Source organism: Diadema setosum, chromosome 14 (genome assembly GCF_964275005.1).
Source record: "Diadema setosum chromosome 14, eeDiaSeto1, whole genome shotgun sequence".
Lineage (NCBI taxonomy): Eukaryota > Metazoa > Echinodermata > Echinoidea > Diadematoida > Diadematidae > Diadema > Diadema setosum.
In genome coordinates, this window is record NC_092698.1 from 27,966,266 (window position 1) to 28,026,658 (window position 60,393).

The 60,393-nt window shown below is 38.1% G+C and overlaps 2 protein-coding genes across 2 annotated transcripts; one reads left to right on the forward strand and one right to left on the reverse strand.

The window, feature by feature from the left end:
• Positions 1-8,539: 8,539 nt before the first annotated feature.
• On the reverse strand, positions 8,540-33,115 carry LOC140237679 (coiled-coil domain-containing protein 12-like). The gene is made up of 6 exons (XM_072317607.1): positions 32,979-33,115; positions 31,048-31,118; positions 29,495-29,574; positions 26,199-26,295; positions 25,478-25,554; positions 8,540-8,756 (listed from the first exon to the last, which is right to left on the reverse strand). Exons 1-6 carry the CDS (start codon positions 33,057-33,059, stop codon positions 8,650-8,652), a joined length of 513 nt encoding a protein of 170 aa, XP_072173708.1. The 5' UTR covers positions 33,060-33,115; the 3' UTR covers positions 8,540-8,649.
• A 566-nt stretch (positions 33,116-33,681) lies between these two features.
• Positions 33,682-46,538, forward strand: LOC140238265 (TELO2-interacting protein 2-like). The gene is given in 11 exon segments (XM_072318201.1): positions 33,682-33,792; positions 35,101-35,314; positions 36,445-36,987; positions 37,644-37,873; positions 38,438-38,506; positions 39,014-39,067; positions 41,068-41,258; positions 42,100-42,235; positions 42,987-43,099; positions 45,213-45,301; positions 46,122-46,538. Coding segments are annotated over 11 exon segments (1,899 nt in total). The 5' UTR covers positions 33,682-33,687; the 3' UTR covers positions 46,277-46,538.
• The last annotated feature ends 13,855 nt before the right edge of the window (positions 46,539-60,393 follow it).

Sequence of the window (60,393 nt, forward strand, 5' to 3'; positions counted from 1 at the left end):
AAAAGATTGCAAGGATGAAAAATATCAGCGATAGAGCTGGGTACAAATGCAAAAAAAAAAAACCAAACCAAACACAGAATGTAAGTCGATAACACTGTTAATAACTTCAATCAAGACTTAAAGGACCTACGGGTATGCAATGCAAATACATGTTGACTTGCATTGATTTATAATACCACGATCATCAGTTATGCGGCAAAAACATGCATGTTTCCATACTAGCCCTAATTCAATTAACGGACGACACTGTATGGAAACATGCGAGCTACGCTCAGTCCGCTCAGTCCAGGGAGGGTGCATTCCAATGTCTTGTTTAATTAGTGAATTAGCAGAGATTATTTTATCGACAAAATCTTGGTTTGGAAGTGTGGTTTTCCTTTTTGTTTTTTTGTGAGCGGATCTATGTAAGCTAAAGAAAATAGCAGAAAAATCATTATGAAATGTGTGGGACGCATCCATAATATTCTTTTCGCCACAACAGCGACGATCAGGGTATCATAAATCAACACAAGTCAACGTGCATTCGCATCCATTCCGATCCAGACAAGAGTTATTTCGGAGAAATCCTCTACAGTATAACAAGAGCAAACCCGCCAATGCACCATCCGACATGGCGTGAATTTCCTGGAGTTTGTGACCAGAAAGTACAAGTTTGCATAGTGAATAACCCAACTAGGCATCTATATCTTGAAATTGATATTTTTGAAGTGAAATACATGTATAAGACAGGCCTCCTCTTCAAAGTGAAGCAAGAGGGTCAAGAATATAATTCTTGAATCTTTTAGAAGCTTATTGATACTTGCAGAACACAGCAAAGCTTTTGCAATACGAAAACAGTGAGATATACCCGTCATTGTTTGTTTTTTTCCCTCTCTATCTTATTACACCATGAAAATGCTTGAGGGAATCATACTAAAAACAAAGAAAGAAAGAAAATAATCCGCACCACACTAAGTTAAAAAGTAACACAGAAGTTGATATGAATGATAACCTGTGTGACTTCAAATTTTAAGTCATCCATTGCACTTGGTCTGTATGGTTAAAGGTCCTGCTTACCTTTGGGAGCAGTGATTTAAAAAATTTTCACGATACTGTATCACATTTGATGCATATGTGTAGGTCTGTTGTATCACAAAACATCCTACCATATATTTTCTTTTTGCAATAAAGCTTAAAATATAAGGAGATATCAGCATTTTTTTCAATAAACCATAACCCCCTGTAGACGGTTTAGTCCGGAAACATTTCTATTATAACTATTGTTCACATCTTGTGTATTCAATTCGATTATACGAATTCAAATTTTCACATTGGTTGTTTCTATCCCCGACTCACATTTTAGGACTATTTGAAAGCACTAATGCTGGGTTTTTGTTTCATCTGCGAATGATAAAATTATGCCTTCAAGTGTTTAATTAACATGACATATTGTGTATGATGCACACAAAGGCTGGTCTCCACTGGTTAAGGAGAGGATTTGTCACAATGTAAAAAAAAAGACTTACTTTTTGTTATTTTTATATTTGCACAACTGGATTTAACAAACCCAGGCATGTCCATTGTCCCTTTTTACAAGTTTTGCTAAGACTGACAAGGGCAATTTTAAAGCCTTTTGGCTATGATCTCTTTCCTTTCTGAGGCTAATACAAAATGCAACTTTCTTTCTGTCAATTTTTATCAGTCATTTTCAGTATCATTATTATTTTTGGCAGTGGGCTTATACAATGAGAGGTATGGAAGAACAGAACCTATTACTCACTGACAGAAAGTTGGCCACATTTTAGCAGTGCAGAACACAGATTTTCATATCCATGATGCTTCTCTATGAAAAACTTTCATTATTTTCTAAGAGAACATTAAAAACCAAACTCCTCTTTACTATTATGTGTTGTTGGAGGTGCGATGCTAAAACTACAGATGTTCTGCAAACTGTATGCTCTCATGGGTTGTGCATTCAGCATGTAACCTTAGCTCTTGTACGTTCATTTCAAAGAGTGACTGGAAAGTGGCTTAGCTCATGTCCCAGTGATTACAATGTTTGTGTATGGTTGAACCCAAGAAGTTGTCCAGTCAAATCCAACCTAGCAAAAGATATAAATTATAGGACAACATGCACTATGTATCACTTTCTTTACTTTCTCATCTTTTAAACCTACATAATTATACGACTTAATGTGCCCTTGAGTGGCCAATTTAATTCTCCTGCAGCATGTGGTATCAGGCAGTGCCACAGAAGATACCAATACAGTGGAGCCTTGTTATTGAGTGAAGATCTAACAAAACCCTCTTATAACAAGGTGATTTTTCAGGTCCCAACTCTTTATATTTCGTCGTTAATTTTGTTCCCTGTTATAAGGAAACATCATAGCAAGGTACATACTTGTAATTGCCAAGGGTTTTCAAAGTCTTCAATGTGACAAGGGTCCCCTGTACTTTCATCATACCCTGGTATTATGACTAGTCATTTCTTCTTTCTGTTTAGCTTTCCACGTCCGTCACTCTGTTACTTGCTGTTATTTTTTTGTCAAAGATTATGTGAAAAAGGTGTTGTAAAACCAGAGAAAGAGACAAATAGAAAGATGAAAAGAAAACAAATACGCAGACATCAAAAGCCTTTAACAACCTGAGACAGTTAGGATTCTTTTTTCATTTTAAATACATATCAAAATGTTTCAAGAAACTCAGAAAAGTGATCCATATAATATACAACATCTCCACTTCAAATTTCTACATTTGATGGTATGCAATGTGCTACGTTCAATGACTTGTTGAAATGTTATGTATTGTGATGTGCAATTGTGGATCAGATCAATACGCTCTAAAGTCCGAGTAAAAATTGTAAAAGTATTATTTTTGTGAGTCAAGTAGCAGGCAGTGACTGGATAAATAGAATGCAATAGTGGATCTTTGTCATATTCGTCCATGGGTAAAGTGTTTTCATCATGAGAATACATTTTCATGCAGACAAATGGAAACATAATGTCAAGCAATAGAACAATGATATTCATAGTGCACACAACAAAAGTTAAATTTCCAAAGCTATGTAGTAATTTTTATCATAAAGCTATGTATTAAGGAAAACCAGATCACTTATCATAGCTGTGGTGATTTCATTAAAGAATGAGACTCTAATGATCTCTTTGAACTTCTGAAGTCTGTGGAGAACATGAAGAATGAGTGCAAAACTTCTTACATGCTTATATTGATGTTTTCATTTTTATGACATAAAATGTCTCCACAAGGTTTCCCCTTTTCTTCTACAATGTACTGATGTTTCTGGTCCACATGATCAGGATAATGATAAATGTGCATACTGGTAAGCTATCCCTCTGAACAAGATATAACCACATTTTTGGCAATTACTTCTAGCAATCAGGATTTACAGAAAGTTTTCTTTTGAATCCTATGAGTTTTACCACAGACCATGAGAGGAGACTGCAGCATCACATCAAATTATTTCAACAATTACACTTTGATTTTTTTTTCCCGAGAGTTACATGAATTTCCATGTTTGTAATCCATTGGTTCTAGCAGTATGCGTGCAGCCTTCAACATACTATCCATATTTTGAAGGGAAGTGACCTGTGTGAAAGTGTCATGGTGCCATCCTGCCTCATAACAACAAAAACATAAAGAAAACATTTAATTTTCTGTGTAAATGTCAGTGAAGAATTTGTGTGTTTGTAAAGTTATCACAATGTGTAATGTCAGGTATGCAGAGGACTGCATGGGAACACATAAGCAGTCACAAAGAAATGCAGCAAAGAAAAGGAAAAGTGCAGTATGGAAAAAGAGTATGTACATTTATTTATAAATATTTATTTACAGAGCCAACGGTTATAATTTCCATTGCAAGGAAATAAAATTTGAATGCAACTGGAGAAAATGAATGTACTCTGGTTTGTCTTGTTTTATGTGGAGTGAGTCATGGTAACTACATAACTTCACTCTTTCTCTTAACTACACAACACTCATACATACCATGTTACAAGTACAGTTGCATACTGACACAAAAGTGATTCAGCTGAATGAGTATTATGTGCAGTACACTATATTTCATGAACTAGATGAAAATAATTACATGTACTTATGTGTTTTTTTTTACTGCCTCATCCATATTTTAAGCATGGTGAATTCAGTAATAAAGAATACTTGGTCACTGACTGACATCACATAAATATGCAATCATTATGATACGATGACAAAAATCATATCTGTATCCTCCAGGCGTGTCACTGAGCAAGAAAAAAAAAGATTATATAAATACATTATGTCAATAAATAAACAAGAAAAAAAATTACATGTCATGTTGCTTTAGGAAACATAAAGGAGCATGCATGCACAATCTCTCGCATTCTTTCCCAAATGTGACCTCTTATCACTGTGTGGAAGCAAATATGCACATTACCAAACTTTTTAATAGTGCTTGTGCATTTCCATGTAATAAATCTGACAATACCAAGCACTATCCTTTCAACTTAAATACCATTTTCAAGCATTGAATATATACTATAGTGGAAACTCAGTATAATGAGATCCTTGGGACCAAGACAATTTGTTCTTAAATTAACAATATCAGTAGTCAATAAACAATACAAAACAAAGGAAATAAATTCTTTAAGACCAAAGAAATCAGTTTGTTATATCAGGTATTTTGTTATATCAGATCTATTTATATTGAGTTTCTACTGAAACCCAATATACACTCAGCAAATAAAGAAAGTAAACACTTTTTCAAGTTCATCTTTCTCATAAATCATTTGGCTAATGATGGTGTTTTATATACCATGTTAAAGGTAATTCAATTAGCTATCAACTCAGTAGGTCAATAAAAAGGGAAACTTTATGCATGAGTGAACACATTCATTTTTCTCTTCCTAGGTACAAAAGTAAAAATTGCAAAAATGGACAAGTTGTTATTCAAGAGGGTATGCTCTTCCATATAACAATGAGAACAAAAGGCAAATTAAACACAATAACAATGCAAATTAATTTGCAAAATCAACCTATGATCTCTATAATGTCTCTGTAACCCTCCAAAGATAAAGAAAGACAAAAAAATAATGGAGGAAATTGAAGAATCTTCTGTCAAATCCATAGTCAAAACACATAAGAGAAAAAGTAATGGTAACAAACAAGATAAATTGAAACGTTATTCCAAATCAAGAAAATTTGAAATAATATTTGGTTCTTAAATTTGTCAATGCATTCTTAAATTCCTTATTTAAAAGGCGAAATGAGGAAATTCTGTCGATATCATCACCTTTGCGGCTAACTCCCTATGCCATTTAAATTTTGAATTGATAGAAAATTCTTATGTTCCACCTTCACTCTGTTTTAGAATATAAAGAGAAAAGAGGAAACGGAAACTTATTTCTGCTATTTCATTCACGTCTCTCATTGCGTTAAATTGGTCTTTTGTTATCATTGCTATCTTGGAGGGCATTTGCACATGAATTTCAATAAGTCAATTTTTGCAAATTTCACTTTTCTGCCTTGGAGAACAAAAATGAATGTGTTCACTCATGCATAAAGTTTCCCTTTGTATAAACCTACCAGCTTGATAGCCAATTAAATAATCTTTAATATGGTATATGACACCATGATTTTCATCAAAATCTTCTATGAAAAATATTAACTGGAAAAAGTGTTTACTTTCTTTTCTTCTTTTTTTTTTGCTGAGTGTATTATCATGTGGATAGAGTGAATGCAGAAATATTAGTAGAACACATCAGTGAAGTTTGAGGAAAATCAGACAATCAGACAATACATTCAAAAGTTACAAAATGTTAAAGTTTCAGTACCACAATCACTAGACAAGAAGACTACAACAATCTGTGATGTCACATCAGAACAAAATACAAAGAAAATACATATATCAAGAAAATTCCACAAAGTTCATATTCCATGGAAAGTACACATATTATGTATCCCTTTTACTTGTTACTGGCATACTGTATGTTGAGAATAGCATCATTCCCCATACCTTCTGGAAGAGGTAAGGCAGGTGGTCTTTCATCATGTTTGGAAAATGACAAAATATTGAATTCTCTTCATATTTTCTTTATATCATTTAAAGTCTATGTGTGACACCACAATTTGTTGTAGTCTTCTTATCCAGCAATGGCTATAATGAAATTGTAAAGATTCATAATGTTTGAAGGAATTGTCCAATTTTCCTAAAACTTCACTTATATGTGTTCTTCTAAAATGTCAGCAGTCACCCAATCCATAAATATATTTAAGCGTCATTCCCCTCAAATTGATTTTGGTAGTACTGAAATGATTTTATGACCCACTATATGTGTGAAAATCTTACGTCTATGTATAGTGTGTGCATGATGCGGAAAATTAACAGATGACGGTTATGCTACACACACCTGGTTAAAGTTGAAACCAACAACCAAAGTGCAATATCACACAGGTCCCAAGGGATCCAATTAGATGTGTTGTCAGGGGTGGGAATTCCAGCAGTCCAAGCAAATTTACAGCCAAGATTATTACCTCCACCTCATAACACATGCTCCCCTGGCCAGAGAAATTCACAGTGAATAATGAGGGAGCTTCAGACAACAATTTGTGGGGACCTATGACATTATGAGGGGAGAGTTCACCATATTTCAAAGCTTTATATTATCAGGTATTGCATGAGCTCATAAGCAAAATATCCCCTTGAAGTTGATGTCAAATACACCGTCCGCATATCAAACAAGGGAGAGTAGGCCATTTGAGCAACACCATCCCCCCCCCCCCCCCCCGCAATATCTGCTAAGTTCATCCCAAGTAACGAGCCACACGATAGCCACAGCGCATGTGTGCAAATTTAAGCTCAATCCACTTGCTCATTTAGCTGTAATGGCCTGAAGAGGTTGATGAGTTTTTCTCCCCTTCTTTTGCATCATATTTTCTTGGAAAACTTTGGGACTTTGAATGACTGCTCAAGGATGAGAAAATGCATTTCATTTGTGGAATCGGTGAAATTGCAACTTTTGTCCAATGAATCTGTTACATCTAACACAGACCTTCATTTTCATTTAGCCCAATATTATTCAGGGCCACTAAAACAGTTTAAAAATAATGTCTAATGTAATTACATGTAAGTCTCTTCAACTGCCTCCAGTGAATCAAATGGGCAGTGGAAACTGCCTTGAAAATATTTGAAAAGGAAATGCCAATCTTCATTACATCTACATTCATACTGATATTGTTTCACTCCATGCTATCCTTAACCTTGTTAAAGGTGCAATACCAGACTGAGAGTCTTAACAATGCATGTCAAATATTACTGTATAAGCCATACATTTCATCAGTATCGTATTCCATTAATTGGTGCCTGGAAGACAATTTTGTGAGTGGTTAAACTTGCAATCGAGAATCACAGTGACAGAATGAGAAATATTAAAGTGGTATTCCTTTTGAAAGTTGGTAATGTCAAACCTTGGAGAAGGTATACAGTGCATTTGTGTTACAGGAGGCAATGTTTTCACAGGTTTATTTTTTATTAGTATGCAGTGTACACGGTACATCCTCAGCTGAGAACCAGAAAGGCGTTTACACATTTTTAATTTTGTTTATTTTTATTTCTATTATTATTTTTTTTTTTGGGGGGGGGGGGGGGAGGGGCATTGAGTTACTGGTATCACATTGTAGAGCTTGATCTCCTCTACATTGTGATGTAGAATTCAAGTTCTTTCCATTTTCGGTAAAACCACGATGGCATACTTTACCCGATATTCAGATCAATCCTTATAAATCTACTCACTGCTGATTAGGTAAACTTGTTATTTCTTGAAAATTGATTGTTTGGCTTTTATTCGTGCTAAAATCTTAGGATGCGATAGCACACTTCTTGTTCTCAGCTGACGATATGATCTACATTTATGAGTTAGCAAAAAAACACACAATACAAACAATACATCCTCACATTGACAGTAGATAGTACCTGTAACAAGTCAGTAGACGCTAACAATGAGACAGCATTGCATTCAGTCATATTATTTGTCCCTGAGACAATTTCTTTCCCACAGACCAGATTCTCTATTAAAAATGAAAACTGCTACACCTAAGTACTGTCTGCACATGCCAAATACAATTGCTGCTCATGTTAATGATTCACCTGACAATTTCTCCAGCTCATAGTACTTGAAGCAAGCACTCGATGAAGGGAAGAACTTTGCAACCCGTTGCCATGGCGACATCAGAAACATCTGCACAAAAGGATTCTGCCTGTCGAGACAAACTCTCATGTTCCTCAGGTGTGACGCATCACGAGACGCTCATGCTCCCCAGGCCATGCTCATGATCGCTGCTCGATTGCATACGTTGGATCGGGGATGCTCTTATTACCACATGGAGACAGCACTCCTGTGTCTGACATCTTCATCACGAAACAGGGCGGGGTGCTCTGCGCTCTCTTCCGCACGGATGATATCACCTCTTCCATAGATAGGCCTGACAGCACGTAGCTCCTCTGATCTCTGGGGGTTTCCACTCTTATTTTTTTGTTGATCAGTTTTCAGTTGTTCTCTTTGTGTGTGTGTGTGCGTGTGTGTGTTCTGAATTCCATCATATTTCTTTCCAGTAAACCAAATTCAAAGTTTGGGACAGGGTAAATTGTTAACAACTTGCATATCTCAATTCTCACACTTTTCAGTCCGAATCTGAGTTATCCGTGTCTTTTTCTGGTTCGCCCCCTTCTGCATTGCTGGCAAGCGCCGCGAGTACTTCACTCTCCTCAGCACTCTGCAACCTTTCCCCTATACCAACGAAACAAAAAGCATAGCAAAATCAGCGAGAGATTTTACAGCGAAAAGGTATCAAATGATATGATATTTTGTGAAAGTGCAGTTATTGGGTACTGTGAAGGAGATAGAGTAGAGTGTGGCCTCTAATACCTAATTCACATATTTGCCGAGGGCACCATGCTATAATTTGTCTATAATTTTCTGTCTGGTTTTTGGTGCATCGTAGGCAGCTGTGGGATATGCAATACATGTTCACATTGTCTATGACCATCATGCTATTTCTTGTGTGGACCTGAAGAAGAAGGATGCAGTTCATCCATACAAGAGGCTGCACAGAGAGGGGACTTAACTCAAGCAATCTCAGAGCAGACTGAATACAATAGAATCTCTGCAACCTCTGCATGGAAAATGCACAAAGCCTGTGCGACTTCCATGTAGAGGCTGCATTGGTACGGTGCAGCGAGCAGCCACTGTGGATGAATGACCAGCATGTGCCCTTCTTACAGTAACCGTGTGAGAACTGTGCAAAGCCATGATAACAGGTTACAATCTATTCTGTTTTAATACAAATTTGCATAGCCTCCTGCTTTGAAACAAAGCAGTAGAGGCTCAAAACGATGTGACTCCACACATTTTTTGAATGTAAATCATCGCCAAAAATGCTAAATCTGACTGAATACAAACTTGGCCAAGACAGATTCTTTGTCATATACAGTGTATGTATGGAGTACATTACCATGTTATCTATCATTCAAGTACCTCAATGTACATAATAAAATTCTATCAGTAGGATTAAATAAATGAAAAGTAAGTTGTTAAAATTGATTCCACAAATTATGCACTAATCTCCCCGTCTGCTCAACCTGGTCAACATCACATCATGCTACAAAGGAAGAAAAGAGCCAAGGTCAACAAAACTCCACTCCCTGACCTTGGTCATGGACATCATGGGCACAGGTGTAACTTCAGAGCAAGATTGCCTTCTCAACTAGAAGAACTCCATGACCACATCAAGAAGGGCCTGAAGGATATACCATGGGAGCAGAAGGTCTTCAGCAGACTTCCTAAGGTTCTGGCAACACTGAGCTGACTGTCAGGAACACTAGATCCTCTGCCATCTTCAATTTCTCAAGCCTCACCCCACCATCCAAGTCAAATGGAGAGCCAGGCAAAGTATATTATCACTTTAATGCCTCTGGTAAAATTACAATTAATGCAACCCAAATCCTGCTTAAAGCACAAATATATCAACATGATCTTGCAGCAGCAGGAGCTTCCCTGTCTGAGTTTGAACATGATGTCACTGATGATCATCCCCTTGCACCTTGGGGAGCAAGTCCAGAACTACTGATGACACTGAGGCTCCCAAGCAGCATCTCTGGACTGCAGAGATAGCTGCTGTTACCCCTACAACACCAGAAGGACACTTTTGCTGACTTCATGCAGGAGGTTACCTACACAATCAATATACAATTGTATACCACTCCCCACAACCCTATGTGGCTGAAGTTCCAAAGTGAAGTCAACAGCCTGTTGCAGAAGCACCAGTTTCCCTAAGAGTTTCATCTCCCACTCACACTCAGCAGCATCCTATGCAGACACAGCAGCAGCAGCAGCAGGAGCAGCAGCAGGACAAGTTCCAAAGACCCCTACCCTTCTGCACATATCCAAGGGCCCTGCAGGCATCAGCATCTTCCAGTGGACTTGCAGCCTCATCCATCACACTGACTAGCACAGATCCACTGACCCACTTCTGTCAGGGGCTCACAGGAGGTCAGCAGCAACAGTCAAACCACAGTTTACTCCACCCACCTACTCTGCCAGTACCCCACTGCCACAGCCTTCATCAACACCCTTCCAGAGCCAGGACATGGGGAACTTCAGCTGCTTAAGTGGCTTCAGCAGTGATTCCTACAACAGCTTCACCAAGCTTCTCATCACCAACCATATAGTGCAGCCATTCCGGAGTGTTCTGACTGCATTCAAGGCAAATTAGTAGAAACTTTGATACATCCTACAACCTGAATTTGGGCTGTATTCAGGCTGCAGACGAAACTGCACTCATATATGGTCTGGATCATTCTGGTTCGCTCTGGTACAGTACGCCCTCTCACAGTCCACTCTGGGGACAGTCCCCTTTTTGGAGAACTGTACTCACCCCTACATTTATTTACAAGCTGCTTGGAGAGGCCCTTCCCTCACAGGTTTTTTTTTTTTTTTTTTTTTAATATGTAGGGCTTACTTCCTCAAGTCCTGACTTTTCTTTAGCCCCCCCCCCCCCCCCATTCATCCCAATTGTATTCATAGCCCTAAATTATCTTTGAAACTGGGGTTGCTGTTCTCACTCGCAAAGTGCACTACGAAGAGCGTAATAAATATTTATAGACAACACATTCTGTAGAGCAGGATATTGAAGGTAACAAGTGCTCGCTTACCTGGTGGAGGGAGAGAGGAAATAAATATTCATTACGATGGCCAAATCTGTCACCATTAACCACACTATTTTTAGACTTCGCACTGCTACTGCAGTGCTAATCTAATCACATTGATGTAATTGTTTTTGCCTGACAATTCATGGGGTTAGCCAGCCCCCCCCCCCCTTTTTTTTTTCAAATCCGACAAATTGGGCTAAATTTTCAAGCTCTGAAAAACAGGTTGGGCTGAAGGGAGTGGGGTAGGGAATGGGGCAGAAGATGAGGTGGAGGGGGTCTGGCCAAACGTTGCCAGTGAGAAAAACCCAAGAGAGAGAGGAGCATTCCTGTCTCCAACTGCCACATGAGAGAACATTTACTAGTACTTGTGCAAATTTTGATACAGGCAGCCATGTTCAGATGGTGCAAATTTTGGTGGACCTATTTTGAAGTGCTTGAAATCTTTCTTTATCAGTTTTACCCCACAAGGGTCCTGCACCCATCCGAGCAGCTCTCTTTCATCTTCCACTCACTGCCACAGATTCTGAGCAGTGAGCAGCTTTAAGTTCTACTCATGGCAGAGTGACATGTCTTAATGATTCCATTCAGTTTTCATTCCGATCTATCTGTAAATTTGTGGAGGACGAAATTCGGCATTTCAGCGGTGTCACATCTTATTCATCACACCCTTTTCAATCTCACAAAGTGATACAAATGTTACAAAGTGCCTGAACATGAAACAAACTTGTTTTTTTCCAGCTTATCCACCAAGGTATACCATGAATTCAAAACAAACAAACAAACAAACACTTATACATGTATATGTGCACCTTTATTCTCTACAAACTTCATACTGGATAGCAGTTGTGTATCTACAGCAAATTTTTGCAATTACACTCTAACTGCTTTTGACATTTGGGCAAGCCCCCGGCTTTGCCTCCCATATTCGCTCTACTCGAGAATCAGTGCGAATGAGTTAGACTACCATCTTTCAATGCAGTTTCAAAGAAGATGACTTCTATGTGAAAATGAAGCACACACACAACATTAACAGATGCTACCACACTATGATTTATAACAACAGTTTGTATGTCCCCATAGGCGCAGGGTGGGGTATTCAAATTGACCTCATTTCCTTAGGGCTTGCATGATGCATGTGATACAATAGTATTCAAAACAAGTCAGTGCAAGCCACTTATTCACATCAAAGATCAAAAAACCTTGAACCACATTACCGCCTTTAAAGGGTGTGTACAGTTCTGGTCGAGGTGAGGATTTAGCTTTTAACGTTTTGCGAGATACTCTGAAACCACTCTATGAGATGTCAAAGAGCATGCAGTTCTAAGGGGTATCAAAAGTTTATATGATGAAAATCGGTTCTGAAATGGCTGAGATATCCAAAAACAAGGTGAAACAAAGAGATCCTAATAAAGTTGTGGCATGTCGCCTTTTATTATTAACACTTTTTTTGGATATCTCAGCCATTTGAAAACCGATTTTCATCAAATAAACGTTGAATCCTTCTTAAAATTACATGCTCTTTCATATTTCATAAGAGGCTTTTCATTATCTCACTTAGGAATGTTCAAAACATGAATCCCCACCTCAACCAGTACTGTACAGTCCCTTTAACAATATGTACATCTGCTGCATAGTACCAGGGAGGTTACTCACCTCCCTGGTAGTACTCTGTTCATCGTTATACAACAAGCACATTTATACTCTTATAGGGAAAAAAATGTACCTGGTACAATTTAACAGAGCTATAAAACTCTACGCATAAATGTAAACTCACTGACAAAACAGTGATGGAAACTTTGGAATATATTTCATATATTTTTATAGATATTTACATTATTCTAAAGGAGCATTTATATTTATATTCTAAATAAGCATTTAACCAGTGAATAACCAAAGTATACTAGAGTGCACTCAATATCTCTGTATCGTCATTCCAGAAGAATCAATCCTTCGTGAAATCCTTGATTTCCAATGGCAAGTAGACTTGATCCCACACTAAGCATGCTGTTTCCTGTTTTGGCACTCACACTGTTGAAGTGTTGCAGCCACAACATACCTGTGCATGCTGCAGGCAATTACAGTGAAAGCTTGTGATTGCCATCAACTGCTAATTGCTGAAATTCTGCTGGTACATTGCAGCTAAGTTTCAGTTCTTGACTGTTAGGGAATAAAGACCCAAGTCCTGTGGCTTCACTCTTCAACTCTGGTCTTTTCAACAGACTGATGAGAGTTTGAGACAAATTAAGTACACTAAATTAAAAAAAAAAAGAATGTGCTTACCAGTTTCACAGTCATCTGAAGTTACATTTTTTATACCAAAAATTAATTTTATAGTTTACAACTAAGAAATTGCTTGCAATCTGTAGATCAGTTTGTGTGTGTGTAATAACTGATGATACTTTTTCCTCAAAAGATATATAACTTCCTCATGTCCCTAAAGTATTACATAAAAAACTAGAGAAGCACTCTGAGAGCGCAGACCTCCACCAAGCAGCTAATATCCACCAACAAACCTGTTCTTCCAGAGATTAGTGATTTCCACCCAAAGAGATTTTTCTCTACGGAAAATCTCTTTGTTTCCACCCATACGTATTGCATGATAAAAATCATCCAAATTCCCAAATATCAAAGGCTTTTGTTACGTCATCAACCCTCAGCTGCGTGGCGCGCCTCGCAGTAGAGCACGCACTTTAGTGCGCGTATGCACACCTCAAAAATACGCAGCTTGAACTCCCAAGGTAGGGTCAAGTTCATTGACCCTACCTGCCAAAATATCGGAAATCCTTCATATATTCCGAAAAATTTTTCGGATCACTACCAAAATTTAATCATTTGTTACGTGTGTCATTCTCAACCTTTCCTTCAAGTTTCATCTAAATCCATTTGCAACTTTTTGAGTTATTTTGCACACGGACAAACAAACAAACGGTAACGAAAACATAACCTCCTCCCTTGGCAGAGGTAATCATAGGTGCTTACACATATTCCAAGGTAAGAGATGCTCATTTCTTCATACACATACATTGTACATCGTGATTGTTTTTGTTCACATGTATACAGCACATATATATCATGCAGCTAGCAAAAGCTTTCCCTTATCTATCTAATTTCAGCCACATAAAACATTCACACTTGACATCTGGCCAACAGTACATGTGAATTGCTAATGATAAGCGAATGACTCAGGAAGGCGCGGGTTGAGTTGATACTGCCTCACTCACATGATGCCTGAACAAGCAAGATGTGACCATTGTCATGTCTGCACAAATTGTTCCATTGTTTCTTGACCCCTTGGGCACAGAAAGGATGGAGCCAGCCCATGAAATTTAAGGTGCAGTAAGGCAGGCAGGGGAAACACCAGAGGAAAGCATCGCTATCCAACACATCTTATGACAATATTGTGTAGCTTCAACAGTTGAACAGCACACCATGGTATTGGGAAACAAACTTTAAGGGTCTAAGTGGAGAAAGACTGTAAACAGTACCATCCGGTAAAGGTACTCCATAAGACCATTTCCTGTGCTGAGAACATGATACAAACAGAGCAATCAATTGTTATATTAAGCGTAAATATTTATGACAGCAAGATGAGTCCTTAGTTTCCGAGTTTCTCCAAGGGAAAGACTGACAAGTCTTATTAGTACATGTATGTACATACTGCTTGAGTTTGGAAGCCAATTGACACTGCAGTCACCAGATTGAGTGATTTTTTTTTTTTTTTTTTTTATTTCAAAAGACCCAGGTGTGGAATATGACGCAGTTTGGCACTCAATCATGAGTGAGATTTTTGGTTTGTACTCTGAGACCATTTTGACACTGAGTGACAGTGGAGGGTGTAGATTCTGCATTTACCCTCTAGAGGTTCCCTCTTCTTCATGCGAAATGGTCTATCATGATATCCATCTTGTGTTTGACCATGGACCTATTAAGTCCATGGTTTGACAGAAGATTTTACTGTGTTTTGTCTCAAGACTACCTATACAAGAGAAGACATTCTTTTTCTTCAATACTATAAACAACTCACTAGAGACAGATTGAGGCAGGCAGAAATATGGATACATACAAACATTCACATGGCTATCATTCCAATCATATATTTGGACGACAAGCAAAAGACGAGTAGCATTCGCCTGCTCATGGACATGGGCATACACACACACACGCCAGGGACAAGACTACAGATCTCGATCCTCTTAGTCCTTGGCTTGAGTCTTAAGTGTGTGGCAGCAGTAACAGAAGTGCCTGAAGGCAAGACATTTCCTCCACACTGGCTAAACCTTTAAGAGGGGACTTCGAGGTAAAGCTGTCAATCCTGTGTCGCTCACTGCTAATCTTTTGATTGCTTCCTCTCGTTGCCATGTTCAAAGAAAAAGAAAAATCTAAGGTCAGCTCAACTTGCAACATAAACATGAAAATATGTGACTGTGTATACCGTAAAAGCAGAAATTCTTCACGGTGTGGAAATCTTTGTGCATTTCGCACAGCATGAAACTAATGCAAAAACGAAAGTACACAAATGTTTTGCTCGGAATATTAATCACAAATATTTCATCTTTTTGATTCAGCAGAATTAAAAACAGGTGAAATTCATTTTACTCAACTGAGTGAGAAAAAAAAAATACTCGGGCGTAACTTTTAATTTTTACAGCACTATGTCAGGAAAATATTATGTCAGACCAGTTGTTCATTCTTGTAGTGATGAAATCAGACAAAGAAGTCAAAAGGTGAGTGCTTTGCATACGTTGCTTTGCATGATTCATGGCTTTGTGCATTACGTAGTTTTATCTGATCTGCAAAGTAACTTACTCTACTAGTGCACCACACCTAACAGGACTCCCTCTGTATCACTACTTTTGTCAAACAATGATAGCACACATCACGAGAACTATGTAAGGGGACTAGCCTAGCAGCACATTACTCACTGCTGCCGACACTACTACAGTAGTTATTGTCAAAACCCTTGAAATTGAGTGGGGAAAAAAAGTGAACTTCGCATGGCCATGAGTGAGTAACCACACAAAGTTGTACCGGTACATTTAGGGTCAAAATATGTTGGGAATGCCTCAATGCTAATGAGCTACATGTACATTCATATTGTAGCTGGGCTGGGACATTAATTTTCTTAGGTGGAGTATCACTTTTTAAGCAAACTAGCAAGACCATGAAATACCTAAATTTTCTTGTTAGAAGAAGAGGTTAACTAAAAGATCGTTATAAGTACATGAAATGCATATCTCCAAATAGCTAAGAATGCTCAGCAGGTAAATGAAGCTCTTATAAAGGCTGAATGAAGCAGGGAAAAAGAATTGTGAAAGGAAGTTAGTTGAGACCCCCTTCCCCTGACCCCCAACCCTTCCCAAGGTACAAAAGAGTTGTGAGTGACAACCCTGCAAAGATGATGTCATTGTATAAACACGCAGGCCAGCTTGTGCAGTGTGACTGGTGAGTAGGCCTAGGCCATGCAGTATTCCTTCATTGACATATGTAGTGGTTTTGTATTCATTGCCACTGTGTGGTAAATTTTGCATAATTTGTTTGTGAAATATCGTTTGTGAAGTGGATCAAACATAAAGCCAACAGTTTTCAGTGTTATTCCTTGTGTGTTACATGTTTTCTAGACAAACGTGGCAACTCCTCCCCCCCCCCCAAAAAAAAAAAAAAAAAAAAAAATGGAATGTGTGAACTCATTACAGGCATTATTTGCCACTTGCAATGTAACAAAAGCCCAGCTTTAGTGCTTCAAAATAGCTATAAAATGTGAGTTAGGGGTATATGTACAAACAGCTAATGTAAAAAATGTCAATCAGAATAATAAATGTGAAGTATTGTTAAATATTAAAAAATAGTAATAACATTGTTTCAAGAGTAAAATGCCTATAGTTATGGTTTATTGAGAAAAATAGTGATATCTCCTTTATTTTAGGCTTTATTGTTAAATTTTTATATATATGGTAGGATGTTTTGTGATACAGCTGACATACACATAAGCATCAAATGTGATAACTCGAACATTTTTTTTTAATCACTTCTCCCAATGGTAAACAGTACATGTACGTACTTAAGTTTCATGAGTATCAATTGTCTGCCCTTTGTATTGACTTCATGAAAGCAATAAAACCTATTAACCAATTGCTGAATTGAGTATCAAGAAGACTCATACAATCAAATATATTTCAGTCTGAGAAAAGAAGAGAGGTATATTTTTTTCTGAGTTTCTGCCCTGGATCTCTAGGTATTGGTATTGTGCATGCAGTAAGCTGGAATTGATTTATATAGGGGTTAGTAAAATAAGCTTATGACTTGGAAAACATGATCACGGTAGTGGAACATATCTCATCACAGCAACACTTTTCCATGAGCAGAACATTGCAAATTATGTAAGAACATACAGACGTATTGTTTGCTTCTAATAAGCTGTTAAAAATTAGAGATTTGTTTTTATCTATGTACATGTATAGCAATAACTCTCTTCCTTCTATCTTCCATTAAAAAAAAAAAAAAAAAAATCAGTCATTTCATGAATATCCAACTCACCATTCTAATGAGTAAAATTTACCTCTTCTTCGTATGATTTTAGCCAAGAACACATTTGCTTATACTGGCCCAAATTATTGGAATTCCTTGAATCCCGATATAAAAAATGCCCCCTCTATATACTCGTTCAAAAGGAAACTGAATTTGCAATCTCATAATTCTACTGAACTGAATTAACAAGCTGTTGTATCTAAGAACCTGCATTATCACATATTGAATACTACATTTATTCTAGCTCCTATCATCAATATACTCAAATACGGTTAGGATATTTCCGCGATTATATCTCTATTACCTTGTTCTTTCTCGCATCACATTTTTTTTTCGACATACTTCTGACGAGATTGCTGTCTCTGCTGAATGTTTTTGCCTGTTCTGTTCTTGTTAGTTTTGTCTCATTTTGTCTCGTCTCACAGTCCACTGTCCGTTGTACTGTTACTCCTATTTCAGTCCCATTTCATGTTTACTTGTGTGTATATGTGTCTGTTCTTGTTGATCTGTCTTTCTAGTGGGCTTCCAGACTTTTTCCTTGCTTTCAACTGATGTCTTTCTTCTGAGGGGCCCAAATCCTACAAGCTTTGTCTTTTTAGTGGGTCCCTCCATTTTTCAAATTTTGCATATTGTTTACTTATATTGTACTTCTAATCACTTGATTTTATGACAATGGATAATTATCGTAAGGTGCTACAATCATTGTACATTCTTTTCATCCTGCATAGTTTTATACACCCTATTTTCTGTTACCAAAAACAGTGATGTCTATATGTTCTTGTCGAAAAATGAAATGAAAACTGAAATTGAAATTGAAACAGTTATAGTAATCGAGTGCATTTTTTACATGCTCACATGTTTAGGTGGCTGTGACATTCAATGAGCAATACTGACAGAAGAAAGAGTATGTGGATGTACACACTGTTATTTAGACTGACCTTAAAATGTGATGATACTGTGATAAAAAGGTCATCATGATAATGGAGTTCCCCCAGTACTGCTTTTGCATATACGTTACAATGTACTGGATGTACGGTACGCAAATGCTGTGTGCACGAAGCTGGTTTTGTTTTGAGAATGTATCTATTATTGTATCATTACTCAGTGATTGTGCTGACATTGTCACCGTGCCTGTCGACCCCATACCACTGAAATTATCACATGTTTACATGTACATGTGACTGAATTTGGTCAGCTTTTTTATTGTCCATGTCATGTCAATTAACAGTTATGCAGATACAATGGGAATCAAGGATTCATGTGGCAGTTTTCGACAAAATTACTACAATGGCACTCCCCCACACTCTGTGAAATCTGCAGAACTGTGTGAATTCTTCCATCCATCTATTGCAGCAATGTGGAACATGAACAAAACTGTACAATTGCATAAGGTTCTGAAGGGCACCATGATTAATTTGACTGATCAGGGGGTCCTGTCTACTTGGCAGCACACATGTACACCTGAGACTTAGGCAATTTTACTCAACCTGACAGTCACTTTGATTTCACTGCCTTCATTTCAAGCAGCTTCATCCTTGAGAATCACTTTCCCTTTAACCTGTTGAGGACAAACTGATTTTGCTGTAACTTACGTTTCCCATAGACACCTGCTGGAGTATGATCGGGACTATAGTCTTTAATGGGTTAACCCTTACCATGCTTTGTTTACTCATTGGCACATCTGCTGGTTAGCTTAATGATGATGACCTTCTAGGGGGACTTTGCTCAGCCTGAGTGCGTTGTCTTAACTGTCATTACAGCCAACTTTGGGGGTAATTATCTGCACGCTTAATGAAATAGCTTGGAAAATTTATAACTACTAGTGTGGGCACATTAAAGGGGACAAACCTGTGGAGATGGTTTGGAACGTCACTGTCTAGTAATCTTCCTCTACAATATTGTTCCATAAACAGAGCCAACAAGAGAAACATGACATCTTGTACATGCTGGTGTGATTCCCTCATGAGACATGCATACAAGTAGGTAGTTACAGGAGATTGAACAATATGAAGATAACGCAAAAAGATCTCATCTCATTTGATTCATGTCCAGTTTTCTGCTAGAGTAATTTCATCCCCCTGCCCCGACCCCCACTTTAGTCCTGACAATTTGTCAGGGTTTTCTAAATGAACTCTGGGAATCTTAAACCAAGACTTCATTATATATCATAAAAATCATATGACACACACATACTATATTGCATGAATGTTTTAAAGGACAAGTCTACCTTCATATACATCTGACTTCAGAGAATGCAGCAATATTAGTAGAACTCATCAGTGAAAGTTTGAGGAAAATCAAACAATCCGTTTAAAAAGTTATGAATTTTTGAAGTTACAATACCGCCACTGCTGGATGAGAAGACTACTAAAGCTTGTAATGTTACATGTGTAGAATGATATAAAGAAAATGTAAAGAAATAAAGAATAATACTACCGTTAACATACAGTATGTCAGCGACAAGTTGAGGGAATGCATATATTTTTCCAAAAAAAATGAAATTTTGTGAAATTCTATTTGTTTTTTTCCTTATATTGTTCTACACATCATTTTGACATAGTAGTCTTCTCATCCACCAGTGGCTGCGCAGAAACTTAAATAATTCATAACTTTCGAATGGTTTGTCTGATAATCTTCAAACTTTCACTGGTGTTTTCTACTAATACACCTGCATTCGCTCAATCCATATGAAAGTAGACTTGTCCTTTAAATTTACATCAAAAGAAAATTTGCCCCTTCTGAATCTAAGAGACAGACATCTAAATTTTGTGACGTAGGGTGCATTTGTTACGAGATTTGAATACACTTTCCAGCCAAAGCTACCAAATTATTGCCACATTGGTATTTTACTATTAGCTATGATTTTTCACCTGCTATAAAGATTAATGTTTTAATCTTTAAACAGCATGACTTAATAGAGCTGGAGTTTAGAGAGGTCCACTGAATATAAAAATATAGCGGCGAGTCCTGACACATCACTGAACTTCCTATCTCCATGCTAACACAGGTTGATGCCTTATTTGGCAGTAACCGACAGAGGGCACCAGGGGACGAGTCAATCTGCATGAGCAGAGATGGGCGGCAACTTACACAAGACTGCTGGAGCAAATATCACCTGCCTCTGACTTCAAGCAAGGTTACTGCGGTTACACCACTCCATCGTCCCCCATCCTCCCCCCCCCCCCCCTTACTGAGGGTACTTCCTCTATATGCGGCATGCAATAAGTCATTCTCTGATGTTTCTGGGGCAGCTAACTTTGTCGATTTTGTCGTTGTCGCTGTCATCATTTTTTTCATTTCACATATTCTTGGCAAGGAACATTCCCATTCACTGACATGAGTTTGAAAAAAAAAAGCAAAAACAAACCAAAAAAACAAAAGCTCAACAGCAGAAACTGCGATATATTGGCTGACTCTCCTCTGCTGGATTTCCGCCCAAGTACGGTACTCTATGGTACGTATCAAACTTGCTCTTCAATCTGAAGTACCCACAAACAGTCTCACCCCCTCCAAAACATGTTACCTCTTCCTTAGGGGCAAGTCCGCCCACAGCAGTCACCACCATGATCAAATTACCGTCTTTAAGACCTCTTAAAAGTATGCATGCAAATAAAATGTGACTTGGCTGCACCTCTTTAGGATGTTGTGAGCAAGATGGTTCAAATATGCCCTCCTTAACTCCTTGGGCCTCACTAAACTTAGGCCCCCATGGAGCCACCAATCACCTAGGAACAACTTTGAAGAATCCTCTATCCTCAACAAAAAAAAAAATCTAACCGTGTGTTTTTAAAAGGCAGATGACATTGATAACGGCTATCACAATGGTTTGCTCTGACCTTTGGCTCGGATAAACTGTAAATGATTAGAATCCACTGACGTATGGATTGCCTTTCACAGAAACTTGAGTGACGTATCCCTGATTTGTCATTCAATGAGGTAACGCAGTGAAGGTTCTACATCTGCTGTTTGCGGTAAACTCAAAGACAGGAAAATGAATGTCAGTGAAAAAGGGAATCGCAGTAATCCTCATGAACCATGATAGCACCATCTTAAGGACTTGTAACTGATACCCTAATCATGCTTCCTTTTTCTTCTTTCTCCCTCTCTTTCTCTCTCTTTTTCTCTCCCTCTCTTGACAACAAATGTCTGGCAAACACTATGATGCCTACCTGAACTCCTGAGGATCTTATACAGTAGTTTAAAAGACTTCAAGAGTATGATCTCTAGCATATCAAGTACAGTATCTATTCCAGCAGCATTCACAGGTAGTCTTACAGCATTGACAGAAACTTCTGGATTAGGACATTTATCTCTAAATGTAAGGACAAAAACCTCTGTGAAAACTCTGGCCAATACAACAATTTCAACTGCTTTGTAGCCTAACACATTTTCCACAATCAGGAATTGCTATACCTATCTAGATGCAAGTGAGCCTCTCACATAAAGATGAATCAATGTTAATCGAGTTGTCAGTCAACATGATTACTAATTCACCATATTCATTTTTAGATGAAGTGAAAATGAGGCAATAAATGACATAATGTATAATTCAGCTTTCAAATGTGAGCATAATCCATACAATATAAAAATCATCACATACACATACAATGAACTATCATACAGTGAAAATGTTCTTTAAAGTATTATTGTTTGATTTTTTTACAATGCAATGAAAGTGCACTGATACACGCAACAGTCTGACAGCACACCATGACATTATCTTTTGTGGGTTTGTGTGTGTGTGTGTGTGTGTGTGTGTGTGTGTGTGTGTGTGTGTGATTACCATGGCTACATTATTGGTCCAACAGACACAACAGTCAAGTCTAATGCATCATCCCACACCAATACCTCAGGGCAACAGCGTGTAATAGATACTTTTTCAAATCACTTGAGAACAGTGAAATATTTCGCTCAGCGAAGTATTTCCCCAGACACATGCTGTTGCCATGGCAGTGGCTGGTCAGACACACAAAGAAGACACATCTTGCACATATATAAACACCCAAGGTCATTACATGTGCCATGCTCTATGACAATTACTTGAAGACTCGGCAGTGATTTGCGATATAGAGATTTGATCAAAATGTGGTTTCCATGGCGATGCTTGGTCTGCCACAGTCACAAAACATGTTCTGCACAGCATTACTTTGAAGCCACCAAACAATACCAGAGTACCATGTCTATACATATGACTTTTAAATTGTGGGAGTAGTTCATTCCACAAAGTTTTGCATCATATGGTTGGGCTGACTGGCAAAATGTTGACTCTTGTATTCAATGCAATGCATGTTGAATACAAATACAAATTTGTTTGGTAAAATGATGATTAAGAATGGCAAATTTAGGATATCCTACAACCAACATGAAAATGTAACGAGCTGGTATAAATCATGACATCATGAAATGCTATGAGATTTATACTAGGAAAAAAAAGTGATATCATGTTACTGTATTGCTTCATGACTATTATATATGCATTCATACATCAATGAGTTGTGGTGGTCACTTTCACCACTCTTATTAAAGGGTTTCTGTGCTCACAGACAGGCACAGAAAGTTGCAATCATATAGATAGCCTGTGCATAGTTGTATTCAGTACTGAAGAGTTAATCTCAAAATCACCCTCATGGGTATCATCAACGATGATATTTTCACTCTGGAATTGATAGTACATGCATCACTGCAGAGGGGTACAATGTATCAGTAAGGGTATCTTGTAAAGTTAAAAGCAGAGTGTGCAATCTACTACCCGGTACTGGGAGTCTGAGTCTCAGACTGAAGGTGGCCTCTGAATTTTTCACTTTTTCACCAAAGTGATAGCAGTACTGGCGCTTTCAACAAGGCATCATACTATATAAATTCAACAATATGAAAACAACAGGTCACAAACAGCTAATAAAACATTGACATTGTGCATACAGCTGCTTATGGTTTAAAAGGGGCTCAATGATGTTTATAACCACTCAATGGTCTAAAGCTGCTAGTACTCAAGAAAACACTAACAAAATGCTGTGTTTTGGTGCCTGTTGGATCCAACTTACATGCATCCATTTTAAAACACTTTAAACATAGTATTGATTTCTGCATCTTGCACAGGGATTAAAAGTCATAGAAGCAGTCCTACAAATGAGCTTGCAACCACATATGAAGTATCAAAATTAGTACGGATCCCCAATGATTATTTTACTGCCCTAAAGACCCGGGGGTGTTTGTAAAAACTACAAAGCTGTTTGTAAAGTTATTAATGACTTACAAGCGACTGGTGATCAGTTCTTGTGCAGAATTATGGAAATTCTAATAAGTATAGCACATCAGAACTGATCACTAAACACACAGCCAAAAAATCTTGAGTTGAGTGGGCCATTACCAAAGAGCGTAGGCTTTAATGCACATATTTGCTGACCAGTGTTATTCGCGATTTTCAAATGTACCCCATTGGGCAGCGAATAAATTGGGCCACTCATGAATTCCCATGAATCTACCAGGTCTTTAAAGGCATAATTTACCATTTGCAGATGAAACAAAAAAACAGCATTAGTGCTTTAAAATAGTTCTAAAATGTGAGATAGGGATAGAAACAACCACTGTAAAAATTTGAATCGGTAAAATTGATGTTCAGTATTCTTTAATATACAAAATGTGAACAATATAGTTTATTATAATAAAAATGCTTCCAGATTAAACTATCTACAGTTACGGTTTACAAGGAAAAATACTTACATCTCCTTATATTTTAGGCTTTATTGAGAAAATTTTATATAGTAGGATGCTTTGTGGTACAACAGACCTCCTCATATGCATCAAATGTGATACACATGTATCTTGAACATTTTTCAAATCACTGCTCCCAAAGGCAAACAGGAACTTTAAGAAGACTGCCGGGCCAAGGAAGACTTTTGTTTATCTGTCTTTGCTTTACAAAACACATACAACTGAAATATAGCATGGCTACAAATTCTGTGAGGAGAAAAACAAGAAACAATAAATGGTGTTCACAGAATTTATTGAGTATGTAAACTCTGTCACTGACTTTTGTATATTTGTGTGTTTTAATGAAATTTGTAAATTCAACGCATATTGCTTCGATAAATCATCTGGTCTACTGTATCAATAATAGCAAAGCACTGGCCACACACATGCATGCACAGTAAGTATAAACTATTATCACACACATGCAAGAGCAGGTGGTGGGTCCATGTGAGCCATTACATTGAGCAATATATTGTTACAGAGTGTCAACCCGGTAAAAGACTGAACAAATGTACCGTATTCCTTCTGTGAGGTCAGTAGGAATGATTTGAGACACAGATAGCTGTGACATATGTTTGTTAATGGTGTATCTGTCATATAGCAAAAACAAATAAGTTAACCTTTGGTACCCTTTAAAACACGCTAGCACTGCACATGAGCTGGCCAGGCACCAACTGTGCCTGGTCAATACAGAAATTGATACAGACATTGAATATATGTGAAGGATTGACCAGTATGAGTGCATCAAACAGGAAGATGCAAGTAATGTCTGCTAAAAGTGGTGGCTTTAACTGAAATTCTCACCTCATGTTGTAAATCATACTGCTAAAATTATTCATAATTTTGTACTCACCAATAAAAACTGGACAAAGCCATTTACTTGGATACTATAAGGGGTAAAAGCCTGAAAAATTTACCATATCCTACAGGAATTACAACCTCTTACAGCAATCTTACTTCACTGTACATTTTGACCTTATCACCAACTCACTATAAATGTACAGAACATGCTGTGGAACAACTTACGTATCAACTCTGCAATGGCTCGATGTGTTCTCCTCTCAAGCTTCTCCAGTTTCTTGGCAACATCTCGTTTCAAGTCCCTGCATCGAAAACCCAAGGCAAATCAGTTACATAGCACCACTTTAGAATCTCTGGATAATCATAAAACAGCTACAACTATAATACTCCACTTACCAAAACCACAATGTGATAAGTATGAGGATTCCACAAGTACATGTACTTTTTGTTTACAGCTATAGACCTGTTCAACTATTTCAACCAATGGGGGGGGGGGGGACTTCAATTATGCCTAACAGTAGTTGACTTATGCACTGACACAGCAATGCAGTTGACTCATTGCATAACCAATTGAACCATATTTTCTTCTTATTTTGGGAGCCTACCATTCATGGCTAACATAGTTTTGGAAGCCTACCAGTTATTGTTTTCATTATAAGCTTTAAGAAAATGAAACAAAAACATCTGAAGATTGCCATTACAATTATTGAAACAGTTTGGGACATGGCGTATCTTGCTGTAAATCAAATCTAAGACATGACATACACTTGTACCATGTGCATGTTTAAAAGGATTATCACTCATACCTGTGGTCAAGTCAATTTACAGAGCATAGCATTAGAAACTGATCAAGTTTTATTCACTATTCATTCATACTGCTGTTGTTTTGTGTTCACCTAAAAATAAATGAATAAATAAATGAGAGACAAAGAAGTGATTTAGTTACCAGTCAGGCTTCCTGGGAGCTAGGTTGGAAATGTCCACCTCTTCAACCACTGGTTTGGCAACTGCAGCCTTCAACTGGTCCTGAACTTGCTCTTCCACTGGATGTTGCAATAAAAAAAAAAATAATAAGAATAAAAATCTCATTTTCACTCACTCTTATAAATACTGGTAGGTGTTTTGTGTTGCTTGAAGGTTTGGTAGGTGTTTGTTTCCTTTTTTTTTTTTGTCTCAGTTCAACACATACAACAAAACATATCTTCTTTCATGTTCTTGATATCACTTTCAGTATTGAACAAAGGAGGTAAACTGCAGTACCATATCATGAGGTTCTTTTTATCATGGCATGCTTTCGGGAGCATTCACTCTTCTCCACTGAGGTATGGATGTATTCTGAGGTACCCATTTCTCCTTCAGCATGCTTCAAGCATGCAAAGTTTTATCATTGAAAGGTTATTGGGCACAACAAGACAGGAGATGAGACCCAGTGGGTCTAGTGCTCATCCATTTTGTGGACATTTTTTGGACAGCTGTGGCTATAATCATGAAGTGCTCCTCTACAGTATATTTACAATCTTAGTGTCATATCGAGTATTATTATCCATACAGAGGATTTTTAGAGCCCAAATACAAGTGTTATTTTGTTGACGCACCTCATAACCTCCGACCCACTTAGAAAGTTTGTTGAACTCGACCAATATTTTTTGCCGAGGCAACCAATATTTCAAATATTGGACGGCAAGAGGGGGATTCCCCAAAGTTTTTATAAACTGCACCGTGATTGGTTGAGATATACGAGATGACCCAAAATATAAAGTAAAAACGTCTGTGATTGGTCAATCACGAATTAGCTAAAACATCGTTTTTTTCTAAAATTCTGTGTTTATACAAACAAATTTCATATATCAACTAGTTAAAACTGCTTTTCATACAATTTTTCAAAATATCACTTTCATAACAGGAAATTAAATTTAGGTTAGATGAAAACAAGTTGCATTTTTTGTGCAGGCAACGATCGATCAGCTCAGCGCTACTTGACTGCTAGATAGCCCGCAATATACAAATACATATAGCCGGCCACTGTTTGCATTTGCATGCACGTTACGTTATGTGTCAATTCGATCTTTCACGATCTACGGTACAGATGTGACGTGAATTTTGTCTCAGATCTCGGATACAAAAACATCTAATTTTGGTCTAAATTAGCTAGATCTCGGCCTAACAGTAACATGGCGGCTACCATGGATAGATCTACAGATCACTGTTTTATCTGGGAATGAAGTGGATTAACTTGCACTGAAGAGTGTACCATACCCCATGTCAGGATCAAGTACAGTAGCACTCAGAGACAGAAAGGGTAAGTGAAAATATTCTTTGCTAAAATCCTCTGTAGGATAATAATGATAATATTGGATGTCCTATTTTCGGTCAATACAAGGAAATATTGGACTCGCTAAGCAAAATATTGGACTTGTCTTCGACTCGTCCAATATTTGTGCATAGCTCGTCCAATATTTCCTTGTATTACCCTCAAGGCCATCCAATATTATATAATTATTCAGTCTATTCTGCTGAACAATCCTGCTATGGCACAGAAAGGCTACTTGCAATCTTAGTGCACCAGGGGATTAACCCGTATCTGCCCATCTATGGGATATGTTTGCCCAAACACTGCAAATGCCAATCTACACGGTAATCTGCTGGGCAATTCCGCGGTTAGTAACGTTACATTTGAACAAATTTAGATATTTGTTTTAACCACTAAATTACCATTTATTCATTTCAAGTCAAAATTATGTCAAAAACATGTTCATCCTTCCCAGGTTTATGATACAGAAAAGAATGAACACAATCCAAGAAATGTTAGAATTGCTATAGCAACTTAAAGGGCTGGTTAGTAACGTTACGAAAAAAGGACATGACAAAAAAATCAATGTCTTGTAACAAAAAGTGTGCAAAAATTCAAGTTACTTCAAACAAAGTGTTGCATTAATTTCAATTATTGCATCATGACAAATGTTCATGCAAATTTTTTTAGCAGTTCAACCGATAATTTTTTAGCTAGACCCCCAAAAGCATGGTTAGTAACGTTACAGTTAGTAACGTTACATTTGTCCGGAGTAATTCCGCAGGTCATTTTACCCTTTTGTAATTGACAAAATGTCACATGACTTCTGGAGTATTTAAATGTATTCATCTTTTACCTTTTAGCAAAACTTTGAGGAAAAAATTTCAAAGGAACCCAATGTAATTTGCATTTAAGTGAATTTCAGCGTCCCCAGTCCAACATGTACATTTTAAATGATGGTTTTAGATCTCACAAAATCAATGAATACGAAAAATAAAATCTACTGAATTTGAAAGACCCTAATGATTGGTGAACATCCATGGCATTAGTAGATACCTAGATTAAAGGGTAAGATAAAGAGGCACATTTCTTTTATCCATGTCATGTCCACCTAACTGCGGAATTGCCCTGCTGTAGAAATACAATTGTAACTTCGATGATGACATCATTTACCGTATATAGCTTTTTATAGCTAATGAACTCTGACCTAACACCCCATAGTCTTTCACCTTGCTTCTTGCCAATGTTATTTGCATTGGCATGCACTTTTGATGTTTGCAACTAGTGAAACATGTCTACATCTATGGGAGATCAAACATTGCCATACATATACACAGTTTACTTTAAACAGTCTTATCCATAGGTTTGAGAGTTAGATAATGCTAGTCCCCAGCTATCTCTCAGTTTCCATTCAATATTTCTTCACATTTGTAAGCATTATCCGGTACACGTTATGAGTTACATAGCGCTAGAAAGCTTTACATCATGAAGATTTTTAAAAATGATGACTGTCTTTCAATACAAGGATTATTTCTATTTTTCATAGGTGGCGTCTTTTGAAAAAGCAATATGATTATTTGTAAATCTGTATCTCATATGCAAATTGTGTTTATATTATGTGACTTCACATAATTCATCAGAGCACTCTTCTGTTACATCCTAATATGAAGACCATTAGTTTCTCTTTCAATTCATATACATAGTTTTCCATAGTTTTCTTCTCATAAGTGTAAGTGATATCAGTTTGAAGTTGAGAGAGTACAGTCAAGTGAATATGCATAATATAGCCTCCAGCATCAACAGCTTTCTTAACCCGTTGAGGACGGACTGATTTTGCTACAACACGCATTTCCCATAGACCCCTGCCCGAGTATACTCGGGACTCGTCCTCAACGGGTTAAAAACTGCATTACGCCACTGGCAGATATAGGATAATGACTGATATAAAGTACCTTTGGGAACATCTTGTTTGGGGAGTACATGCTCCTGCAAGGTGTCATCTTCAGGCTTGTAATTCTTGAAGACTGGTTTTCTGGAAGGATAAAACGGGCATATATATGAAAAACACCATTATACTCACAGAAAGACAGATTTTTGCAGCAAGGAAAAAATACATATAAAATACATGTAAAAACTGTGATATTACTTGAGGACAAACTCTATCTTCATTATACCTTCAAATGATAATCCTTAAAACAAGGACTGAAATACACAACCATACCTCCTAGTTTACATACACATACGACACTTGACCGACAAGTATGTCTACGGCGAAAAACTTCTCATTTATAATAATGACATTTGCTGGGTCAGTCGTTCGCTTCTTAGACAGACACCATTGATACATACGCCATTGCGACGGTTTCCACCGTTGTGGTGGAAACCGTCGTGGTGGAAACGCAACTTCGACCCAGTTCCCCCGCATAAAAATGGTTATTATTATTTTTTCCAGCTTGGTTTTCAAACCAATCTGGAAAAAAAAAAAATATACAAGATTAATCAGTCAACATTTTGACTCACCTCTTCCCATGTTTCCTCTTGTTTTCTAGTTGTTTCCTCCACTTCTTTGCAGTGCTCCCCAATTCATCGCCATGCCGCCTTTGTTTGAAAAATGACTGCACGAACGTCTACGGCAAGCCAAATGCTCCATACAATCACTATATCGGTACACTTACGTTTATTGACTAAAGTACTAGTAAGTTGTTCGAGCGCTAAATTTAACTTCGTAATATTGTGAATGAGCAAAAAAATGCTCATTCACAATATTACGAAGTTAAATTTAGCGCTCGAACAATATTACGAAGTTAAATTTAGTGCTCCAACAACTTACTAGTACTTTAGTCAATAAACGTAAATGTACCGATATAGTGATTGTATGGAGCATTTGGCTTGCCGTAGACGTTCGTGCGGTCATTTTTCAAACAAAGGCGGCGTGGCGATGAATTGGGGAGCACTGCAAAGAAGTGGAGGAAACAACCAGAAAACAGGAGGAAACAGTGGAAGAGGTGAGTCAAAATGTTGACTGATTAATCCTGTATATATTTTTTCCAGATTGGTTTGAAAACCAAGCTGGAAAAAATAATAATAACCATTTTTATGCAGGGGGAATTGGGTCGAAGTTGCATTAAGCCAAAACGGCTTAAACCGTCGCAATGGCGTATGTATCAATGGTGTCTGTCTAAAGAAGCAAAAAACTGACCCAGCCAGTAAATGTCATTACTAATAAATGAGATGTTTTTCGCGGAATTAGACATACTTGTCAGTCAAATACCACAACATCTTATCACAGCTTTTCACTCACAAGGCTCTACTCTGATCTGTCAACTGATTTGCTCACATATTTTCTTTTAAGTTTTAGCTGTTTACAAGCTATTCAAACAGTAGAATATGCTATCTTTCACTTGACCATGATGCCAGTGAGAGCTGATATATCAGCATATATATTGTTTCATACAGGCAGTATTCTGATATTATACACATATACATGTAAATAATATTTACTCACTTTACTTCATCTCCATCAAGAACTTCTTCAGCCTTCCGCTTGGCTTGAGATGCATCATCCTCATCGTCCTCCTTTCATACATTGTCATTGCCATCGGTATGATATAAAAAAAATAAAATAAATTAATGATGGAGACAAAAGTTAAAAATGTATGTTACTTGATGTCCTTGTGCTTTGTGGCAAGTAAACTTAATATTCATTCCTATTCAACTTTCCATTATTTGACGCTAGAGGTCAGGCGCGCCGGAAGCAGTTTTGGATTGGGGGGGCAAACATTGGAGGGGGCTCAAGATTAGACCATGCATATGTTACACAATATACACATGCACACACACACATACACACACACACACATCTATTATATGTATATATATATATATATATATATATAAATGTAAAGTGGCGTACGGTGGGTCGAAACATGGGGGGAACCATAAAGTAATTTTGACGATCTGTATGCTTATGCGTGTGTGCGTGAGCAATAATGGGACTACAATACATTACGGAATATGATACATTCAACAACGCAGTCATTGAGGAACATTGTAAGTTTTCCTTATATGGATTATGGAATGACGGTGTGAAACAATCGACAAATTATATACTGCCAGCAAATAAGGTGAATGGCATAACAATAAAATGCGAGCGAGCGAAGCGAGCGAGCTTGAAAATTTTGATATTCTACAGTTCAAAAACTGGGGTTTGTAGCTATATTTTCACTTTGAAAATTAATGGGGCGGCGCATCGGGCGCAACTGCTGGCAATTACTGGCAGCAACATTAGGAGAATGGCATAACGATTCAATGCGAGCGAGCAAAGCGAGCGAGCTTGAAGATTTTGACATTTTACAGTCCAAAAACTCCCGTTTGTAGCTATATTTATCTTTCGCTTTGGAAATTAAGGGGTGGGGGCATCGGGCGCAACTACTGGCAATTACTGGCAGCAACGTTAGGAGAGTGGCATAACGATTCAATGCGAGCGAGCGAAGCAAGCGAGCTTGAAAATTTTGACATTTTACAGTCCCAAAACTCCCGTTTGTAGCTATATTTATCTTTCGCTTTGGAAATTAAGGGGTGGGGGCATCGGGCGCAACTACTGGCAATTACTGTCAGCAACATTAGGAGAGTGGCATAACGATTCAATGCGAGCGAGCGAAGCGAGCGAGTTTGAAAATTTTGACATTCTAGAGTCCAACAACTGCCGTCGTAGCTATGTTTTTCGCTTTAGAAATTAAGGGGGAGGCGCACCGGGCTCAACTGCTGGATGCGAGCGAGCGAAGCGAGCGAGCTTGAAAATTTTGACATTTTACAGTCCAAAAGCTGCCGTTTGTAGCCATATTTTTTCCCTTTTGGTCATATATATATACATGTTTATTTTCTTTTCTTTGTTTATTCATTTATTTTTATTATTATTATTTATTTATTTTTCATTTTTTTTTTTTGGAGGGGGGGGGCTTTTTGGGGGGGCAAAAATGCGTTTTGCCCCCCCCCCCCCACTTTTTGGATTGGGGGGGCGGCTGCCCCCCTGCCCCCCCCCCCCCCCCCACACTTTTTGGATTGGGGGGGCGGCCGCCCCCCTGCCCCCCCCCCCCCCCCACCACTTCCGGCGCCTATGCTAGAGAACTCTTCTCTCTTTCTCATTTCAAGCCACGTCAATAAACTAGCAATTGTAATTTACACACACTAAGACACTTGTCACTAATGCCACAATGTCAATGGTAAAAATTCACAATAATCATAATAGGAGCTGCTTCCTGCAGCTTAGCTGCTATCATATTAGATACCGTACTTACCAAATACCTACAAATCTAAATCACGAAGTTGATGAAGAGCTAGGAATAACGCCAGATGCTACAAACAAAATATTCTACGTACGGGACTGAGCAACTGCGTTTAATTTTATAATTAAAACGTTAGGCGAAATAAACTCACCCGCACTTGCTTCTTTCGTAAATTTTTTAGACGTTCCTTCCGCTTCAGTGCCTGTTCTTGAAGTGAGCCAACATTGTCCATTATTATCGTACAAACTGTTGCTTTTAGCGATTGTTGATAAAGCACAATTTTATGAGCTGCGATGCGCAATGGATAACGCAATAACATGTGCGCTCCTAGCGCACTTGATCTATGTGCTATCTAGCCTACAGACGGTGCAGTATCAGTACGGCAGCGGCATCATGGCCATGACTATGGGCAGTTCTACTTCTAACCTGCTTGTACCGAGCTAAGCTGAGCTGAGTTCGTGAGGTTACGCTATGTGTCCTAGATGTCGTAAAGGCATTTTCCTACGTTTTCATTGCCCTGTACTTATTACTCTACAACTTTCAGTGTTCTGACTTCCTTTATTGCCTTGTATCTTAATGGTTTGAAGTTTAATTTGACCGCGACCATACACTACTTTGAAAACAGCACAAGAAAATTAACGTATGGGACTGTACATGAAGACGGCGGCTAAACGTGTTGAGTAGTTCAGCTCATTGCACTGCCCGGGGCCCGCCCGGGCGGCGCGGGGCGGCGTGCGACGGCCGCTTCTTTGGGATACTGAGATGAGCATTGTGTAGCTGCACTGGAGATGTCAGTACGATCCATCATCAGCATCACTGCTGAGTTGACAGTGCAGTGCTATTTTCATCATTAGGCAACGATGGAAAACGGGCATAGATTTACTTCTAAACGCACGGAAGAAAGTAGCCCAAACACCGAGGCAAACATGGCAGCTTCGGAAATTCTACGAAGCATATCTGCAGAGGTATAATCGCCAATTATTATTAACGTTACAATTATTACTGAGATCTATTATAACCACTTTTAATATTTATAACAATCACTGGTGCACCGTAGCTGGATGGAGATGGCAATCATCGACATCATGAGCGTGTGGTATTGTGCCAGTGCGTGGGCATGTTCTTTTTTCTTGAGGGCTATTTGTATTGAGTTAATATGGGTAATATTTTGACTTGGGTACCGTCCGTAGTTATGGGTAAACTCGGCCTAGCGGGTAAACTCTACCTTTTGTACTGAGGGTGCTAGTGCGTGACAGAGTTAACCTGCAAGGCCGAGTTTGCCCATAGATGTTGTAATGCATTCTGCATACTATTCTGCATACACTAATACTTTGTGAATTTTTGTAGACATTTGTGTGCTAAGGTAATCATATTTCCCTTTCCTAAACCAGTTCATGAAATTTGCATATTCTCTTGTAGTCTTCAAGTTTGTTGAAATACTAGTACATGTAGGTTATGTATGTTTAATATGTGACCGTGCATCACAAAACGAACAAAAAGTCGCACGCACTGATTTTGTGTGAGAACTGAAAATAGGTGTAGGCCTAAAGAGTCAATTTGGTCAATCTTCACTTTTTTATATTTTCTGAAAGAGCAAGTCTTCTTCTACATTATGCTCAAATTTGGTATCATAAAATGAACAGGAAAGTGTATTTTTTACCAGTTTATCTCGAACACTTTTTTTTAGAATAGTTTGATTAGGTGTGTTTTTAGAATCCCCCATTTCATTTCTTAAAAAACCCTGTACACACTCTTCACTTTCAACTCTAATAACATTAGAAAGGATGATGCTACTGCTTTGAAAGTTGGCATTTATCATGGACAGAATGTGTTAATAGAGCATGCTCAATTTCAGTTTAATCTGATAATCCCTTCATTGTGGTTAAACCGGTGTTTTTTATCCTGTATTTTGTCCCATTCATTGCACAGTTAGCACGGCTTGGTGAAGATTAAACGCTTGAATAGACCCTGTACTTCAGAGCCTCTTTTCTCAGTTCACACTTTTCTAGAGTGTGTGCTTTCTTTCCAATATTTAGATAGGTTAAGAGAGTCCATTTGATTGAGTTATACATCATTTTAAAGCTTAAAGTCTGCTCTTTCAGAACATGCTCTTTAACTAAAAATCCATGTCTGGTGACTTTTTGTTTGTTTTGTGGTGCAGGGTCACATATAGTTCTTAACATTTAGTGTACGTTTAGTACAATTCTTGTCCTCAATCAATGAAGGTGCTAAATTTGTGTGTCTTTGTTATTGTTTTAATTTGTATTTTTCAGGTTGAGAATGGTTTGCTTGTTGAGAAAAGAGAGCACCTTGAGCACATGGTAATCCAGACTCCCTCCGCTTGGTTCCATCCCACCGTGTTGACCAGTGGAGATGTCCTTGAAGATGGTGTTGATCGGGTCAGAGAAGTTTGTACCGAGACCATCCTCTTGCTTCTCACCCACTGCCACGCTTCATTGGAAGCCAAGAGCGAAGAGGAAGTTGATGGTACGTAGGCAAGCTGACCTAGAGATGGGACCTGTTTTCTTGTGTAACTCTTCTTATACTGTGCAAATCTGCATATTTTGACCTTTGTGATATAATTTTTGATACATGAAATTAAAAAAAAAGTAAGAGCTATTGCTACTACTGTGGTCTTAAATTTGCCCTGCAAAAGTTCTGAGAACATATTATTTTGGATTGTTTGTTCATCCATCTTGTCTGTGTATCCCACTCGGATCTCATCATCATAAAGCAAAATCATTCCCTCTTTTTTTTCCTTGGTCAATCCATCCCACCCAGATGTCACTATTGTGATTTTAAAGTAATAACATTTTTTGGCTTTACTTATTACTTTGCCCACATGTGTCGAAGGAAGTTTAGTTACACTGATAATTTTTTGGTAAAATCCCTGAAGATTATTACCTATCTTTTTGATAAAAATGTCACATTTAGCTTACTTCCATCAAAGAGTGTCCAGAGGAAATACATTCTTTGGTGAGGAGGGTAGAACTAGACAATTATTTACATTAACCCATTGAGGACAAGCTGATTTTGCCCCAGATACTTAAGACTAGTCTTCAACGGGTTAAATGATAGTGGTCAAAGGTCAAGGGCAATGGTTGTCATTTCGACCAATTACTTCAGCTAGAAATGTCTAGTGGTGAATGAAGTTGGATAGATAGAAAAGATCAATTTCGCTTTATATTCCCAAATGTAAATGAAGGGCCATACATGTAAGACACATAGTGGTGATTGTGTTAGAAACAGTTGCATTCCAGTTGACTGCAGGACAGTTGACTTGCTCTCTTTTTTTTCTCTCATGACCGCTGATAGTGCATATGAAAGTAAGTAATATTTGATCGCAAGTCCTCAAGATATTGTTTTTCTTTCTGTCTAATGAAGTCATATCCCCAAAATAGGGTATTATTTTTTAGTAATGTCATGTATAGTCATGAGTAAGAGGACATTTTCAAAGTCCTTTTGTGAAATGCTATTTTATATGAAGTTTAAATTGGAAACGTTCCCTGTATTACAGTTTGATGAATGATCAGAGTTGTTGTAGCTTTATAAAGAAATAATGTCCATGATTGATGTGATTGTGGCTGTATATCTCACAATGAATTTTTACCATGCAGTAGGTGAAGCCCATGGGAAGAAGCTCCAGGAACATTCCAAGGAAGCACACGCAGCATTGTCAATCATCAGCATCATTCTGAGAAAACTTGTCTCCAAGGAGCATGAGGAAAGGGTGCCTTCAAGTGAAGAAAGAGAAGATACAGTTCAACCAGAATGCGGGTTGCAAGAACATGAAGATGACAAAAAGAAAGTTCACAATTCGCAGAATGGCCCCAAAACAGACTCTGATGGTTCTGGTCCTAGCAACAAGATGGACGAGTGCCAAATCAGACCCAGTGGGACAGCGGAAGAGGCGGGACACTTTTCAATCAGAACGCAAAATGAGGAGATGGAGATGATGTTCCCTCAAGAAGTTCTTGAGAGACTGCAAGAGGGCTCCAGCAGGGAAGAGGAAGCCGCAGAGGAGGGAGGCACCAGCACCAGAACCAACAAAGTACTGAGGCATGTAGTCAAGGCAGTGACTGGACCCTGTGTTGTGCTGTGTGCTTACCACTGCAACAAGCATCCCTGGACTACCCATGGTAGTCAACAAGCATCTAAATGTAAGTGATTTCCTACCACTGGTTATTAATTATTTCATTTTTATTCTTTTTTTTTTTCCTCCAGAGAGCAAGTTAAAGGTAAGGAGAAGTCAAATGGTAGGGAAATAAGTCATTTGTTTGTTTTAGTTTTCTCTTTGTTGCTTTAATTTGAAGCGGAAAATAGGCAAGGGTGGACGAAGTTATGACTGTTCAAATATGATTGAAGCATCTGATCATGTGTCCAGTCTGCAACTGAATGTGTGAAAGAGGATGCTGCTCCTTCTGCAGATCAGTACAGCCATCCTCAGTGATTGAATTGTTCAGTTAATATGTGTGGTATCATGATAAACTCAGTGGGATAGTACATATTTTTCTTCTTTTTCTTTTAATTGCTCCCTTAGTTAGTTTCTTTCACCTGTTTTGAATTAATTTAAAATGAAGTCAATAGATATCATAGGGATAGCGAAATAATGAGTTTCTTTTTATTGTGTTAGGACCATATGAGCTGGCTTTTGTTGCCGTAATATATTACAATTTCCTTGCAGTGATGTCAATTTAGGTGTTTTCAGTGTCTTGTTGAGACAAATGTAGAGGACCTTGCCTTGAGATAAAGCCAAGTCTTTCTTTCTCATATTTATTTTTTTTTTCCACACAACTGTTCCTTTGCCATTTGTCAGCACTGTTATCACAACTCACCCAGACTTGTGGCTACCACTCATTGCCTGGCTTCCTTCAGGGCTCGAGCCTGCAGCATGGAAACGAGGAGCCCGGTAGGAGGCATCACCTGATCCCCAAGGGTGCCTTTGGGCTTGCACTGGGGGAGCTGAAGAAACGACTCACACGTGGCGAGTGGAAGAAGAACATTGGCGCCCAGCAGGCCTTCGTCTGGCTTCTAGCACAGATCAGAGTATGCTCTCTGCAAAATGATTATTAGGACTAGCTATGATGGTGACTGATGGTCACTTTTTTGTGAAATCAGCAGAAAGTGACCCTTATTTCAAACATGACTGCAGTTGAACATAATTGATTCATTATGTCTGACCCCAACGGAATTTTTGTTCTTCACGTCATTTGGTTTGTGTAACTCTGTAAATTTCAGTTAACATGAATGTCAAGTTTTCCTATATCCCTTACTACCCTTATTTTTGCTAATTACTGTAGTAGTGGAAATGTTCACACCAGCAGTTTTTCATAGTGGGCCTGGTTAGATGATTTGCTTGTTTTTAATTCTGCAAAATCAAAATATGAAATACATGTAGTATTGTATATAACAAACAAACAAAAAACACATTTTTGATTTAATTTACCGCAAACATAGATTACTCACTCCAGTTTATACCTCGTATTGCATCACAGTAGCATTCATGTGTGACCAATGTATTGTCAAACCAGAATAGCGTGTAAGTATTTTTTTTTAAATCATAAATCACATTTCATTTGCTCAGATATGTTTTCTGCTTATCATTTGCAGCACCCATACCTTGGTGAGCATCTTGAGCTATGTCTTCCCCCTTCTCTCTTGTTTGTGGATGATTACAAGGTGAGATATGTGTCCTTTTGTCACTGAAATAGGCTCTCAAGTGAGTGCACTTTCAAAGCAAAAAGAAGTGATTGTATGGCAGTCTCTGAGTGATAATGATGTGGGGGGTTTTTTTTGGTATTTTTTTTTTTAAATGTAGCCCTATGTCTTTATTTCGTATCAATTTACCTGAAGGAGTCAGGAGCGAACATATTTGACATTTTTTAAATGTAAATCTGCCATCGCAAACTTGTTAGTATGTAAATTGGATGATACATACATAAGATATGACCACTTATCCAATGTGTGACTGAAGACTGTGAATACTAAAAACAATTCTTCACAGAAATAGCAGCAGTCCGTGTTTGTTTTTCAGGCAAACATTGATTTGCTGTTGTTATCTCAAGATATGGTTAAAGTTTGTTCCTTTTTACTCAAGCATAGAAAGGAAGTGTGCATATGCTCAACAGACTGTGATGATTTCTACATGTAAATTTGTTTTTGCACTCATTCCCATTTTATATACAGATGGAAAACAAAATTGTTGGAATCCAGTGCTTGCAGTACATACTAGACAATGTGGTAAGTGATTGCAAAAGTTGTCACATCTCAAATGTGACTGGGTTGTAAAACAGATGCCTAGGATGTTTCATGGAAATACTTGCGCACCATGAGTCTTAACCAGTACTATGGGGTTTTTGTTTTTATTTCAGCCAATTGCACTGATGCCTGGAAACTAAAAGTTGTCATTGCAATAGAGATTAACTAATCCCCTAATCCTTATTGTGCCTTTATGACCTTCCTGTTGACTGATGCACATTTGCTATACGGCTTGCTAACATGACAACAAGGTAATATTTGAATGAATCATTTGTGACCCTGCATCACAAAACCAACAAAAAGTCGCCAGATATGGATTCTTAGTTGAGAGCAGATTCTTAAAGAGCAGACTCTAAGCTTTAAAATGATGTATCATTCAACTCCAATGGACTCTCCTAACCTATCTATAAAATACTAGAAAGAAAGCACAAACTGTAGAAAAGTGTGAACTGAGAAAAGAGGCTCTGAAGTACAGGGTGCATTCCAGCACTTGATCTTTATTAAGCCGTGCTAGCTGTGCAATGAAAGGGACAAACACTGGAAGTAGACTACTGGAGCAACAACAATGAAGGGATTATCAGATTATCCTGAATTTGAGCATGTTTGATTAACACGTTCTGTTCATGATTAATGCCAACTTTCAAGCAGTAAAGTTACTCTGTCAAAAGTTACTGGACATGAAAGTGAAGAGTGTGTAAAGGATTTCAAGAAATGAAAAGGGGACTCTAAGACATATCTGATCATTCTATTCTCCCCCCCCCCCCCCCAAAAAAAAAAAAGGGTTGTAGAAAAACTGCTGGAAACATACTTTCCAATTCATGTTATAATCCCAAACTTACAAATAATGTAGAAGAAGGATAGCTCTTTCAGAAACTATGAAAAAATCAAGATTGACTGGGTTGACCCATTTCACCTTTTTGGAGACCTCATGTAAAATCAAGGGGTGCGACTTTTTGTTTGTTTTGTGATGCATGGTCACAATTAATACTGATGAAAAGGCTACATGTAGTTAAGCTGGCAGGGTATGCAAAGGGTTGGCCAACAAACAATCAGTCATTTTATCCCGGTATGGTAATGTTGAAATGCATTACACTGTGTACTTGTTACTTTTCAGTTCATGTATTTCCATAAGCAAGGAACATGGTAAACAGTACCACAGTAGGCAATGTGCAGCATTGACGCATGTTCTTGCTCATGACCAAACACAAATACATCCTCCTCTGTGTATATCAGGATGTACATGCAATGGCCCATGATAAATCCTTAAAAACTTATGCAAATGTATTGATATCCCTCATGTGCTTTCAGTATGATATTTCACAGTGCAGTGTCCTGGCATTAAATCATACAATTGCGTCTCAAACTATCCACACTTAATTCAGTCAAAAGAGTTCCAAAAATTAGGAAGCATGTGATGTAGGATGTGCCGGACAAGGAGTTGACAGGTTTTGGGCATTTAGGAATGAGACATAAATAAAAGCACTGGTTAGTTGTGTGTGAGTGCATTGAGTTAAAAAGTCTTTGGTGACAGATACAAATGTAAGATGTTGAAATGGGGGTGGGGGGGGATTTTATAGAGTGCTGATGCAGCTGAAGATTGTAACTCCAGTTTCAAAATTTCTTTGTATAAGCTCAGTTTTAGCTTGGCATGCTTAGTGGTCAGCCTTGCTCTTCAAAGTCCATATTTTGGCAGGTTACAGAGTGCTTTTTTCTTCAACAAATGTATGTAAGATTACAGTTTTATAGCACGACATCAGAGGAAAAGACACTTACTGGTGCTTGTGCCTTCATATTTCGTCTATTATTACTGATGCATGCAGATTTTTTTTTTTCTTTTTTTAAGATTCAATTCATGCAAGGGAAACACAGTTGAAATGCATGACTATTGAATTCACTTCTCACCAAGCTTTATTTCTAGATCTAATTTTGCAGAAGTGAAGCTCACCAATCTTGCAAATTTTGATTCTGTGCCCTTCCTTCAGGACCCCACGGAAATGCGGTGGTACGGTCGAGCAGAAGTTGTGTATGAGGCGCTCCATCCCCTGCTGTACAACTACAAACCAGACCTGATAGAAACCCTCTACCCTTGCATGCTGCGTGTGCTAAGAGTGCTTGAGAGAGACCCAAAAAAGGCAGACAGACCAAGACAGGTAGGATGATACTTTGTTTCCTAGTTCTCTTTCTATGTTATAATTTTTACCTCCATTATCCAAACATTTTTGACTATTCATATCAGCTTTCTGCATAATCAAAGCAATAGCCTTGTCTTATTAAGGTAATTTGAAAGCTGCTTTGCATGATATATGACTTGGAATGTTTTAGATAGTGGGTTGGAAAAGAAATAATAGCAACATTTCATCAATTAGTGATCTGAGTTCTCTCATTTCCTGTATGTACTGGGAATGTCATGTGGATTCAATTAGTTCCAAGGAAAACAATCTTTATATGTGTAAAGTTGTCTCATTGATATTATGTGTTTCCTTTTCATGGGGACTGGCATTCACCATAACAGTCCTAAATGTTGTGTACGTGTGAAAGAATACCCAAATTTTATTATGTTCTGCTTTTCTTGTGGCTGTATGTAGTTTGCCTTGTGTATAGGATAACATAATCTCTGCACTGCCTCTGTCAGATAAAGACGATAATTGATATATATCTAAGCATTTCTGCCATTTGAGCAAATGGCCAGTGGGTATTGGGATATTTAGATATTTTCTGTATGCCATCTGTGTCTGTTTGTTTGAATGTGAATTAATTTTCCTTTGATCAAACCATGAAAAGCCCATGGATTAACATCCTAGAAGAAAGCCCACTAGATCATCACATTGCAAGTGTTACAAATCTCTTTAACCCTTTTATTATGAGATTCTGACATGTCCATAGACCTTACACTTGAACAGCCAAATATCAGGAGGTGATAGATTAATTAGTTTAAAGCCATGGCATTGTATTTAATCTAGTTGTGTCCATTTCCCCGTCTTAACTTCTTTTTCATTTCTTCTTTTTAAAGCCAGTAGATATGACAAGGTGCTACAAGTGGTGCTCACTAACATGGAAGGGGAGCAGCGGATACCTGTTCGCCAGGCTTGTGCCAGACACCTTGGTCCTTTCATCGAAGCTATGGGCATCACTGTGCTCTGGCATATGAAGGTATATCAGAAAACATGTGGGATAATAATGGGGTGGTGGTGGATGTGGGGGGGGGGGGGGGGGTAGATAGATTAACATGGGAGAAAGACAGTTTACAAATGGGCATTTAATGTGACTGGAAAGCTTTGAACTCTGCATTTCATTGTAGCAGGGTTAGGTATGCAAACAATGCAGACTTTTAAAGTGAGGGTCATTTTTTGTTGTTTTTATTGTTTTCAATAACATAATACAGTGCATATTTAGTTTATTTCACACAATGTATGAGGAAAGACCTCTGATAAGTTCCAGGACCTTTATATGCAAATCTTAAAAATCAGACATATCTGTTTTTTCTACTTCACTTATGATTTCCATCTTTCTATTCAGAAACCAATAAGCACATTAAGCTTTGCATACAAACAAACAAAGAAATGCTGAAATTTTTCTTATTCCCAAGAGCCAAGCAGAGCATTGTTTCCCGGAAATTGTAATCATTATGTCAATTATTTCTGTTGTATGTGCAGTTTCTCTTTTGCAAGGATGATTATTGTCCTCATTTGTCCTTCTTTAATTGTTTAGTTTAGTTTTTTTTTTTTTTTGGGGGGGGGGGGCGGGGAGGGGGGTCAAACATTCTACCTGATAGTTCCTTTATTAACCATTTTTACTTCAAACAATGACAGAAGTCCAGTGTGCCAAGTGTGGCACTGTTATTCTGTTTTACCTCTTTTTAAAACCAAAACTCTACTGCTTCAAATCTCTCCTCTCTCTCCAGAGGCTGATTCGAGTACTTGCAAGCTACCTGGAGGCCAGTGATGGGACGGCAGAGACGGGTCGGATCCTATCTCTGGGAGTCTTGCAAACAGTCATTGTGCAGGCATGGCCACGGTAAATATCTGTGTACCATGAAAGGTTATTTGCACCGTCGTACAGTGTACTCCCATCATAATGGAACACGGTTATAACAAAATTCCAGTTACAATGAAATAAAGATTCATGCTGCAACATTATCAGCTCTATGTTTTTCCTTGTTTATTTGTTCGGTTATAACAGAATTTTGATATAACAAAAAAAAAAAAACAACTGCCAGTCCCGTGGACTTTGTTATAATGAAGTCCACTGTACAACAAGACCAGAAGCTGATATAATGTTCTATCAATATTGAGAATATGATTCTGATATGAGGTGAATTTCAGTCAAGAAAGCACTAGGTTGTACTCCTGAAATTCTGGTAAGAAAACAGTTGGCTACATCCCATATGGGAAACTAACCAAAATATAATCAACAAAGCAAAAACTGTAACAAGAGTACTGAAACTATTAAAGGGTAAAGTTAAAATTAACTAAAATGCAAAGAAACATAGATTAAGACAAGTATTTCATGCTCTGTTAAGTTTACCAGTCTTATTGTCCCCGCCAAACGAGTTCGAGCAGGGGACTATGAAACGGGCTCCGTACGTGTGTGTGTCCGTGTGTGTGTCCGTCCGTGTGTCCGTCCGTGTGTCCGTGTGTCCGTGTGTGCGTCCGTGTGTGATCAAAATCTTCAATTTGCTACTTCTCTGTCATTTATGAGCCAATTTTGATTCTGTTTGCTTTATATGGTAGCACTATGTGGGAGCTTTGAAACTTCTACACAGAATTTCAGTTGTGACCTTTGACCTTGACCTTTGACCTATATTGTACATTTTGCTACAAAATGCTACTCCTTCGCCATTTCTAACCCGATTTCGATTCCGTTTGCTTTATGTGATGGCACTAATTGAGGGCTTCAAAACTTCTAAACAGAATTTTGACCTTTGACTTCTTTGACCTTTGACCTTGATTTTTTGACCTGTATTGTACATTTTGCTACAAAATGCTACTCCTTCGCCATTTCTAACCCGATTTCGATTCCGCTCGCTTTATGTGATGGCACTAGGTGAGGGCTTCAAAACTTCTACACAGAATTTTGACCTTTGACTTCTTTGACCTTTGACCTTGATTTTTGACCTATATTGTACATTGGCTACAAAATGCTACTCCTTCACCATTTCTAACCCGATTTTGATTCTGTTTGCTTTAGGTGATGGCGATACGTAAGGGCTTCAAAATTTCTTCATAAAATTTTGACCTTTGACTTCTTTGACCTTTGACCTTGATTTTTGACCTGTATTGTACATTTTGCTACAAAATGCTACTCCTTCGCCATTTCTAACCCGATTTCAATTCCGTTTGCTTTATGTGATGGCACTAGGTGAGGGCTTCAAAACTTCTACTCAGAATTTTGACCTTTGACTTCTTTGACCTTTGACCTTGATTTTTTACCTATATTGTACAATGGCTACAAAATGCTACTCCTTCGCCATTTCTAACCTGATTTCGATTCCGTTTGCTTTATGTGATGGCAGCAGGTGAGGGCTTCAAAACTTCTACACAGAATTTTGACCTTTGATTTCTTTGACCTTTGACCTTGATTTGTGACCTGTATTGTACATTTTGCTACAAAATGCTACTTCCGGCGGGGACATATTTTACGCACCGCGTAAATTCTACTTTTCCTTGTTTGTTTTGTTGTTGTTTTTTTTCTCTGTTGCCGAATTCAGACATTTAAAAGCTAATAAGGTCTCGATATGACAAGTTGCAAATGAAATTTTAACAGGTCATTTCCTACTAAACTTAGGCATTCTCTGTTGCATTCATTTCAGGCCTACTTCCAAGAATATCTTGATAGTCACATTTGTAAAATGTCCACTTGTTCTTTCAAGGGTTTGATAAACCACAAAGTAGGGCCCAAACTGAACTCTTTTTCTTTTTGTTGCCCTGCCAGCAGCCAACAAAAAAAATAAAAGTAAAAAAAAAAAATCTTTTTATCTTCTAAATGCACTTCAGCTTACTTTCTCCCATCTCGAGTCTATTTAGCAATGTAATTTGACATTTCAGTCAGCAAAATTTTGTGAATCTGTAGTGAGTGCAAGCTGTATTGTGCATCACAATGTTGAGTCAATTAAATCTTTTCTGTCTAGGATCCCATGTCACTGTGTGGATCTCATAAAACCACTCCTTAGGTTACTGGTGGACATCTCCATGGAAACGACCAACATCACAGCCCAAGGTAGGGATAAAATACCAGTAGTCAACTCTCCCATACCCTTTCTGTGCCCATTTGCACAGCCATGACTTGCTAAACATTCAATTGATTTGCAAGTGATAATAAAGTTGTCCTTGACCCGTTGAGGACGGGCTGATTTTGCTACGACAAGCATTTCTCATAGACACTTGACCGAGTATACTCGGACTTGTTAAACAGAACACCGTACCCTTTTGCAAGGTCTCTGTCCACTGGATGGAGGAGAACACAAATTTAGAATTCAAAAGTCTAGAGACTGCTGTATTAGCAAGGGGATCATCAGAGCTAAGAGAACTTACTTATGGAACAAATATTATCCAAGAGCAGCTGCAAAATTCTCTGCAGAAGCTGCCTGTTGATGACAACATGGATAGCTGTTCTGTAGGTCAAAGGCTACAGTACCCCACACAAGTTAGATTAAATTTCCAGAATGTTTGAATGTTATGCTTATCTTGGATGAGTTTTATGTCAAGCGTTCAGTTGAGCATAGTTGGTGCAGAAAGTGAAGTGGAAACGTAAAGAAAATCCATGATGCATATTTTGATGAAATAATTCCTGAATTTTTAATGTGAAGAAGAAGCTCTCATCAGCAGCCATTGACATGTAATGAGACAAGGATGTGAGCATGACACACTGCAAGTTCAAGATAAGAAGTGTTGTTTTGTCCTGTCCTTTTTTATAGTCTTTTTCTCTCTGTCGAATATATCATAATTGCTATTTAAATTTCCACAGAATGATGTCAGTTGTTTGTTGTTTGTTTGTGTTTCACTATGTGTGATTCTGCTTCTTGATGTCACATGTACAGCAAGGAATACACTGAGAACTGAATCAATCAAGAGCCTCGTACTTTTGCGGAGGTGCTGTGGTTCAGTCGTAGAGGACTCCATCAACAAGGTCATAGGTTCTGACATCGTCAACAGCTTCACAAAGGAGTGCCTGGAGCAAGTCCTGGCTGAATAAGAGGCTGGTGCCTCTCAGAGAGGGAATTGACATGTGGTCATGTGCGAGCTAGAATCAACAACATAATCATTCCTAATTTAAACAGTTTAATTCAATTCAATCCTGTTAGTTTTCTCGGATGTCACTTCATGTTACGTCTCTTGCAAAGAGCCACCACAATTATTTTATTAATGGAGGGGCATGCAGGTGATATATATAAGATGAGATTTCCTTGGCAAAATTAAAGGACAAGTCCACCGTCATATACTCGTGGACTGAGTGAATGCAGTAATATCAGTAGAACACATCAGTGAAGTTTGGGGAAAATTGGACAATCTGTTCAAAAGTTATGAGTTTTTAAAGAATCTAAGCAGTCACTGCTGGATGAGAAGACTACTACAGCTGATGATGTCACATGCGTACAACAATGTAAGGAAAATATAAAGAGAATTTCACAAAATTGTATTTTTTTTTAAAGTGCACATTTCCTCAACTTGTCACTGACGTATGTTAAGGGTAATATTATTCCCCCTGCCTTCTGAAAGAGGCAAGTCCAGCGTTCTTTTATCATGCGAGAAAAGTGAAAGTATGTTGGATTTTCTTTATGTTTTCTTTATACAGTTGTACACATGTGACATCACAAGCTATAGTAGTCTTCTCATCCAGCAGTGACTGGGCAAAAACTTCAAAAATTCATAACTTCTGAACGGATTGTCCGATTATCCTCAAACTTTCACTGATGTGTTCTACTAATATTGCTGCATTCACTCAATCCACATGTCTATGAAGGTGAACTTGTCCTTTAAAGGAAACCTCCGGATGATTTTCGGATTTTTACATTTGAACAACTATAAATTACTTATACTGAGGACTGAGTTTCAGAAGTTATGATAATTAATAATATTTTCAAAATTTAGAACAAATTGCAATGAACAAGGATGATGACATGGCACAGTCACCATAAGAATGCATGAGTTGGGGCTCGAGGAAGCAGAACAAAAGAAGAAGGCATGCATAACTAGATTATACACAGGTGAACGTGCAAGCAAGTGGTATTGTAATGGAATTACACCGCTACATTTCTGAAATATGTGAGCCTCCTATGTCATCATCCTTGTTCAGTGTAGTTTGTTTAAGGTTTTTCAAAGTATTGTTTCTCTGCTCAAGAACCACAATAAATTCCACATATCTGTACATGGAGTTGTCGATTTATGATGAGAAATTATGAAAATTGCCCCTTTAACTATAGAAGATGATTGCTTCTGACTTGACATGACATTACTCTGTAGGATTCACTGATTTGATGCCACTCCCCTCTCCCCCCCCCCCCCCAGCTGCCAACTAGTGCATTTCACTGCATATCCTGTTCTTTTCTTGATATAAAAGAGAAAATGTAGTAATGAAATGAAATATGAGACTTTTATTGTCCCCGCCGAACGAGTTCGAGCAGGGGACTATGAAACGGGCTCCGTACGTGTGTGTGTCCGTGTGTCCGTCCGTCCGTCCGTCCGTCCGTGTGTCCGTCCGTGTGTGATCAAAATCTTCAATTTGCTACTTCTCTGTCATTTATGAGCCAATTTTGATTCTGTTTGCTTTATATGATAGCACTACATGGGAGCTTTGAAACTTCTGCACAGAATTTCAGTCGTGACCTTTGACCTTGACCTTTGACCTATATTGTACATTTTGCTACAAAATGCTACTCCTTCGCCATTTCTAACCCGATTTTGATTCCGTTTGCTTTATGTGATGGCACTAGGTGAGGGCTTCAAAACTTCTACACAGAATTTTGACCTTTGACTTCTTTGACCTTTGACCTTGATTTTTGACCTGTATTGTACATTTTGCTACAAAATGCTACTCCTTCGCCATTTCTTACCCGATTTCGATTCCGTTTGCTTTATGTGATGGCACTAGGTGAGGGCTTCAAAACTTCTACACAGAATTTTGACCTTTGACTTCTTTGACCTTTGACCTTAATTTTTGACCTGTTTTGTACATTTTGCTACAGAATGCTACTCCTTCGCCATTTCTTACCCGATTTTGATTCCGTTTGCTTTATGTGATGGCACTAGGTGAGCGCTTCAAAACTTCTACACAGAATTTTGACCTTTGACTTCTTTGACCTTTGACCTTGATTTTTGACCTATATTGTACATTTTGCTACAAAATGCTACTTCCGGCGGGGACATATATTACGCACCGCGTAATTTCTACTTTTCCTTGTTAAATCTTGTGTAGTGCACTTTTATATATTCATCCCAATTTTGAACCAGATATGATGTTTTTTATCTTCAGAATATTTGGATTTGTTGTTATTTTGGAGTTATACATCATACATCTTTTTTTTTTTTGTCTGCAGATTATTGGCAGCCCTGCTCCCTCTGTGTAATCATTTAGAAGCAGTGACAGTGCCAGCTGTTATGCTTCTGTTGTTTCGTTGCCATGTTGCCATGTTGCCAGACAGAATATTGAAAGCCACGGCAGAGTCTCAGTCAGTTGTTGCCCTTTATTATTGTAGCTATGCCAGACACAGGATCCTCACGGTAGCTGCACTATATTTGATTCTGTCATATTAAGATGGCAAACAAAATACATGTAATGCAAGAGACTTTAATGTACTGTAAAGGTGGATACACTGTATATTGAGTAATTTTTCGTGTTTGGTCAGGTAAGGTGAGTTTCGCATGTTTTCAATTCAGAAGAATCAAGACATGAACTACTGGAATATAAATCAAGCAAAAATATTCGTTTTGTTGTGTTTATTTCTGCGCTAGTTTCTGGTTGCGAGAAATGCATAAGAATTTCGACACTGCGAAAATTTCCACTCTTACAGTAGTAAATTTCTCCTCAGCTCTCCCTCTACACCGTGTATTTACATTTTGTATTTGAGATATGTGTGAGAAAGAGAGATAGAGAAGTACTGTCAGAAACTTATGACAGTGAAAAGTGTGCTGCATGTGACAACTATCTTATCTACACAGCTGTCAGTTCCCAATGTTCTTGTCATTCACAATGGCCAAGTGCATTCCTGTTTGCTGCATTTAAAATACATGCAGATCATTGGTATGAGGCAGTGCCTTTATAGGTGAATAATAAAAGGAGTAAGTAAACTACAGTTTATTTTCGTAGTACTGTATTGTCTTATTTCTGCATGTTGTGTTTTTCATTGTTGCTATGAGTATGTGTATCAACGTGAGTGAATGTGATTTAAGTTGGCCTACTTTTCGTGGGTTTTGAGCCGGGCAGTCACATTTGTCACAAAATTTCTGGCCAGAAGATATTTAGAAATTAATATTTTAAGTTATAGAATAATGCTGCATTCCTGATATCGATATGAATTACATGTACATGTTGAATAGAAAGAAAAATCTAAACAAATGAAGAGTTTGTTCGCAAAAACCGATAAGTTTTTATGAAAATCAATCAACGTATACTGTGATTTAAGGAATTGTGGGACCAATCTGAAGATATAATCAGTTTATAACAAAACGCAATATTACTCGGACTATTTCAGTAAAAAATCAGTGTTTTGCGGCAAAAACCGATAAGTCCACTTCTCGTTTTGTTGCAAAAGCCAATAAGTCCACATTAACCAATCGGTATGTTGTACAGTATGTCCCAAACAACGGGGCCCTCCGCAATGATATCTTTAAAAATAGTGAATCAATCTAAATACAAATTCAGGGTATGAAACTATACCTCATTGCCCACATCTTACAGAAAACCCCACTCGATTTGCTTCAGTTGTCAAAGAGAAATACGGAATTTTGTAGAGGATGTCGGGAATCTCTTCTGTCCAAGTTCTGTCTATTATTCACACACAAGATCATCGAAATGCTAAACTCGGAAGAATCCGATTCATGACATGCTTTACAACAATCCACATTTCTCTGTGACCGCTTAACCAAATCGAATGGGGATTTCTGCAAAATAGAGCTAAAATGTTATATTTTAAGACCATGAAGTAGCGTTAAAAAAATTTAATCATATTGGGCATTATCAATGCGAAAATCTGATTGTAATTTTTTGGGGGACATACTGCAGTAAGTCGCCCCAAAAATTACAACCAGATTTTCGAATTGATAACACCTAATATGATCAACCTGTCTAAGTGCAGAAAACCCCATTCAATTTGGTTAAGCGGTCACAGAGAAATGTGGATTGTTGTAAAGCATGTCATGAGTCTGATTCTTCCAATTTCAGCAATTCAATGCTCTTGTGTGTGAATAATAGACAGAATTTGGACAGAAGAGATTCCCGACATCCTCTACAAAATTCCGTATTTCTCTTTGACCACTGAAGCAAATCGAATGGGATTTTCTGTAAGGTGTGGGCAATGAGTTATAGTTTCATACCCTGAATTTGTATATAGATTAATTCACTATTTTTAAAGATATCATTGCGGACGGCCCCGTTGTAATTTTTTTGGGGACATACTGTATGTGTCAGGTGATTTCATTGATTATGCTGTGTTTTGCATGCAGTACAGTAACTATGTAGGACTACATGCACGCACGATACGGACTCCGCTATAAGCATACAGGCTGCAGCGCCAGTGTCACGGCTAAGTATGTACTGCGTGCTGATCTAAATAATCGTGTATGACAGTAAGCTTCTAGAGGCTACCCAGCTTTCGTCCAACCCGGGACAAAAACGGGAGCGTAAGAAATGAAATACAACTGTACACCGTTTCTATGGCAATGCAGTTTCCACACATTTGAAACATGGTGTCCTGCTTCCCTTGTTCCAAAGAACAGCATGTGTGCCGAATTGCATGAGCATTGCTACAAAACATGAGGAAGTACTTTGATCCAAATATTTTGTCCTGATTTATTTTCATGATATTTGGTTGCCATAGCAATGCAGTTTCCAACACATTCAGAAAACGTCTTCACCACCACCATTGACCATACCAATGTGTGTGTACCAAAGTTCATGAGCATTTTGCTTGAGAAAATTCTGCGATCCACTATATTTTCCCGATTTATTGTCATAATATGCCGTTTACATATTATTACCATAATGTGTTGTTATCATGGCAACGCAGTTTCCAATGCATTCGAAAAAATGTCTTGCACATCTTCATCCCGACACTAATATTTGTGTACCGAGCTTCGTAAGCATTTTGCTTGAAATATGAGGAACTCTTTCGATCCCTAATATTTTCCCGATCAATCGCCGTAATATGTTGTTACCATGGCAACGCAGTTTTTGAACCATGAAAGAATGTGACTTGTACATTTACCAAAGGCCAATGTGCGCGCCAAATTTCATGATCATTGCGCGAAAAATGCGGAAGTACCTCGATTACCAACAGCCATTCAGTGATTTATGACCATAATATGCCGTCACCATGGCAACGCAGTTTCCAATACATTCGACAAGAATAAAATGTCTTGCACATCTCCATCCCAAAACCAGTGGCGGATCCAGAGGGGGGCGCAACCGGCGCACGCCCCCCCCCCCCCCTTTATTTTTTTGTTAAAAACAAAAGAAATAAAAAGAAAAAATGAAATGAAACCCGGAAGTGGCACCAGAAATAATTAGTCACGCCCCCCCCCCCCCCTTACAGAATTCCTGGATCCGCCCCTACCAAAACACAGGTGTGTGTGCTAAACTTCATGAGCATTGCTAAAAAGACTGAGAAGAACGCACCTGTTTTATACTGCGAGCGGTGGACTTGTCGGCTTTTGCAACAAAACGAGAAGTGGACTTATCGGTTTTTGCCGCAAAACACATTGAAGAGTACAAAATTTCACATTTTTCCCTTTGTGTAGATTTCTAAAAATTAAACATTCTGTTCCGTAGGTAACCGACATTCATATATGATCTCTACATCATTCGCGTTCTACGCCAACGGAGTGTAACGAAAAATTGTGATTTAAAAGAATTGAACAAAATGGACTTATCGGTTTTTGCGAACAAACTCTTCAAATATATGCTTTTAGAAAAGCATCATGACCCTCTTGGCCAGAAACTATATACAGTGTATCATTATCCTGAATTTAAAGCACCTTTTCCTGCCCAAGACTGTGCAGAGCAAAAGATCTGTCATGTATAGTGCTGTGCATAATGCGTAGGTTTTATGAAGGACATGAATAGAAAAATAGATACAACACCAACCTATAAAAATGTGGTATCTGGGATTTTATGGGTTAAAGTTGCCCTTCTGATATATCTAAGGTGCTGCATTGTCCATGTGACCAAAATGCTCATGGCTCAAGAATTTTCATTTTCATTTTAAATCGGGACATTGCACCAAGACCTTTTCACACGATTTTCACACATTTCTTGGTGAGAGGAAATATTTCTTCTTGGCGTTATCAAGGAAATCACAATCTCAAGACGTGGGGATTTCCAAAGTAGTTACACCACACTCCGGTAACTAGATAAGTGCGAACTCGTCAGGGGTGGATCCAGGAATTCCGTAAGGGTAGGCGCCTTTACAAATTTAAAGGGGGGGGGGGGGCACGCGACCCCCCCCCCCCCCCATTTTTGTATTTTTGTTTCTTTTGTTTTAATGAAAAAATAAAGAGCGGGCTCGCGCCCGGTGTGCCCCCTTCTGGATCCGCCACTGCTCATACTACCACCAAGATGTATATATATATATATATATATATATATATATATATATATATATATTATATACATATCGTCATTTCATTATTGATGCCAATGTGTGTTAATTTCAATTGCATTCTGTGATATGTCTGTGGTGTACCTGTGATGTATTTAATATGTTTGTTCTTTTGTGATATCCAATGTACAGAGTGGACAATAAAGTAATAATCAATCCTTTCCTCCCTTCCTCCCCCGCGCCTGTCCTTCGCGATCCCACGTAGGTCACACGCTACAAAACAACATTTAGAAACGAGAGCTACAGTGTCGAGGATTGCGCAATATTTTTGGGAAAACCAACTCTGTGATAAACGCCAATCCCAGTGGAAATGATTTACTTCGTTGATATTGGAGCACACATCATTGGGAAGTTCAGTCCAGTGATAAGAGATCGGAAGCTGGATAGCAGAGAACCTGGATATAAGACTCGTCACAAATTACTTGGAAGTCGATTCGAGAGAACTGCAGATGCATGATCTTCTCCATGTCTGACTGATACAGTTTCTCACAAATATAGGATTGTGAGATCGGCATAGTAGGTGAGGGAAAATCGTCAATCAGTGTGATGAAGTATGTATTACGTTGTACCACTACCAGTTCGGACAGGTAAACAATATTGTAAATAATGGGAGGCGTTAACCAAATTTCTTGGTTTAAAACGACAAAAATATCTTTGTCAATATCAACTACCAGTGTAGGCCTATGAAAAGGTGCTAGAATATATTGAAAGGCATCTTTGACTTATAGTTATAATATCATGACCCATTTTAATACTTATGATTTGACATGATTTATATTGAATTGTGATATATATATATATATATATATATATATATATATATATATATATATATCATGATGTCATAACAGATCAGAGTATGTATCACAGTTGATACGTTCGCTTTACGATGAAAATTGACAGTCATGTAAGGCCTACTAGTACTACAACAATATTCATATAATAATATATGTATATATGTCGCTTAACCCACAGTAAAATATTCTCAAGATTCCCTTGTGTATCATTTTTTTTTCTTTGAACAGCAGGCTCTAAGTCTGTATTTTTTTTCTTATTTTGACAACAATATTTACGAAAACTGTACCGTTTAAAATATGCATATAGGTTGTTACATTTCTTTTTTCTTCCTGCACATTACCACTGCCTAGAATTAACCACTAGTGTATATTCGTGTTCATTGTGTGTGTTCAGATGTAGTTTACTATCATATTCATATAATTTTACTTTGAGTTATAAGAAACACACTTTAAGGAAACAACAAAATGTCAAATGTAATGTCGGCAAATTACTATAAAAATGCAATGAAAAATGAAATTAAAGAAAGGAAGAATCGGGACATGAACAAAAAAACAAAAACAATAGTTCGTTCAGGTAGACGACGATTTTTACGTATTTGGCTTATATGAATAACACTGGTGAGCAGCAAAGTAAGTAATAAATCAATGTGCCCAAGAACAAATTGAACTAAATGAATGAATATAGGAATAAATGGATGAATGCATGAATGAGTAGATGCATTAATAAATGAACGATTAAATACACTGTAAATAAATCTATGGGTACCCGTCTGGGCCACGAGGCATAATAGCAGCATCGTAATCATTGTGATTTTTTGTTTTTGTTTTTGTTTTTGCTTCTTGAACAAACAACAAAACAAAACAAAAGCAAAAATAACGAATGACAATGCTTTCTCGATCAGTTTTGTATAGTGTCTATAGTGGAGAATATGCGGAATTTAATAAAATTGCCATACTCCTGCAAATTTTTGTAAAATTTCTAAACATTTCAATGATTTCATGATTTCCACTTATGATCCGTCATAATTGCTGAAGATTTTCAGCAATTATTTCATTTCTGCAGATCGATCATGCGTTGCTTGTGTGATGGGGGAGGGGAGGGGGAGGGGAGGAAAGTCATTCTTAATCCTATAGCTCTGTTGATATCATTTTTAAGTTTACTGTTTGGAATTGTTGAAAGAATAAATAGATAACTGCATTTTATGTACCTTCGACCTGGGTTTTCCCTTTGTTTACTTTACATTGCACATTGGCTTCTTGTCGACCATGATCGATGGTGTGTTTTATCAACAACATGGAAAATGGTTGTGGGACTGAACGTTATTCTCATTCCTAGTTCTGAGGATAGATATATTGATTATGAGTGTGGTGGGAGGGAACAAATATGAGTGTGGTGGGAGGGAACAAAGAGACTTCAAAAGGGTTTTAAATGCTGCTGAGGGAGATAAATATAAGTATCGAGGCGAAGTCGAGGGACATCACCTTCACGAAACAGGACTTTGAAGCTAAGAATAAACTGAATATTTTCCGACACCGGAGATTCTCATTTGTTAGATCATGATACGGGTTAATAAACTCATTATAGTTCAACTTGAATTTTTCGTGGTAGCTATTTTACAGATAGCATCAACAAGGTCACATCTTATAGTTGGCTATATATGCTGGAACTCTTCTTCGCAGCATACAAACTATGCACCTTACACAGGGCGTTAGTGAGAATTACCCTCCCGACAATAAATTTTAAACAGTTGGAAACAGGTGAGACCATAGCGAAGACAAGGTGAGACAAAGCGGAGTGTGTTTTGATGAATAATTTCACTAACGCCAAACCAAGTAAAGTTCATCATTTGTTTTATGAAATGTTGACATGATTCAAATCCGCAGCAGTCATTAAATTTGCAAGATCCCCAAGCCAACAACAACTCCAAGGTAGCTATATAACTGAACGGCGCACACAAACAATCAAGCGCATTATTAGTGACACAGGCAGTGCAGTTGGGGGCAAACAAAGAAAGGGCCGTTAGAACCGGTCATTGTTTGTTTGTTTGTTTGTTTTTATTTCCGAAACAATAAAATCATATACAATATAAACAGTGTTGAACATGACATAATTGAAACATGAATCAAGATTGAAGTATCAAAACACAATGAAAACAATTTGACATGTGACAATGATGATAACATGTAACGGTTGGATAGCCCATTGGTATACGAACGCCGGATGAAATGTAAAGTTTTGCCTATAGGCAAAAATTATAAGACTGGTCACGTGATAGCTCCAAGCCAATCATCTACTTGACATCCATGTCATATCGAAATTTTTATAATGAATTTCATAGTAGGTAGCCATATTGCATGCTCTGTATACTTGTATTACGTGTTGACTTGTTGACGCAAAAATATTCTCATAATATCCGAGAACATTCCCAACAATGCTCTGTTTATCCAATTTGATTGTGAAATACCGTGACCTTTTTTTTTTAATTAACATAATGAATGTTAAAACAGAGAGGTGGAATTAATAGACGATACCAATCCTTTCCTCCGTTGAACTAATTATGTCTTACCTTTGACTTTGTCTATCCTGGGTTTTCCCTTTGTTTACTTTGGCACCATTCAGTTATCAAAATGACTGCGTACGGCTTTTATACTTTCAGCTTTGATACGCAAAAGCTACAGGTTAATGACGCATTTCATTATCATTCAATAATTATTTATACAGTCATGTCATATCGCTTTATAGTTTGGAGAAACTAAGCAAACCATAATCCAGGAACTGGGTGCAATATATAAGTTGACAGGAATGATTCAAAAATTCAAGAGGAAACATTCTAAAAATCACGTGTGAGACAAACCTTGCAGAACGGAAGGAATTTGACCGGCGGATAGCTTGATGTACGTAAACACTGTTCACTGAGTGTTTGTAGATAGATGTGGGAATAAAACGTTATAGGAAGATAATTGCTCGACGGTGTATGCATGAATTACACCTTACTAATTTTGATCTGATTTATTGATGTAAAAAAAATCTTTCGATAGGTGATTTGCAAGCATGTGAAACATCGCGAACATCATTCTGTGTAGCAAGCAATGTGTGTGCGTAATCATATTATGGCAGCTTATAGCTTATACATAATTTTCATATTGCCTATTTGGCTGCACAAGTTTAAATTCATTAATTTCCTCTTTACACCAGCTCAACTTGTCGAAGACGGGAGATTAAATGATGGCGGCGTCTGGACGGACAGGACCACACCCTCGTGTCGTCAAAAAAGACGTCACAGGCGTCGTTCGCCGGTTCATCAAGGCTCGCGGTTATGGATTCATCACACTGCACAACGACGCTTCGGATGACGTTTTCTTTCCCATCACTGCGGTCGCGGACGATGATCGGCCGCTTCTAAAACAGTCGGGGGAGAAAAGTTTGCCAGTCAAGTTCGATCTCCTGATCGAGCAACGAGGGTTCGCTGCCGAGAGAGTGAGATTTATCGGCAAATCGGCAGATCCGAGCGGTGAGTCGCAGATTCACTTTCTGCGTTTATTAGAGAAAATTCTGATTCAGTTTTTCCCGTGCAGAAAAAAAAAGAAGAAGAAAAACCAAACCCCCAAAATATAGTTGGACCATAACCTAAGAGTATTTGATGGTTATGTTCATAGAGAGGAGGCTTTCAATTCTGATCTCATTCCAACTGTTTCCTCCTCATGAGCCAAACGAACATAATATACACGGAAACTGTCATGACACAAACGAACAAACTTATTAATGTACAGGGTTACTTCTGATAGCGATGGAAAATGTTGCCATTTAACTTTTTTTTTCTTTTTTTTTTTCCTTTTTTGTAATGTGACTTTCTCTACAGAGGACAACGCCCGCGATACACAATCTATTGAATCGCTCTCGGCTTTGTTGAGGAAACAAGGTAACTTGCTGTCTCAGTCCTTGAACGATGAGCAGCCGGCGGTAGAGCGGTCCGCGGCGCTCCGGGAAGCTATTGGATGGTACCAGTCATCCCTCGGAGCGGCAAAGTCGAGTCAGGATGGGGCTTCGGCCGCCAAGAATGCTGCCACGGCCTCGTGGAAGCTCGCCTCACTGTACCGTGATAATCTTAGGCTGTCCACGTCCGACGCTAAGGTAAGCCTCAACGCCACTGAAAAATTGATCGAACACGAACTCGAGTTCATGCAGACAAATCCAAATTATTGACTGTATATTTATAAGTTAGGTCCGAAGTGAAAATACGGTCGAATTTGCCTGTATGGATGTGCGGTAAGTTGTACTCCAGGGGGCATTTCATGAAGCATTTTGTCCGACATAGTTGTCGGACAAATTTGCTCTTAGCCAATCAGATGCAAGCAGTGGCGTATCTAGGGAAAACGGCGCCCGGGGCAAGCACGAAAATTGCGCCCCTAATTTCTGAAAAAGTGTTCAACCCCAACACCATCCCGGTAGGGACTTTAAACAAAGTCCACATGATGCTTTTTCAAGCACTTAAAAGAGATTTTTTGAGGGTGATTTAAATGTAACGAATTTTGATAGATTTTGGCGAGCGAGCCGAAAATTTTTTGTATTTCAGCTTACAAAACATGGAATTCTTGTCATTTTTTTGCTTACCAAATCTTACAATTCTAATCAAGATATAGTGACGGCCTTATAGATAACGATTTATACCAAAAAACTGAGGACTTTAAAAAATACTCTAAATTAGTGCGCGCGAGTGAGCTGAAATTTGTATATGTCCTCGTCATCATCACATATTGTTCTTATCTTTTTTATATATATAAATTTTGGCGAGCGAGCGCAGCGAGCGAGCCGAAAATTTTTGTATTTCAGCTTACAAATCATGAAACTCTTGTCATTTTTTGCTTATTAAATCTTACAATTCTAATCAAGATATAGTGACGGCGTTATAGATAACGATTTATACCAACAAAATGAGGACTTGAAAAAAATACTCTAAATTAGTACGAGCGAGTGAGCCGAAATTTGTATATTTCCGCGTCATCATTACGTTTTGTTGTTATCTTGTTTGATTCGGGGTTTTTTGCGCCCCCCCCCCCCCCCCCCGTATGTTCGAAACCGTTGGCGCCTTCTTTTGATCCAATTGGCGATCGCTTCAGAACGAAATTGCAGCCGCTGCTCCGTGAAACATTTTGCCTGCTAAATATAAAATGACATGTGTGAACACAATAGACACTGTCATTTTGTCATCTTCACGTTTTGTTCTTACCTTCTTTTTTATATAAATTTTGGCGAGCGAGCACAGCGAGCGAGCCGAAAATTCTTGTATTTCAGCTCACAGCGGAACATGGAATTTTTGTGTGAACACAATAAACATTGTCATTTTGTCCGCGTCATCATCATGTTTTGTTTTTATATTGTTTGATTTGGTTTTCTTTCCCCCCCCCCCACCATTCTCCCTCCCCCCCCCCCCCCTTCCGGGCGATTTTTTTTTTTTCTTCTTCTTCTTCTTCTTCTTCTTCTTCTCCTTTTCTTTTTTTTTTTTTTCTTCTTCTTCTTCGTTTTTTTTTCCTTTTTTTTTCTTCTTCTTCTTCGTTTTTTTTTCGTTTTTTTTTTCGCCCCCAAGGAGTGGCGCCCGGGGCACGTGCCCCCCTTGCCCCCCCCCCCATAGATACGCCACTGGATGCAAGGATTTCAGTAACTTGTAACAGTTTGTCAGAAAAATATCCGACCAAAACGCTTCATGAAATGCCCCCCAGAAGATGTGCATGCTGTAACGGTTGTCGTGATCTTTACGTTCGCCCTAATTTTCCTCTGATTAAGAAACACACATAATCTGTTCACAGTTTCATGAAATTTACTCATGGCATGATAATATACACCAGCCTTTATGAGGATGGGTGCAATCACTCACGGTTTATTGTACGACGTGACATCTGGATATATCTAGATCGTCGTGAAAACATACGACGAAGCCATGGGACACTTTACGAGAGCACTTAAGGATAGTCACTGCAAAGGTGCGGCTTGGACAAAACAGCTGGAGGAACTCATGCAGAAGTGTTTGAAGGAAAAACTGGAGTTGATGTCAGCCAACGAATCACAAATGAGTAAGCACTGCCATCTAGGTAAGCCGAACAGTATATTTCGTATAGCAAATATGGTGTCTCCTTGTGATAAAAGTACTGGCCAAGGATGTTTCCATTAAAGAAAATAAAACAAACAAGCAAACAAACAAACAGGAAATCAAAGTAATTTGGTTATACTATACCCTAGAGTCTCTGATAGATATGAAGCTATGGGGAAAATAGGGTTGAAAACAAACGCTAGATGCTTGAAAAAAAAAGGGTAAACTATATACGTGGAGTGTTACAATCAACCATTTAGTAAACGATTTATTAACAGAGTGATAAATCATTGCTCATGGAAGTCTCTTGATTGACAACAATATCCTAAACAATGTTATTGTGTGTTGGAGTGTTTTGGCATGCATTTGAACATCGTAGAGCTCGGGCATTAAAGTTCGACAGTTTCCAACAATGTTAGTAAGTGCCTTGACAGTAAAACCTTTGTCAATAAAAGCGTCTAATTTTCACTCGAGAGAAACTTATTTTAAGCACGAGTGAGAGCAGTAGATGAGTTAATCTACTCGTCAGGCTTTTAAATAAATTTTATAAGTTTCACATGTTTACAAGAATATGCAGATTAGGAGAAACCACAGTCGTAAAGTGGTGTACAGTGA

Coding starts and splice junctions, on each gene's coding strand:
- LOC140237679 (XM_072317607.1), bottom strand. CDS start 33,059: ATGGACAATGTTGGCTCACTTCAAGAACAGGCACTGAAGCGGAAGGAA. Junction 26,296..29,494: donor CAAACAAGATGTTCCCAAAG/GTACTTTATATC, acceptor TGCAACATCCAG/TGGAAGAGCAAGTTCAGGAC. Junction 8,757..25,477: donor AGCCATTGCAGAGTTGATAC/GTAAGTTGTTCC, acceptor TCGTTGGTATAG/GGGAAAGGTTGCAGAGTGCT.